This window comes from Trachypithecus francoisi, unplaced genomic scaffold, assembly GCF_009764315.1.
Source record: "Trachypithecus francoisi isolate TF-2019V2 unplaced genomic scaffold, Tfra_2.0 Lachesis_group13, whole genome shotgun sequence".
NCBI lineage: Eukaryota > Metazoa > Chordata > Mammalia > Primates > Cercopithecidae > Trachypithecus > Trachypithecus francoisi.
The window spans coordinates 78,194,753-78,266,841 of record NW_022681458.1 but is presented as its reverse complement, the minus strand read 5'-3'; the positions used below and the strand labels follow the sequence as shown (position 1 = coordinate 78,266,841).

Here is a 72,089-nt window from a genome sequence, read left to right as displayed (position 1 = left end):
TGAACAATGAGATCACTTGGACTCGGGAAGGGGAACATCACACATCGGGGCCTGTCATGGGGAGGGGGGAGGGGGGAGGGATTGCACTGGGAGTTATACCTGATATAAATGACGAATTGATGGGTGCTGATGAGTTGATGGGTGCAGCACACCATTATGGCACAGGTATACATATGTAACAAACCTGCACGTTGTGCACATGTACCCTAGAACTTAAAGTATAATAAAAAAAAATTTTAAAAAAAAGCACTTATTCGCTTCAAATTAACTGTTCTTGGCCATGGGTAGAGAGAGAATAGCCATCCTGTGTCTTTTAGGAGCTCATATTTGAGTAGTAAGAAAAGAGTCTCTGGCATCCAAATATCTTCACAATTTTCCAAGACTACTGGAAAGTAGTTGCTTGCATGGTCACAATCAAGGTATTATTGAGAGAGGGGAGTGAAAGCTGGCTTTCTAATAATGAAATGATGGAAATTACTGCATGGGAGAGAAGCCTAAAATTTTCATAGAAAACAAGTAGACAACATTTCTGATTTCTGTAGTTGTTTTCCAAAGCAAGTTGTAATAGAATGCTCAATATATTGACACAATTGCTACCTTGAAATGGTGTTTTCTACCACACCTGATGGTAAACTAAACTCCAAATACTCTTTTTCATGTGTACTTCAGAAATTTGTATGATTTTTCTGGGATATGATCTTAAGACCTGTGACTAATTATCAGTCTGCCAAATGCTCTAGCTGAATTTCCAACTGCGTATTCAACACTTTCACTGATTGTCCTACTGTAAACTTGAGGTGATTCCATATATCAGATCAATATTTTATATACAAATAAGGATAATGATAATATAAATATTTATAAGCACCATACACTCAGTGTCTCTGAGTCAAAACTTGAATTTCTCATTACGTTATAAAATTTAAAAAACTATTTGACTTCCTTTTCCTTATTCATGGTTCCATAAATCCCTCAGACATAAAATCTACAGTCCTGTTGAATTTCCAAGACTTAGAACCACCAATCTGGTCAATTCTCCCTCCTTTTTCCCATCTACAATGCCAGAGCCTTCAGGTTTTTCTATGTGTTTGTAGCTCTGCTGTCTTTAAATTATTATCCACTGTATAGTCAGAATGATCTACTATGTGACCATCACTCTAAAACACCTAATATCTCTCCATTGTCTATGACCTACTTAGAATAAATAGGATAGGCCTATTTCTTAAATAGTCATGCAAGCACTCGAAGACCTATCTCTTTCTAGAATCTCTAAGCTGATTTCACCCCTTATTGCCCTAGTAGTACTAGATTGCTGGTGCTTCTCTGTCACCTTGTTCTTTTGTATTTTTCATTCTGGCCTTTCTGCTTAAGAGGCTATTTCCAACTTTCTAAACTAGGTAGTTTACACGCAGCTTCTAGAGCTTGTCCTGGGCATCACTTTCTCCGGGGACATTGCCTCCCTCCCTCCCTCCCTCCCTTCCTTCCTTCCTTCTCTCCTTCCGTCCTCTCTCCCTCCCTCCCTTCCTTTCTCTCTCTCTCTCTCTCTCTGTCTCTCTCTTTTATTTTTTGGCATGGGGTCTTGTTCTGTCCCCTAGGCTGGAGTGCTGTGGCACAATAATGGCTCACTGCAGCCTCAACCTTCCTGGTTCAGTGATCCTACCACCTCAGCCTCCTGAGTAGCTGGGACTACAGGCATGTGCCACCACACCCAGCTAATTTTTGTATGTTTTTGCAGATATGGGGGTTTTGCGATGTTGCCCAAGGTATTCTTGAACTTTTGAGCTCAAGCAATCCACCTGCCTTGGTCTCCCAAAGTGTTGGGATTACAGACATGAGTCACTGCACCTGGCCAGGAACTTTTCTTTAAAGTATCTACTCTCTGTATTATCATAACTAGGCTGGGCACACTTCTCTCTTAATTCCTACCATTTTGAATTGAAGTTTTGTTTATTTGCTTGTCTCTACCACCAGGCCATGTCTTATGCACCATTGCTCCAAGAGCATTTTCAATGGGGCACAATAAATGTTTGCTAAATTTTATTAAATAAACATCTGAATTATTTTACAGTCTGATTTCTACTTTTCTTTCCAAAATTGTTTTTTGCTATCGAGCCCTTTCCTACTCTTGAATGTTCTACTCATCAGTTCTTCAAAACTCTTATACTTTCCTTCCTCCAAAGTTTGTTCATTCCTTTGGCTTAGTTCACTCTCCTTCCTCTTATTGATTCTATTTTCAAGAGATCCAGGTGTGTACACTGCATTCTTGGTCTGCCTTTGTAAGGAGACTCCATGGGCTTTCAAATTCGGTGTGTGACTTCCTTGAGTAAGTTATTCAGAGTGAAATATGCTATTCTTCAAGTATCTGTGCTAAATGTTATTCCACTCTCATTTAAAATTTACTTTCTTTGCTATAGACTTTAGAAAAACATCTAATAAGGCCTTTGTTATACTTTTTCACGTCTTCACACATTTTGTGTGTAGTAATATTTTATCACATCTCTCAGCAGATGAAAGCATTCAAACAGAATGACAAGTCAGAAGAGGAGAAGGAGAGGATGGAAATGGGAGGAACCGAAAAGACAATGATGAAAGAAAACATTCCTTAAAAAGTAATAGTTCATTATAGGCTAGATCAAGGGATACCATAATTTCAGGCAATAACAGGGTAATAGTAGGAGAATGTCTCCCATTTGAAATGTCTGTCATGATTTTGGACTTAAGTTTGCTAGTATTTTTTTAAGATCTGCTAAGTTCTGGCATTAGGGCAAACCTTGGTGCCCTAATCCTATTCTTGCACCTGTGTCAACTATATTGTCATTTCTGTTTTCTGCCCCAGCATGTTAAAAACTATTCATCAAAGAATCACCACAACATTCTAAAGTAGAATCCTTTTAACAGGAGGTGTATGATTCAGGAGGTATATGGCCATGACAATAAGGTCCTTGTGCTTGTAGTAACTTAGCTGACCCTAAGATTAGCAAAGTTTCTATTCCTGCTGCAAAACACCCAAAACATCTACTATTCAGCTCTAGTCTGTGGTCTTTTGTTATTGTTTCACATGATTTTTCTTTCCAAAGGAAATTTCCTTACTACACTCGTTTGTCTATAGGACCCCACATGCAGTGATACTCTCCCACATGACTGCTGATTTATGGGGAACTAAGGTATTTTCTGTGAGTGTCCATCCTGCTTCCAGTTCTCAAGAAGCCATAAAAATGGGGTCCTTTGAGCTCTGGAGTAACTGGAGATTCTTCACATTATCTTATTGTTTCAGCAGCTCAAGCAAGGACTTTTATCCTTTGTCTGTTCCTTATTTCTCAAAGAACAGAAATAGAACTGCCAAAATGCCACAAGGGAAGCTATTCTCATTGTCAGGTCAAACGGTAGTCCCATTAATAATGCTAGTGGAAGTAAGAAATATCATACAATTATAACCATGATTGTTCTTGTTAGAATTTCACTCTCTTGATTTGAAATAACCATTTTTCCCTATTACAAGTGAGTTTTAATTTATTGTTGCTTTCTTATTATTAAAGAGACTTGGAAACTGTGTGCTTTCTTCCTATCATTATCCTTAGATAATTGATTTCAATGACAGGTAAATGTGTCCTGTAACTAGAAATGTGTTTTAGCAATTTGTAGGCTCAGTTTAAGGTCTAGTTCATGTTCTCTTATCTGATTTATTCTTTGAGTTCTGATTTAATAAGATTCCTACACCCTCATAGTACAAAAAACACATGCTAAAATAAGACAAACCTCTTGGTCATCTCTCTTATGTCCTAGGGAGGGGGTCAGCAAACATTTTTTACAAAGAGTCAGATACCTAATATGTGAGGCTTTGTGGGCTATACAGTCTCTATTGCAGCTACACAATTTTGCCATTGTAATGTTACAGCAGCTATAGACAATAATACATAAATGAATGAATGGGATTATACTCCAATAAATTTTTTTTTACCAAAAACAGAATGTAGGCTGGATTGCCCTAGAGGAATTACTTTGTCAGTTGACCAGGTAACACAGTGATCATAGACTGAAAAAAACTATCTATGGGTAGTTATTTGCTTGAACAATCAATACCTCACAAGAGTTCTGTAACTAACATCAAATTCATCTTAATTTTGGTTGCAAAGTATATCTGTTTGGGTATAGACTAAGTTCATAAAACAGAGGCCACAAAATAGAATGACTTCAGATATAGAAATAGACATTTTTCCCAAGTGCATGGGGTTGAACAGTGTCCCCCCAATAAATATATATGGAAGTTTAAGCCTGCATACCAGTGAATGTGATCTAACTTGGAAATAACATCATTGCAGATGTAATTAGTTAAGATGTGGTCATACTGGAGTAGGGTGGGCCCTCAATCCTATATGGCTGTCGTCCTTATAAAAAGAGAAGAGACCATGTAAAGACACAGGCACACACAGAAAATGCCACACAAGTATGTGAGAGAAAGGTATGTTTTGGAGTAATATATCTACAAGACGAGAAATGCCTAGGAGTTCCCAGAAGCTGTAAAAAGCAAACAAGGATATTTCCTCAGAAATTATGGAGGAAGCGTGGTCCTCTCAGCACCTTGATTTTGGACTTCTAACCTACAGGACTGTGAGATAATACATTTCTGTCTTTTAAAACCACCTAATTTGTGTGGTACTTTGTTACTGTGGAATTAGAAAACAAATACACCCAGTAATAGTTTAGTGGTGAGACTGGCAGAAGACCAGTCAGGAACCTAGGTCTCTTGTGTTCTGCCTCTCAGTCATGTTGGACCATAGGCCCTTGTGGCTACACTCCAAGATTTATGGATAACTTATTTGATAATATTTTATTTTTAAAAATATGACTACAAAGAGAAACAACTTATATTAAAACATAGTTAACCAAAATATTAGAAGAATGAATTCATATTATAGAATTATATATGCTTAATTATTAATACATTAAATATCAAGATTAAGTGATAGGTCTAATAACTACTAAATATCTCGATAAGGATAAGCATGAACAGTATTTTGATGCATCCTCAAGTATAATGTGATATGAAAATGTCTGTTATTTCTATAGATAAAAAAGGCCCAGGTACAGCTAAGATTACAATGGATTTTACCTACAGTCATAATTGAAAGAAATGCTAATTTTCAATTAGGGGCTAGTAAAAATTAAGATGTAATTGTTCCCAACATGTTTGTGACCCCTTGGATTCTCTGCATAGGTCTTTTAGTTCCTAAACCTCAGGTTAAGAACCACCTCCAGTGTGTTTGCATCTATGGCAGGGAACAATGCTCTTTCCTTTTACCTCTCTTCTTAATTTTGAGGGTAATTGATAAGGATCCTGCATAATTCCACTCTCTGTAAGGGTATTGGCTAACATAAACATATTTACATAATTGTAAAATAGCTTTCTATAAACTATACTTTTCTAAGATGTCATCAACCTCTACTGAGGAATATCATAAGAAGTAGCCATATGAAACTGGTTACTCCACTCCTTGTAGACAGTATTCCCTAAGTTAGACAGTGCCTGCTCAGTGGAGACCCACTTTACCTTTGTTATCAGTATTTCTGTGTTGCCAAGGCAAATAGATCATTTCTATTTGACGGGTATTATGAATTATGTAACTCGTAATTTATATATATATATATAAATAACATTTATATATATATAAACAGACATGATATATGTGCTATATATGCTATATATATAATATATATGTGCTATATATTCTATATATTCTATATATGCTATATAGCATATATATATAGCATATATAGCATATACATAGCATATATAGAATATATAGCACATATATATTATATATATAGCACATATATATTCTATATATGCTATATAGCATATATAGCACATATATATATTCTATATATGCTATATAGCATATATATATAGCATATATAGCATATATATGCTACTTGGAAGCTTAAAGCCAGTGTGTGACGCATCTCTACTAGGGTAGCAAATTTATCTTGCATTTTGTGTACCAAATTTCCCTACAGATTTAATGATTTTTTCTATATCTTATTTTTTTCTTTGCCTCAATTCATTCAACTTTTAAAAGTTCTTCTATATTTTGTTGTATGGCTCTTCACATATGGCTTTAAATTCTTATTTTGAAACAGGGTGAAAGGTGAATAAATATTTTATTTTACTATCTCATTAATACAGCAATAAATTATTGTAATTAATTATATAAATTATTACTATATCAATACATAATTAGGAGTTACTCATGATCAGATATCACCAATGCCTTTATTACTACATATGCTTTCTTTTTTTTTTTAAGTAAGAAAATATAATAAATAACTTTATTACAATAAATTTGACAACTTAGAAGAAAGAGACAAAGATTTTGAAAGACACAAACTACTAAAACATTCCTTACAAAAGAAGGAAAAGTAACATATGAATCCCTGCATATATTACATAAATAGAATTAAGATTTTCAAAATTTTATACATAGAAAATTCCATGTCCATATTTCTTCATTAGTAAATTTTACCAGTAATCAAATAATAATTAACAACTACTCTAAACATACTTTCTCAACACATATTGTCTCATAAAATAGAAGAGAATATTTCCAAATTTATTTTATCAGATTAAAAACCACACAAAGACATTACCAATAAAATGTCAATAACTATTATAAACATAAATCCACAAACAGTATCACTTGGACATTTTTCTGGGTTTGTTTTTGGAAATCAATCAAATGCAGCAATATATTAATAATATAATGTAATATGAGCAAGTAGGATTTATTTTAAGAATGCACGGTTAGTTTAACATTTGAAAATCTATTAGTAAAATATCACATTATCACTCAAAAAATGAAGTTTTATTTGATCATCTTCATATATACATAAAAAGGAATCTAACTAAACAGACACTCATGACTTAAAAAAAATTGTAATCTATCAACAAACTAGAAGTACAAGGAAACTTCCTCAATTTGACAAAAGGCATCGTGAAAAATCCTACAGACAATTCTTACTTAATGAGAAATTATTGTTCGCTTTGCTACAAAGATTGGCAACACAGCAAGATGTCCACTTTCAGTACTTCTTTTCACATTATACTGTTCATCTTTGCAAGGTCAGAACATTTAAAAAGTGGCATTAAGACTGGCACAAAAGAAGTGAAATTGTTTTTATCCATGGATGACTTGATTATTCACATAAATAATCTTAGAAACTCTTTTTTTTTTTTACATTTTTTTTTTATTATACTTTAAGTTCTAGGGTACATGTGCATGATGTTTATATCATGTATAACTCCTCAATGCAATCCCTCCCTCCTCCCCCCTCCCCATGATAGGCCCCAGTGTGTGATGTTCCCCTTCCCGAGTCCAAGTGATCTCATTGTTCAGTTCCCACCTATGAGTGAGAACATGCGGTGTTTGGTTTTCTCTTCTTGTGATAGTTTGCTTAGAATGATGGTTTCCAGCTGCATCCATGTCCCTACAAAGGACGCAAACTCATCCTTTTTGATGGCTGCATAGTATTCCATGGTGTATATGTGCCACATTTTCTTAATCCAGTCTGTCACAGATGGACATTTGGGTTGATTCCAAGTCTTTGCTATTGTGAATAGTGCCACAATAAACATACGTGTGCATGTGTCTTTGTAGTAGAGTAATTTATAATCCTTTGGATATATACCCAGTAGTGGGATGGCTGGGTCATATGGTACATCTAGTTCTAGATCCTTGAGGAATCGCCATACTGTTTTCCATAATGGTTGAACTAGTTTACAATCCCACCAACAGTGTAAAAGTGTTCCTATTTCTCCACATCCTCTCCAACACCTGTTGTTTCCTGACTTCTTAATGATTGCTATTCTAACTGGTGTGAGATGGTATCTCATTGTGGTTTTGATTTGCATTTCTCTGATGGTGAGTGATGATGAGCATTTTTTCATGTGTCTGTTGGCTGTATGGATGTCTTCTTTTGAGAAATGTCTGTTCATATCCTTTCCCCACTTTTTGATCTGGTTGTTTGTTTTTTTCTTGTATATTTGTTTGAGTTCTTTGTAGATTCTGGATATTAGCCCTTTGTCAGATGAGTAGGTTGCAAAAATTTTTTCCCATTCTGTAGGTTGCCTGTTCACTCTGATGGTAGTTTCTTTAGCTGTGCAAAAGCTCTTCAGTTTAATTAGATCCCATGTGTCAATTTTTGCTTTTGCTGCCGTTGCTTTTGGTGTTTTAGACATGAAGTCCTTGCCCATGCCTATGTCCTGAATGGTACTATCTAGATTTTTTTCTAGGGTTTTTATGGTATTAGGTCTAACATTTAAGTCTCTAATCCATCTTGAATTAATTTTCGTATAAGGGGTAAGGAAAGGATCCAGTTTCAGCTTTCTACTTATGGCTAGCCAATTTTCCCAGCACCATTTATTAAATAGGGAATCCTTTCCCCATTTCTTGTTTCTCTCAGGTTTGTCAAAGATCATGGCTGTAGATGTGTGGTATTATTTCTGAGGACTCTGTTCTGTTCCATTGGTCTATATCTCTGTTGTGGTACCAGTACCATGCTGTTTTGGTTACTGTAGCCTTGTAGTATAGTTTGAAGTCAGGTAGCGTGACGCCTCCAGCTTTGTCCTTTTGACTTAGGATTGTCTTGGCAATGCGGGCTCTTTTTGGTTCCATATGAACTTTAAAGCCGTTTTTTCCAATTCTGTGAAGAAAGTCATTGGTAGCTTGATGGGGATGGCATTGAATCTATAAATACCTTGGGCAGTATGGCCATTTTCACGATATTGATTCTTCCTATCCATGAGCATGGTATGTTCTTCCATTTGTTTGTGTCCTCTTTGATTTCACTGAGCAGTGGTTTGTAGTTCTCCTTGAAGAGGTCCTTGACATCCCTTGTAAGCTGGATTCCTAGGTATTTTATTCTCTTTGAAGCAATTGTGAATGGAAGTTGATTCCTGATTTGGCTCTCTGCTTGTCTGTTACTGGTGTATAAGAATGCTTGTGATTTTTGCACATTAATTTTGTATCCTGAGACTTTGCTGAAGTTGCTTATCAGCTGAAGGAGATTTTGGGCTGAGACAATGGGGTTTTCTAAATATACAATCATGTCATCTGCAAACAGGGACAATTTGACTTCTTCTTTTCCTAACTGGATACCCTTGATTTCTTTTCTTGCCTGATTGCCCTAGCCAGAACTTCCAACACTATGTTGAATAGGAGTGGTGAGAGAGGGCATCCCTGTCTTGTGCCAGTTTTCAAGGGGAATTTTTCCAGTTTTTGCCCATTCAGTATGATATTAGCTGTGGGTTTGTCATAAATAGCTCTTATTATTTTGAGGTACGTTCCATCAATACCAATTTATTGAGCGTTTTTAGCATAAAGGGCTGTTGAATTTTGTCAAAAGCCTTTTCTGCATCTATTGAGATAATTATGTGGTTCTTGTCTTTGGTTCTGTTTATATGCTGGATTACGTTTATTGATTTGCATATGTTGAACCAGCCTTGCATCCCAGGGATGAAGCCCACTTGATCATGGTGGATAAGCTTTTTGATGTGCTGCTGAATCCGGTTTGCCAGTATTTTATTGAGGATTTTTGCATCGATGTTCATCAGGGATATTGGTCTAAAATTCTCTTTTTTTGTTGTGTCTCTGCCAGGCTTTGGTATCAGGATGATGTTGGCCTCATAAAAAGAGTTAGGGAGGATTCCCTCTTTTTCTATTGATTGAAATAGTTTCAGAAGGAATGGTACCAGCTCCTCCTTGTACCTCTGGTAGAATTCAGCTGTGAATCCATCTGGTCCTGGACTTTTTTTCGTGGGTAGGCTATTAATTGTTGCCTCAATTTCAGAGCCTGCTATTGGTCTATTCAGGGATTCAACTTCTTCCTGGTTTAGTCTTGGGAGAGTGTAAGTATCCAGGAAATTATCCATTTCTTCTAGATTTTCTAGTTGATTTGCGTAGAGGCATTTATAGTATTCTCTGATGGTTGTTTGTATTTCTGTGGGATCGGTGGTGATATCACCTTTATCATTTTTTATTGCGTCTATTTGATTCCTCTCTCTTTTCTTCTTTATAGTCTAGCTAGCGGTCTGTCAATTTTGTTGATCTTTTCAAAAAACCAACTCCTGGATTCATTGACTTTTTGGAGGGTTTTTGTGTCTCTATCTCCTTCAGTTCTGCTCTGATCTTAGTTATTTCTTGCCTTCTGCTAGCTTTTGAATGTGTTTGCTCTTGCCTCTCTAGTTCTTTTAATTGTGATGTTAGAGTGTCAATTTTAGATCTCTCCTGCTTTCTCTTGTGGGCATTTAGTGCTATAAATTTCCCTCTACACACTGCTTTAAATATGTCCCACAGATTCTGGTATGTTGTATCTTTGTTCTCATTGGTTTCAAAGAACATCTTTATTTCTGCTTTCATTTTGTTATGTACCCAGTAGTCATTCAGGAGCAGGTTGTTCAGTTTCCATGTAGTTGAGTGGTTTTGATTGAGTTTCTTAGTCCTGAGTTCTAGTTTGATTGCACTGTGGTCTGAGAGACAGTTTGTTATAATTTCTGTTCTTGTACATTTGCTGAGGAGTGCTTTACTTACAATTATGTGGTCAATTTTGGAATAAGTGCGATGTGGTGCTGAGAAGAATGTATATTCTGTTGATTTGGGGTGGAGAGTTCTATAGATGTCTATTAGGTCCGCTTGGTGCAGAGATGAGTTCAATTCCTGGATATCCTTGTTAACTTTCTGTCTCATTGATCTGTCTAATGTGGACAGTGGAGTGTTGAAGTCTCCCATTATTATGTATGGGAGTCTAAGTCTCTTTGTAGGTCTCTAAGGACTTGCTTTATGAATCTCGGTGCTCTCTGTATTGGGTGCATATATATTTAGGAGAGTTAGCTCTTCCTGTTGAATTGATCCCTTTACCATTATGTAATGGCCTTCTTTGTCGCTTTTGATCTTTGATGGTTTAAAGTCTGTTTTATCAGAGACTAGGATTGCAACCCCTGCTTTTTTTTGTTCTCCATTTGCTTGGTAGATCTTCCTCCATCCCTTTATTTTGAGCCTATGTATGCCTCTGCATGTGAGATGGGTCTCCTGAATACAGCAGACTGATGGGTCTTGACTCTTTATCCAGTTTGCCATTCTGTGTCTTTTAATTGGAGCATTTAGTCCATTGACATTTAAGGTTAATATTGTTATGTGTGAACTTGATCCTGTCATTATGATATTAACTGGTTATTTTGCTCGTTAGTTGATGCAGTTTCTTCCTAGCCTCGATGGTCTTTACTTTTTGGCATGTTTTTGCAATGGCTGGTACCGGTTGTTCCTTTCCATGTTTAGGGCTTCCTTCAGGGTCTCTTGTAAGGCAGGCCTGGTGGTGACAAAATCTCTAAGCATTTGCTTATCTGTAAAGGATTTTCTTTCTCCTTCACTGATGAAGCTTAGTTTGGCTGGATATGAAATTCTGGGTTGAAAATTCCTTTCTTTAAGAACGTTGAATATTGGCCCCCACTCTCTTCTGGCTTGTAGAGTTTCTGCCGAGAGGTCTGCTGTTATTCTGATGGGCTTCCTTTGTGGGTAACCCGACCTTTCTCTCTGGCTGCCCTTAAGATTTTTTCCTTCATTTCAACTTTGGTGAATCTGGCAATTATGTGTCTTGGAGTTGCTCTTCTGGAGGAGTATCTTTGTGGCGTTCTCTGTATTTCCTGAATTTGAATGTTGGCCTGCCCTACTAGGTTGGGGAAGTTCTCCTGGATGATATCCTGAAGAGTGTTTTCCAACTTGGTTCCATTTTCCCCCTCACTTTCAGGCACCCCAATCAGACGTAGATTTGGTCTTTTTACATAATCCCATACTTCTTGCAGGCTTTGTTCATTTCTTTTTCTTCTTTTTTCTTTTGGTTTCTCTTCTCGCTTCATTTCATTCATTTGATCCTCAATCACTGATACTCTTTCTTCCAGTTGATCGAGTCGGTTACTGAAGCTTGTGCATTTGTCACGTATTTCTCGTGTCATGGTTTTCATCTCTGTCATTTCGTTTATGATCTTCTCTGCATTAATTAGTCTAGCTGTCAATTCTTCACTTTTTTTTCAAGATTTTTAGTTTCTTTGCGCTGGGTACGTAATTCCTCCTTTAGCTCTGAGAGGTTTGATGGACTGAAGCCTTCTTCTCTCATCTCGTCAAAGTCATTCTCTGACCAGCTTTGATCCGTTGCTGGCGATGGGCTGCGCTCCTTTGCAGGGGGAGATGCACTCTTATTTTTTGAATTTCCAGCTTTTCTGCCCTGCTTCTTCCCCATCTTTGTGGTTTTATCTGTCTCTGGACTTTGATGATGGTGACGTACTGATGGGGTTTTGGTATAGGTGTCCTTCCTGTTTGATAGTTTTCCGTCTGACAGTCAGAAGGAATGTCTGTTGGTCTGTTGCAGATTGCTTGAGGTCCACTCCAGACCCTGTTTGCCTGGGTATCAGCAGCAGAGGTTGCCGAAGATAGAATATTGCTGAACAGCGAGTGTACCTGTCTGATTCTTTCTTTGGAAGTTTCCTCTCAGGGGTGACGCCACCCTGTGAGGTGTGGGGTGTCAGACTGCCCCTAGTGGGGGATTTCTCCCAGCTAGGCTACTCAGGGTCAGGGACCCACCTGAGCAGGCAGTCTGTCCGTTCTCAGATCTCAACCTCCGCGTTAGGAGATCCACGGCTCTCCCCAAAGCTGTCAGACAGAGTCGTTCGCCTCTGCACCGCCCCCGCTCTTTCCCCTAATGGACTGCAGCTGTGCGCTGTCTGCAGAGGTAGAGTCTACAGAGGCAGGCAGGCTTCCTTGAGCTGCTGTGAGCTCCACCCAGTTCAAGCTTCCCAGCGGCTTTGTTTACCTACTTAAGCCTCAGCAATGGCGGGCTCCCCCCCCCAGCCTCGCTGCTGCCTTGTGGATAGATCTCCGCAGATGGCTGTGTTAGCAGTGAGGGAGGCTCCGTGGGCGTGGGACCCTCCCGGCCAGGTGTGGGATATATTCTCCTGGTGTGCCTGTTTCCTTAAAGTGCAGTATTGGGGTGGGAGTTACCCATTTTCCAGGTGTTGTGTGTCTCAGTTCCCCTGGCTAGGAAAAGGGATTCCCTTCCCCCTTGCGCTTCCAGGTGAGGCGATGCCTCGCCCTGCTTCAGCTCACGCTGGTCAGGCTGCAGCAGCTGACCAGCACCGATTGTCCGGCATTCCCTAGAGAGATGACCCCAGTACCTCAGTTGAAAATGCAGAAATCACCGGTCTTCTGTGTCACTCGCACTGGGAGTTGGAGACTGGAGCTGTTCCTATTCGGCCATCTTGCTCCGCCCTAGTGCTTTCTTTATTGATTTATAACTTGTACTTTGTCTTATTCCAGGCAAACTGCTAAGGTCTCGTGAGTTGACCATAGCAATAGTAAAAGGAAGTAATAGAATTTTGAATACTAAATTCTTATCAAGGATTCTATGTAGGTTTGAAGGCTTGGTTATATTAGATGGACACAGTACTTTAAATAGTACAATGTATTTTCACTTACCAGAAGATGAAAAATTTGAAGGCAAGGGCATTAGATATGAAAACTATATGTAATTGGAAAAGAGAAGCATAGGTCACTGTCAAACAGGCAAATGATGTGGAATATTATAGTAATTTTTCTGAAATTGGCACCAAAATTATTAAGCCTGCAAATTTTTCACTGATGTTGTTATTTATTCATTTACTTAAGTAAGATATATCTTACTTAGTTATAAGATTAAAAAGGACACTTTTGCATGGTATGTATATACACCCTGTACATATATGTAATTTTACAGTAGGCTTGCTATTTTCCCCTTGTCTAGAATGCTTAATTCTATGCCCTATTCCATCTACATTGACAGCACTACTGTGAGCAACCTAACATTTGCAAGATGCCAATGAGAGTAGCAACTCATGCCCTAACTAGAGTTCAGTTAAGTACAGTCATATGTCACTGGGATATGTTCTGAGAAAGGCATCATTAGGCAATTAACTTGTGCAAACATCATAGAGTGTACCTACAGAAACCTAGATGGTATAGCCCACTACACACCTCGGTTATGTGGTATAGTCTGTTGCTCCTAGGCTACAAACCTGTACAGCATGTTACTGTACTGAATACTGCAGTCAATTGTGACACAATGGCAAGTATTTGTGTATCTAAACGCAGATAAGGTATCATAAAAATATAATATTAAAATCTTATGGGACCACCGTTGTACATGCAGCTCGTGACTGACAGAAATGTCATTATATGGCACATGATATAATATTTATTTGGATAGCATCACCATCAGTTTGTGTATACAACATTAAAACAAACACTTATTAAAAATTAGCTAAAATATATTGGACATAAAAACTTGAATATAATATCATTGACTGAATTACTCACTTTTTCTCTCATTGCTATTATGTAAACGTGTGTCTTCAAGTAATGGTTTCATGGGAAGTACAACCAACTTCGTCTTTTATAGAAGTGTCTTTCCTTGAGTAGAGACAAGATATACAACATAAAGAAGAGAATCCTTGTAATATTTCTCCATCCCAATTCACTGCTCTTAATGCAAAAACTAATTTTGGTAAACACCTTGAAAACAGTAATACTATTTTGCACATAATAGTAGCACATGCCATAACAACTTTTACAGCCTACGTATTAAGATACCTAAGAATTTCTAGGCTTCTCAGATATAAGTATCCTCTATCAGTTCCATCTTTTATTGAATCAATAGCTATTAATTAAGCACTTTCTATGTGTCAGACATAGGGGATACCATTAAGATATGACAGGTGAGGATCCTGCCATCTTAGCATTTAGATTCTTTGTGAAAAAGCAACACGAAAAATAATGTTAAGGTATGGGCTATCAGAAAGAAAAAGGGATCTGCCTTATTTTCTCAGGAAATCTTAGCAATAGTAAGTGACTGGGGAAAATAAAACTAAATAAAATAAAGATTAAACTCAAACTACCAAGGACAATTTACAATGAGAAAAAGAGGCAATATCAAATATTGACAGAACTAGCTTGAAAATATAGAAAGTTGGCTGGGCACGGTGGCTCAAGCCTGTAATCCCAGCACTTTGGGAGGCCGAGACAGGCGGATCACGAGGTCAGGAGATCGAGACCATCCTGGCTAACACGGTGAAATCCCGTCTCTACTGAAAAAATATAAAAAACTAGCCGGGCGAGGTGGTGGGCTCCTGCAGTCCCAGCTACTCCGGAGGAGGCTGAGGCAGGAGAATGGCGTAAACCCGGGAGGTGGAGCTTGCAATGAGCTGAGATCCGGCCACTGCACTCCAGCCTGGGCGACAGAGCAAGACTCCGTCTCAAAAAAAAAAAAAGAAAAAAGAAAAAAAAAAGGAAAATATAGAAAGTATAAGTATACTGTGACTGATCTGTTTCAGATTATTTGATTAAGTTTAGATATTTTGCATTATCAAAAATACTACAAAATTACATATTTCCCAGGAAAAGATTATACACTTTATGAGAAACCAGTCAACAGTAATGGTAAGAACGTTATGAATAGTCAACCAATATTAATGATAAAAGCAATGAAATGATGAACTAATAACCCAGTTTTTCTTTTAGCACCAAACTTCGTACATTAATCAAATTGAAATAAATTCTAGATACTTAGAAAAATGGAATAAATGTATTTTCCCTTTCAAGGAGTATTGTTATTTCCCTACAAATCCATATGCAGATCCAAAAATTTTTAAATATCTTCAATCTTTGACATACTCAAATTACTAGTAACAAGTAAGCTAATAAGCAATAGAAAAATGCCAATCTTGTTCTTACCAAACCATACTCCCAGCTCCAGTAAGCAGTAACAGTTCAATCATTGGGCTATTTCAATGACACTGTAAAGAAGTAATGAAATCATTGTGCTTCTTTATAATTGAACAATATGATGCATCTCAGAAGAATTTACAATATATGTTGCACCTTTCAAGATACTAAAAATGTACTTTTATTTTTATTAAAGGTGTGTTATATATTACCAGAGGGAGAAACTAAACAGTTCTGATAGCATTATAACTGACTGAAAGCCTGAACTGAACAGGAAAAAAAAAAGCAAATTTCAAACCGTATTTTGTATTTTAATAGGATCAGTTAGCAAGTTCAAATTCACTTTTCTCATTGTGCTTTCAAGTTACAAACGATCTAAAATCATAAAGCAAAGGGAGGACAAAAATCATTTTCAGATTCTCTGATGCCAGAGGAAATATATACAGTGGGGTGTATGAAGAAATAACCTTTATCTGCCAAAGTAATATGAATGTATTTCACAGATATTTTTGAATAGTCTATAATAAAGCAAATTATGTGAGATAAAGTTGTTTAAATAAAAGTTAAATGAGACAAAATGTCACTTGATTTAAAATATACTGCTACAGAAATCAATTAATGCAATATAACCTGATATAAATATGCAGAAAAAAATCCTGTTTTACATTTGTCTATTTTTATGACTATTATTAAGAAGCATATTGTATTGCTTGCTGTACCACAAGATACCCCAGTATCATCGTCTATAAGACCTTCAGATTTAACCTGACCTCCTCAGAATGGATACCCACACTACAGTATGTTAGGAGACCTTTTTGATACCACTTTGATAATTCTTTGCAAACCTCCATTAGAAACAGAGAAAAGCCACTTCAAGAGTGTGCACTTACAGCTTACTGTTTACCTATACACTCATAAGATCAAAACCCCTGGTCTTACTGTTTTTGTTAACAAGGAGCAGTAAAAGTCTTCCCACATACTGAGTTTTGGTTTCCATTTTACAATCTGAGATGACAGACGGCACAAAAATGATGAGAAAACTGTGGGGAGGCTTCCAGAAGATTGATTCTCTCATCAGCTGATTCTTTTCTAGTTAGTCTTTTATTGACTACAAAGGTATAGCCAATGCAGAAAAGGAAAACCAGACTGCCCTGTTTAATCCTGAGGGCATTGGCAAAAGGTGATCACTTTTTGAGAAAACAGAGGCCTACAAGGAAATCAGCACACTGTATGAGCCGTTAAGCTGATTTAAACACACAAGGGATGCCTGGGGTTGAGCACAAGATCTCTGAGGTGTGAGATGAGAATGAAACCATTGCAGAGACTAATATTACTGAGCTTTAGTAGCAGGTGGTACAGTTGATCAGTCAGGAACCTGTCATTTGGAGAATAGGCCAATATATCTGAGAGACATGAAAAATCCTTCATTTTTCCCTCCTTCTCACCAAGAGTAAAAATATTGCAATTTCAAACTTTTTGACAATTATTAACTATAAGTTATCACAATTTAGACACCTATAAGAAGTGAACAAATCCAAAGCATAGCTAAATTCTCTGATGTTTGCATAATGTTACAAACTATAACTCACACTGGCTGAACCTGATATTTTGTTCTGATTTAAGTCAATCTAGAAGGAAACTTTTAAATTCTGTCAACACAACAACCTGCAATCCAGACAACTCAGAAAAATCCACATGGGATATTCATATCTAGGGAGAGAAGTAAAGATTCACATTTACCTTTTTGTTTTGCTGATTTTGTGATTTAGACAGCCAGTTTTCTTGCTACTTAAACAATTTCAGAGAAAAATCTTCAACTTGACTATATCCACTTGCTGTTTGAAGTCTTAGAGTGACAGTAAACGTTAAAGTGTGTTATTACTTTAAATTTGTAATGACCATAATCCTATCATCTCCATTTGCTAATTCCTACAGACAATTCAACATCACTCTGAGACTGAAGTGACAAGTAAAATATAAAATATTACATTTTACAGGGTATTTTCACTACAACCAACTGAGCATCCTAAAAATTTAGAATTATAGTGTAAGTAAATAAGGATGTTATTAAAATGAAAGTACCATCAATTTCAAGATGCACCTAATTTCAAACATTATGTCCCGAACTGAGAAAATACTCAATCTGATTTGACTTTTGTTTACAATGAGCAAACCAAAGAAATCCTAAACATAATTATCTCGTCTTCAGGTACTTAACATGTTTTTATTTTTTAAAATGATTTTCATTGAGCCTTTTATGATAATTTATATCACTAATGATTATGCCAACAAGTTTTATTAATATTCTGTCTACTGTATCAATATTTAATCTTATTTAATAACAAGTTTCATATATTTGTGATATTATTTATTTTGCCTCAGCTTTGCCAGCAAAATTAAAACCAATACCACTAAAGAACTTAATTCAAGATAGTTTTCTACTAATAGTGCCATTGTATCTAATGTCTATGCCCCAAACATAAGTTATGAAGTCTTGATGAACTTCCCTGAACATTTCTAGGTAATTCAATAAAGAAATTAAACTCAACAATGTAATAACCAATATTTTTTGAATGTCCAGTGGATGAGCTGTAATTTCCTCAATTCTAGAAGACTATGTGGTAGGTTTGCTTCATCAACTCATCTATTTTCCCATTTACTAGAATACTATCAAAAACAGAATCCGGAAATAATAAACAAAAAATACCAAGAAGAAATACCTGCCAGAAATATATACCATAAATAACTTTGTGGACAATAAATTCTTCTTAGAATTTTAACATAGTAAGGTTTACACAATTTTTAAAACAGATTTGCAATACGCTGCCTTCTCATTACTTCTCCCAGCTCTTCAGTTTAAACCTGGATATAATACACTAATGTTTACATGTGTGAGTTCAAATCATGAAATTATTCTCTCTCTGACTACAGGCTCCTGTCCTTATGCTTCTCCCACCACTTTATACCTACTGATTTCCTGTTTTCCCTAGTACATTGACACCTGTTTATTATAAAAACTAATCAATTCCCCCACGGCCCTGATTTATCTCCCTATCTCTGGTTAGCCAATCACCAAGATCCATTCATCATGCTAGAGATAATGTCTTTAGACTTTTTAGATTATTGGAGAATGGCCAAGCAACACACACACATATACCAAAATGATAGAACAGCATTCACTGGGCAAACTCAAGGATGTAGGATCCATGGCAGGTGTTCAGGCCTCTTTGCCCCATTCATACGCTGTGGTAAAATACAGAAATCTTTCAGGACCAGACCTCAGGCTTCTGGAGAGGATCACAGAAGCCCTGGGCTTTTGTGGAACCTTTAGACTGCAAGATCAGGGAAGAACCACCCTCCACTGGCATGATGAAGAGACAGGTTACAATAATAATATGTCAGGCCAGATATTGACTCCAACCTTATCCTTGCAGAACCAGCCTCTTTCTTGACACAGTCATCGGATGGAAGAACAGCCATGCACTTGAAGTTGTATGACATCGTAACCATAGTTTATCAGCCCTCACAGATAAGGATACAGCAATCCCTTCAATGGTGGGGTGATGAAGTTGGAATCCAAGCTTTGTAATGGAAACTTCATTATATAGAAAGCACACTATCAACCTTCACAGCTGATAAAGCACCAACTCCTTCCCTGGCACAATGTGGGGCTGGGGTCCCAGCCTTGTCACTGACCAGAATTGGTTGCCTAAAGCATTGGATGATAGCTGGTTTCCACAGAACTTTGTAGGACGCCAATGCCTTCTCTGGGTGGCCAGGTTGCAGAGGTTAAGTCTTGTAAACTTTTATTCTTGCCTGTCAGAGATTAAAAATCTAAATGAAATAGAAATTCTAATAGTTTGTTTTAACATAACAGTTTTTACATTCTCTGGGTTTCACATTTTCTTCAACCCTAAGTAAGTGATACCACACACCATCTAAGCTCCTGCTCCCTCTTTGCCAGGCATTGCTGTGAAATTCGCTAAATAGTGTCCACTTACTTCAGTATCAGTTGAGTACTTAACTGCACTTTTCAGCAACCCTTATTTAATTTCTATGCTGTTTCCGACAACATCAATTACAAACTGCTCTAGCAGGTTCTAAATGTTTTTCAATCTTCTCCTTCTCTGGAGAAACACTGCCACTACAATTACAGAATCTCACGAAATTGACGTCCTCGGTGTTTTTATTCCAAACTAAAAATGTGTCTCCATATTCTTTATTCTTTTTCCCATTTTACCTTCTCTCTATTAGAGAACATGATCCTTTTCTCCTCTAGCTCGGATATGCTTCGATTCCTCATTTATGCATTTCTCCTCTAACCATAAATATATTCTAGTGAATCAAAATATAATGTAACAAAGTGCATTTTTTGGTCTTTCAGTCATCTTTCTTTATATTGTTCCTTTAATAGCAAATGTCTCAGAAAAAGAGTCTTTTCCCTGCCTTGATTTTTTACCCATTCACTCATCTCTTAATTCCTATTAACCAGGGTTACACCACTGAAAACACTCTCTCTGAGATCTACAATATCAGTGGTTACTGATGAGGGTGAAATCTGTTAAGAGCTTTACAAATATGAGAGGTCATTCTTATTAAATGTACTCAAATCTTCAATCCTCTCCCTGCCTCTGATTTATCCTGGTTTATTAGCCGAACCTCAGATCAGAGCAATTCTTCCATTTAAAAAAAATCTTTTTATCCCCTATCTTACCATATTTAGACTGATCCACACTGAGTAAAGGTATTGAACAAATTAGCAAGGGTGTAAGAAAATTAAAGTGACGAAGCCGATACATTCAACTGCAGTAGCATAAAAATTACATGTATGCATGTATGTATTTAGTCTCCTTTTTCTCTCATGCAGTGTGTGCTTATTATGAGACATATGGATCTACTGAGAAAAAATAATATATACACACACATATCTAAATACATATATATATATATAAACCCTGCCTTCCAAAAATAAGCTGTGCCAGCTGCATATTTGTGTTGCCTTGCAATAGGATTAGTTAACTCTTTATAGTGTTTTAGATGTTTTATGGAATAAAGTCTTTAAATGATTCCTCTCTGACACTGTGGCAGTTTTTGCTTTCAGCTATGCATATATTATATATGGCATGCATATTTAATGTAAATACCTCATACATAGATGAAAAAGTATGATTGTACAATTTACCACTTACCTTCAGGGGTGGGGGTTAAGAGGCATTTTATTTTTAGGAGAAATTACTTGGATTAAAAATAAACACATCTCACTGCCAAACTAAATGTAATCGTAAAGAAGGAGGCAGCTAGAAAATGTAGACATACAATGGAAATTGATGAATAAAATAATACAATAATAGCCTTGTTTATCTACAGTATTAAAAGATATATTTCAATATTCCCTGTGCCAAACAGGAAAAAAATGAGTAGCAGGGGAGAGATTTTATTTATCAGTCTTCAAAGATAGAAAGGAAAATTCTGTGTAAGAATACATAAATTGTAAATGACATTTAACAGATATCACATGTGAAAGTGCCTTCAATGCACTATTTCCAATTTGCTTAGACAACTTGAAAGTAAAACATCAAAATAAGTGCCTGTAACTTGCCCCAGAATGGCCAAGCTATAAAGAGAAACAGTGTTTTCTGATTTAACTTATTACTATTGATTCACAAGGGAGAAGCTGCATTCAAATATATATTTTCAAAATAACACATCATACTCTAAAAACATCAAAATACATCTAAACAGTGTTTAAACAAAGGAAAATAGAAATATAACTATCATAATTCACAGAAAACATATCTATACTAGCTTACACTGGCAGCCTGAAATAGGAATAATTTGCTTCGTTTAATATACACTTGTTAAAAATCCAATTAAAACCAATCATGAGAAGAAAAAAGAATCTACCAAATATTTGCTTTTACACTCTATTCTGGGTTCTTTTCTTTCTTCTTCCAAGTTGTAACCTTTACATTTAAAGAGCTCAGTCACCTAGCATAGCACATGAACATAATTACTGGTTTCTAGGATTTAATCTTGCTTTTCATGCCCTGCCTCAATGCAGCTGGCACTGAACCATAGTTATATGCCAGGAAAACTACCAGCTGGTAGTACTTCGTGGTATGGCTCATTGGGGAATTTTTAATAGTGCCCTTATTTTCAACAGTTGCACTAGCATGACTAAGCAGGTGGCTCAAGGAGCTCCAAGTTCTCACTCACATCTGCATATCTTTTCACAAACCTGGGAAATACATCAGATTCAAGTTCAGCCTCCACATTGTGAAATCAAGTGAAATTTGAGACATTCTTTAAATAATTTGCTGTATAAAACTGCAAACCTAGACAATTACCTAGCTCTGCAATATTATGGTCTTTTCATTTCTAAATGGACTATTTTTACTTATATCTGAGCTGAGTGGATGTATTTTTTATCAGAATAACGTTTATATAACCTTTATAAGAGATACAAACTTGTTTAAAAGGTTTCAGCAATATAAAAAGCCTGAATAAAGTTTTTAAACACTCTAAATCCATACCCATACTTAACCAAAAAGTTGAAACATAATAAAGATGGAAAAAATGTACTGGACAAATAACAACCAAAAAAATATATCTGATAAAACAAAAGTTAGAGCAAAACAATATAAGAAAAGGAAAATGATGCTATATCTGAAAAAAAGAACAACAAAAATAACACATAGCATTACAAACATTATAACATATATAAAGTTAATGGTAGGCCGGGCGTGGTGACTCAGGGCTGTAATTCCAGCACTTTGGGAAGCCGAGGCAGATGGATCATGAGGTCAGGAGATGGAGACCATCCTGGCCAAGACGGTGAAACCCCGTCTCTACTAAAAATACAAAAAATAACTGGGTATAGTGGCACGCACCTGTAGTCCCAGCTACTCGAGAAGCTGAGGCAGGAGAATTGCTTGAACCTGAGAGGCGGAGGTTGCAGTGAGCCAAGATCGCGGCACTGCCCTCCAGCCTAGCGATAGAGAGACTCTGTCTCAAAAAAAAAAAAAAAAAAAGAAAAAGAAAAAAAAAAGATAACTGTATAGCATTATATCAAGCAACTAAAAGAACTACAAAATAAACTACTGTACTTTGAGATTTTAACATACTCCACACAGAAACAATAAAAGCAACTAGACAAAACTATATGCAAAAAAATCAAAGATCAGAAAATAATAATATGCTTGAGTTAATAGATTACATATGTAACTCTACACGCACAAAGAATACATATTGATTTTGAGCATTACAGAACATTAGCAAAAAATAGATCATATATCTAGTCATGAAGGCAGCAGCAGCAAATCTCAAAGGTCAATATGATGCATTTGTTCACTGTCTACGGTGCAATAAACTTTTAAATTAATACAGAAAGATAGTTCTAATTTCTTACATATTTTGAAATTAATTATATACTGTTAATCCTTGGGTTCAAAAGAACTGATTGCAGTAATAAAGAAATATTTTACAACATAGTGACAATAGAAGCAGTGAATATCAAAATATGTGGGACAGAACCAAAGTAGTACTTAGGGAATTTATAGTTTAAATCTATATATCAGGAAATAAGGATAATTAAATATAAACAAACTAAATGTTTGATGAAAGAGATTAAGCAATGCCTAAAGAAACAAATAAAAGAAATAATAAAGATAAGGGGCCAGGCACTGTAGCTCATGCCTGTAATCCCAGCACTTTAGGACACCAAGGCTGGCGGAGGTCAGTAGTTTGAGACCAGCCTGGCCAACATGGTGAAACCCTATCTCTAGGGAAAATACAAAAATTAGCCAGTTGTGGTGGTGGGTGTCTGTAATTCCAGCTACTCAGGAGGCTGGCCCAGAAGTATCGCTTGAACCTGGGATGTGGAGGTTGTAGTGAGCCAAGATCGCACCACTGCACACCAGCCTGGGCAACAGAACAAGACTCCATCTCAAAAAAAAAAAAAAAAAGAGAGAGATAAGGAAAATATTTATAACTGACAATAAAAATAGAAAAATGAACAAAACAGAACCATTTTTTGAAAATATTAGTAAGAAAGAAATTGGAGTCTTGATCAAAAAAAAGAGGAAAGATAAAAAAACAGCACAGAACAGAAGGGGTAAATAAGACACACAAAAGGTTTTAATAAAGTATTAGAACAACTGTCTTACAAAATTGGAAAGCCCATGTGAAATGCATCTATTCCTAGGAAAACATAAAATGCCTTAGTTGACAAAAGATAAAATAAATCACTACTAAATATAAACATTTTAATTTTAGTCAAAATCTCCCTTTCTTCAAAAATCTAGGTCTACATGGCTTTACATGTCAATTCAACCAAACTTTTGATGAATACTTCATTTGTCTCATAAACTTTTTTCTTTTTTAAGAAAATGAAAAGGGACCGAAAATTAACCAACATATTTATGGGATACTGTAATGTTAAAACAATGCAAGTGAGCAAAATCATGAGTGCTTTCACATATAAACAGGCAAGTAAAACTTCTAAAGAAAATATTAGCTTACTAGAATATGTCATGATCATGCAGAGAAATGCAAGGATGTCTTAACATCCAAATATCTCAGTAAATTTTACCACATTAATTTTTAAAATACAATTTTTCTGAAATGGCGAATTTAGAAACCTTTAGCAAGCTGGGAAGAGCAGGGTTTTTTTTAAAAGAGTAGGTAAATGTATGTGTTAGTTATTATTATTGCATAACATATTATCCCAAAACTTGGCAGTTTAAAACAACTAACATTAACTATCTCATAGATTCCCTGAATCAGAAATATGAATGTAGATTAACTGGGTGGTTCTGCATCAGTCTTTCACAAGGCTGCAATTAAGATGTTGGCCAGGCTTGTAGGCATCTCAAACTTCCATCATAGGAAGTTCCATTTCCAGATGCACTCACACTGATGTTGAAACACCTAAGAGAAACTGCTTCCAAGTTTATTCACCTAACTCTTGACTGACCAGAGATCTACTTCAAAGCTCACTCATGAGTACCTGTCCACAGGGCTGCCTAGTGACATGGTAGCTGACTTCCCCCAGAGCAAATGAAAGAGTGTACTCATTTGCTAAAAAAGACTGAAGCAACAGTTGCTGCTGCTGTTGCTGTTGACTGAAGACTGTTGCTTCAGTCTTTTTTAGCAAATGAGTACACTCCTAAACTATCGCAAAAACAGAAAACCAAACACCACATGTTCTCACTCATAGGTGGGAACTGAACAATGAGATCACTTGGACTCGGGAAGGGGAACATCACACACCGGGGCCTATTGTGGGGAGTGGGGAGGGGGGAGGGATTGCATTGGGAGTTATACCTGATGTAAATGACGAGTCGATGGGTGCTGACGAGTTGATGGGTGCAGCACACCAACATGGCACAAGTATGGATATGTAACAAACCTGCACATTATGCACATGTACCCTAGAACTTAAAGTATGATAATAATAAAAAATAATAAAAATAAAATAAAACCTAAACTCAGAAGTGGATGTCCCATCATTTTTGCCATACTCTATTTATAAGTGAATAAATTGGCTCACTCCCCACTAAAGAGGAATATACAATGGCCTAAATACCAGAAGGCAGGGATTACTAGGGGTCAACTTAGAGACTGTCTAGCAAAATGGGATATACCAAAACCTACGCCAGTGAAGAAACTAGAAAATGGATAAATTCAACGGTTCAGGAGTAAGACAGAGATGCTATTGTATTTATGCACACTACTTCTCACAATTCCAGAGTCTTGGGAAGTCCAAAGTCAAAGTGCCAGCAGATTCAGTTCCTGGTGAGGGCAATCCATCCAGGCCTCCAATTTTCTTTGTGAGAGTGCATTTAGCCACAAATTTGATATCTCCAATAGATATGGTGCTATTTATGGTATTTATTTCTTCTTGGGTAGGCTTCTATTCCAGGGATAGAAGATATTTTGTCATGATGAATTATCAATTTTTCTATACCATTGGATTTAATTTGCTAACTGTTCTGAAACTTTTAGTTCCAACTTTTTTGGCTTATGAGGGTTATTTTATAATTTTCCTTTTCTTTTCTTTTCTTTTGTCCCTTCCCTTCCTTTCTCTTTCTCTTTCTTTTCCTTCCTTCCTTCTTTCCTTTTCTTTCTTCCTTTCTTTCTTTTTTCTTCCTTCCTTCCTTCCTCCCTCCCTCCCTCCCTCCCTTCCTTCCTTTCTCTCTCTCTCTCTCTCTCTTTCTCTTTCTCTTTCTCTAGATTTCCAAGGATGTATGGGAATGTCTGGATACCCAGGAAGAAGTTTGCTTCAGTGGCAGGACTCTCATGGAGAACTTCTGCTAGGGTGGTGCAGAAGGGAAAAGCAGTGTTAGAGGTCCCACACAGAATCCCTACTGGGGCACCACCTAGTGGATCTGTGAGAAGAGGGCCACTGTTCTCCAGATCCCAGAATGATAGATCCACACAGAATGATAGATTGCACCATGCAGTTGGAAAATCTGCAGACACTCTGCCAACTCATGAAAGCAGCTGAGAGGGAGGCTATAACCTGCAAAGTCACAGGGATGAGGCTGTCCAAGATCATGGGAACCCACCTCTTACATCAGCATGGCCTGGATGTGAGACATAGAATCAAAGGATATCATTTTGGAGTTTTAAGATTTGACTGCCTTGATGGATTTTGGACTTGCATGGGGCCTGTAGACACTTTGTTTTGGCCTATTTCTCCCATTTGGAATGACAGTATTTACCCAATGCCTGCACCCTCACTGTATCTAGTAAGTAGCTAGCTTGATTTTGATTTTACAGGCTCATAAGCCAAAGGGACTTGCGTTCCCTCAGATGAGACTTTGGACTGTGGACTTTTGAGTTAATGCTGAAATGAGTTAAGACTTTGGGAGACTGTTGGGAAGGCATGATTGATTTTGAAATGTGAGGACATGAGATTTATAAGGGACCAGGGGTGGAATAATATGGTTCGGCTGTGTTCCCACCCAAATCTCATCTTGATGTAATGCCCACAATTCCCACGTGTCATGGCAGGAACCTGGTAATTGAATCATGGGGGCAGGCCTTTCCCATGCTCTTCTCATGATAGTGAGTAAGTCTCATGAGATCCGCTGGTTTTAAAAACGGGAGTCTCCCTGCACAAGCTCTCTCTTTTGCCTGTTGACATCCATGTAAGACATAACTTGCTTCTCCTTGCCTTCCACCATCATGGTGAGGTCTCCTCAACCATGTGGAACTATAAATCTATTAAACCTCTTTTTCTGTAGAAATCACCCAGTCTCAGGTATGTGACTTCATCAGCAGCATGAGAACAGACTAATACAATAATTAAATATGATAAGAAAGCAAAGGAGAAAATACTTGTGACGTTGGCAAAGTTACAGTTCTCTTAAATAGAACATAGGCATATATGTATCACATTTGGGTTAAAAAGAGAAAATTAGTAACTGCCCCATTAATACAACAAGTTTTGCCCTTTGAAAGATATCATTCTTTTCTTCATCAACTTTTATTTTAAATTCATGGGGTACATGTGCAGGTTCATCACCTGCATATATTTGTGATATTGAGGTTTGGAGTATGAATGATCTTATCACCCAGGTACTGAGTATAGTACCCAATGGTTAGTTTTTCAACTCTTGTCCCCCTACCTTCTTTCCCCCCTCATAGTCTTCAGTGTCTGTTTTTGCCATCTTTATGGTCATGAGTACCTGATGTTTAGCTCCCACTTACAAGTGAGAACATGTGGTATTTTGTTTTCTGTTCTTGACTTAATCTGCTTAGGACAATGGCTTCCAGCTGCATCCATGTTGCTACACAGGATGTGATTTCATTCTTTTTTTATGATTGGGTAGTAATTCATGGTGTATATGAACCACATTTTGTTTATTCAGCCTGCCATTGATGGGCATCTAGGTTGATTCCATGTCTTTGCTATTGTGGATAGTGCTACGATGAGCATGGGGTTGCATGTGTCTTTTTGGTAGAGCTATTTGTGTTATTTTGGATATGTACCCAAAATGGGATTGCTGGGTTGAATAATAGTTCTGTTTTAAGTTATTTGAGAAATCTCCAAATTGTTTTCCATAGTGGCTTAACTTATTTAAATTTCCCCCAACAGTGTATAAGCATTCCCTTTCTCTGCATCTTCGCCAACATCTATTGTTTTTTGACTTTTTAATAGTAGCCATCCTGACTGGTGTGAGATGGTATATCACTGTGGTTTTGATTTGCATTTCTCTGATGATTGGAGATGATGGGCATTTTTTTTCATGTGTTTGTTGGCTGTTTGCATGTCTTCTTTTGAGAAGTGTCTGCTCATGTTTCTTCCTCATTTTTTAATGGGATTATTTGTTTTTTCTTGTTCAGTTGTTTAAGTTCCTTATAGATTCTAGACATTAGACCTTTTGTCAGATGCATATTTTGAAAATATTTTTCCAATTCTGTAAGTTGTATGTTTACTATGTTGATAGTTTCTCTTGCTGTGCAGAAACTTTTTTATTTAATTAGGTTCCACTTGTCAATTTTCGTTTTTGTTGCAATTACTTACGACGGCTTAGTCACAAATTCTTTCCCAAGTCCAATGTCCAACATGGTGTTTCCTAGGTTTTCTGCTAGGATTCTTATAGCCTGAGGTCTGACATTTAAATCTTTAACTCGTCTTGTGTTAATTACCGTATATGGTGAAAGATAGGGGTCCAGTTTCATTCTTCTGCATATAGCTAGCCAGCTACTCCAGCACCATTTATTTAACAGGGAGTCCTTTCTCTATTGCTTATCTTGGCCAACTTTGTTGAGGATTAGATAGCTATAGGTGTGTGGCTTTATTTCTGGGTTTTCTATTCTGTTCTCTTGGTCTATGTGTCTGTTTTTATACCAGTATCATGCTGTTTGGGTTCCTGTAGCCTTACAGTGTAGTTTCTTTTGGCTAATGGAATGCCTTTGACTTTTCTTATTTGTTGTTTTGCTTAGGATTTATTTGACTATTTTGGTTCCTTTTGGTTGTATATGATATTTAGAATAATTTTTTCCAATTCTATGAAAAATTATATTGGTAGTTTGATAGGAATAGTGTTGAATCTATAGATTGCTTTGGCCATTTTAGAGATACTGATTCTTGCAGTCCATGAACATGGAATGTTTATCCATTTCTTTGTGTAATCATCTATGATTTCTTTTGGCAGTGTTCTGTAGTTCTTTTTGTAGAGATCTTTCACCTCCCCAATCAGATGTATTTCTAGATATCATTATAAAAATGAAAGGGCAAACCACAAATTGTGAGAAAACATTCAAAACACATATACTAGACAAAAGCCTTGTATCTAGAATATATGAAGAATTCTTACAATCCAATAATAAGAAAACAAAAATCCAATAAAAATTAATGCAAAAGAATATATATGAATGCCTGATAAGTACATGAAAACACATTCAATGTTGTTATTCACCAAATAAATGAAAATTAAATTTTATTACATAACTGTAAGAATGGATCAAAATAAAAATCTGACCATACCAAGTGTTGGTGAAGATTTGGAGCTACTAGAACTCGCCATGCTGTGCTGATGGGAATGTAAAATGGTGTAATCACTTTGGGAAACAGCATGGCAGTTTCTTAACAAAGTTAATGTTTTACCTACCATATCACTGTCATATAGCTTCTCACTCAGCACTGACCATACATCATTGAAAACATATGTCTATACAAAGACTTTTACAAAAATGCTTATTAGAACTTTATTTGAAATAGTCCCATATTTGAAACAACTTATATGCTTATCAATAGATGAATGAACAAACAAATTGGAGCATATTTGTTAAATAAAACACTTTCTAGGTGATAACATAAAGTAACTAACATTATATGCAGCAATGTAGATGATTCTCAAAATTATTAATGTAAAGGAAAATGTTGGGCCAAAAATACTATGTTCATTAATATAATAAAGTTCTAGAAAATGTGAACTCAATTGCAACAGATGACAGGTTAACTGTTGCTTTGGTTGGGGGTGGTGGGAGGGATGAATCAGAAAAGGGCAGAAGGAGACTTTGGGAATAATAGAAATGTTTATTGTCTTGATATTGATAATAATCTCACGGTTGCATGAATATATCAAAGCTAATCAAATTTAGCATTTCATATATATATATATATATATATATATATATATATATTTTTTTTTTTTTTTTTTTTTTTTTTTTGAGACGGAGTCTTGCTCTGTCGCCCAGGCTGGAGTGCAGTGGCCGGATCTCAGCTCACTGCAAGCTCCGCCTCCCGGCTTTAGGCCATTCTCCCGCCTCAGCCTCCAGAGTAGCTGGGACTACAGGCGCCCGCCACCTCGCCCGGCTAGCTTCTTTGTATTTTTTAGTAGAGACGGGGTTTCACCGTGTTAGCCAGGATGGTCTCCATCTCCTGACCTCGTGATCTGCCCGTCTCGGCCTCCCAAAGTGCTGGGATTACAGGCTTGAGCCACCGCGCCCGGCCGCATTTCGTATATTTTTGTTTGTTTTGTTTCAATTATAATCCAAAGTTAAATATATAGCTGCTGATTTAACTGCTCTTAAGTTGTCAAATACAATTGAAACTTTGTACATCCCAGACAGAAAATGAACAGATACAATCAGTAAGGGTTTTTAAATTTAGAGACAAATACCTTTCCCATAAATATTGCAGCATATAGAAGAAAACTTAACATTTTGGTAAGCAAAGCAAATTATAAGCCAAAGATGTCATAAAAGCAATAATTATAGCACTGCTGCCACCAAATAATGTCATTTGGATATTTCTACCATTCTGATGTTACAAAAAAAAATCCTAAAACCTATAATGCCCAGGAAAGAAAGCAACAGAGATTATGAGGCAAGGGAATAAGAGAAAAATCTTTCAAGTCAAGGGAAAAATTTTTGTGTAACACATGTTTATATGTGAGTACAAGTCTCCCAAAGGCATTTCTACCTCTGAAATATATAGGATCCATCCGCTCTTCCTCTCCTCTGTCAGGGTCTGTTCCAACATCCAACATCCAACATGTTTCAACTGGCTATAGTCTCTCTTTCTGTCTATCCCTCCTTTTTTTTTTTTTTTTTTTTTTCCCCATCAAGTCTGTAACATACTCCTTGTTTCATTGTCCTATCTTCAAAATTGACATAATGCACTAACCTTGTATTTCTAAATATCAGGGAGATAACTATCTACCTATATTTAAAGTTATATCAATAGATTAAGAGATCAATATATAGATATAGATATTCATGAAATGATAGCAACTACTCAACTAAAGCATACAAGCAGTGTTTTCATCAAACAGAATTTTACCCACTGCTTTTCTCACAGGCCATCAGCACACCCTTATACACATAACATCAGACTTGGATTTTTTTTCCCTTCTACTTAACTTTCTATGGTTGTTATCCAAATCTCTCTCTTCTATTTGAATTCTCATTTGAATTCTTTCATAGGAAAGAGTGAGATTTGGAACTGAGAGTTATATCATAAAAAAAGTCTAAAGAAAAGAGCATAAGATCCTTTCTACTAAAATTACAGCCACTATCCTGTTGACACTAAACCTTGACACCCCGTAAGCCAGTTTTGCAAATACTTTGGGATGCAAGTCTGCCTTAGAACTGACTTACGGCAATTAATATGGGCAATGGAAAAAAAATAAAGAACGGCTTAAAAACAAGCTTAGTTCTGGGACAATTTTGTTTCACTTGTGCAAGGGTTGATACTCATGTGCCCAATCTTTTATTTTTTGCTTTCAATTGTGTTCCACAAGCAGGTCATGCCTGGGTTCTACTAACTCTATGGGTGATTCCTATTTAAAGCCACTAACACACTGTCTTCCTTCCACCTGGATTTATTTGTGAAGAACATAATTGGTTTTTGCCACCCACCACCAATCCCCACAAGACATTGATAGTACCTACAATGCTCTTTTTGCTATTTCCCACAGGCGATGTTGTCAAACTTTCCTGCTGGCATTTTCTTAGATAGGTATAGGTATAGAAAGAAATTAGCTTTGTTCTCTCTCTCTCTCTCTCTCTCTCTCTCTCTCTCTGTCTCTCTCTGTCAAACACACACACACAACACACACACACACACACACACACACCCCACACATATCACAGTGCTAAATGCCAGCAAACAATAAGAATAAAATGCAAATATAATCAAACTAAGACAATTCCAGTTCAATAAAGAGATTAAATTATTGACATGGAACTTTAAAAAGTCTTTTTAAAAAATTCTATTATTAAAGTTCCCTTAAATGTGAACAGAAATATAAAGCTATAGTTGCTATTAATTACAACTGTTCCTATTGTTCTTTCCTTTATGGCCAAAGTGCTGTTGTTCTCAACAGTTATGTCTGTTTCATGATAAATCCGATGCTTCAAATTTTCACTTGCTAGAGGAAACCATCTGTGCTTCAGTGTTGGCATTCCTCCTTGTAGAATAATATATTTGTCATATTAGTAACTATTGCAGCCAATAAATCCATGGATAGAAAATCTGGTGATGTGATATGTCATTAACAAACTGTTATTTGAGATTGAAACAAAAGCACCTGCTAACCAATTCTTAAGATCTGTAAGTTTCCCTAAAATTATTCATGCTTCTATTTTGTACTGGAGTCTACATACACACAGTATTTATTTGCCAAAGTCTCTGTCTGGCTAAAGATTCTTTGGCTATCTGAAGATGTCATTTTCTTATGCTAATGATGTATCACCACAGTAAGCAATAATTAATTATTCAAAAACATATGACTGCTTGGTAAGACACCCAGTATAATAGGGTCAATACAACTTAGCAGCTAATATAAGGCATAGAAATTCTGTGGAACAGTTTATTTTAGAATTACACTCCACTAAGGATTTTTGTTGCTGTCTTTTTGTTTTTCTTCTGTTTTTGCATGTGCCATGTGCTATTTGGATGAAAAAACATTTTGCCACAATTTTCCCTGTATAAAGTTTAGAATTTCAGTAATTAAATATTTATTCATATAGATTTTTTAAAAATTAACTCTTGATTTGAGCGAAGAGATTATTTTACATAGATTAAGGAAATAAGTAATTCTATAAGGTTTCATGAAATTATGGGCCCTTTCGCAGTTTCTGTTTCCCAGTGGCAACAACTTTTAACCCTTTGACCTCAATAAGTTCAATTTGTCTAATTCCTAATTTATAAGAAATTTTCTAAGAATTATTAATCAATTTCCCAGTGGGGAAAATAAGAATTTAGCTATCTGTCAAACACCACTCATCTCTACCTCCAACGATAAAAATTTGTATTTCTCCAAAATCATTTTCACCTCTGAAATGTATCTCGATCCACCTGGCCTCTCAATATTTGTTTATCAAACTTTTAGTTAGACAAAAATTCTGTCCTTAGATTATTATGATCATGTAAACAGTATTCCTAGATAAGCTATATATTAGATCATGGTTACTTTACAGGTGATACAACTTTTTTTATCTTATTGAAGGTAATATTTATCTTGTTTTTTACATTTTGGTGTTCTGTTTCCTACTAATTCAGCCCCAAGCTCACCCAGCATTATCTACATATTCTGTCAATACATACAAATATTAATACCTCAGGGTCCTAGTGTTGCCTTGTCTCAGAGATGGAGTTTTGTGACCTGCCCTCTACACCTGGGGCACAGCTCTTTCACTGTCTTCTTGGGCTTCATTTTTTTTTTTTAAGTTGGAGCCATTGGTTTCTAGATCCCATTATATTTTTCTTTCTTGATTTACTTACTCTTGGTTTCTAAGGAAGGATACATGGATGGTAAATTTTTTGAAAACTCACATATCTGAAAATGTCTTTGGTCTACCTGATACATAATTAATAGTAGGTATATAAAATTCAATTTTTAAAAATTTTAAAATAAAAGAATGTCTTTTTTAAAAAAAAAAAGTTAATATCTTGCTCCACTATCTTTTAGCTTTTGTTGTCACAAAAGAGATATCCATAAATCTCTGAACTACTACTGATTTTTTTTTGCATGTAGCCTTTTAGTTTCGGTTTGAGTTTTTCCCCAATAAGCTATGGAGATTGTTTCATTTACTATAGTGTCTCGATATTTCTTGGTGTTATGATTCAGTGTGAGTCATTTTTTTCCATTGAATATATTTTTGTTGAATACAGAAATGCACATTCTTCAATTGAAAATTTGAAGTATTATTTTTATTTTGTTCCCTCCATTTTCTCTGATACCTCTGATATACTTACCATTTGGTTTTCTGACTCTATGGTCTTTCACTAAATATGTATTTTCCTGTATATCTGTTTTAATCTCTGTCTTGGGTCTCATTATTCCTGACTATTCGTATTTAAAGGCATAATATCTAAAATCTGATTAGTAGCTCTGCACCAATGAATGGTCATTGTCAACTAAGAACCTCATTGCAGGTCAGCTGGCAAGGCTATTTTATTAGGGAAAACTTGGATATTGGTAACTTTAGCTTTTTTGTTCTTTGGCTTCTCAAACTCCCTAGGCTGCAATCTACCTACCTCCTGAACAGAGGGTGTAAACCTAATTGCCAGCATTCTGGCATGCAAGTTTGGAAGATAACTGGGCATTTCTACGATAAGGGAAATAATTGGAAAAAAACCTTGAAATGATTGCGTGTCATAAAGAAGCCTGCTTCAAAATAAAATAAGTACCATACATCAATAGTTTTTATGTAACAGCAATAAACACATTGATCTTTTAAAATTTGTTCATAGTTTTAGTAAAGTTACTTTTAAAAATATAATTGAAGGAAATAGTCAAAAGCTTGGCAAAGATTTGTGTATAATTAAATTTACTTATTATTTATGATACAAAAAAATAGAAAACATTTTAATACTGAGAAATAAGATTAAGTATATTACACATTATTTGTGATGTATATTGTTAGAATATATTATGTAATCTGTCTTATATTTTATATTTTGTATGCACATAGATGGCATCTGTTGCTATTTTAAACAACAGGCACTAACTTCATTTCTCACGGCTCTTATGCGATTCTTTGCACCTTAAAATGAAAACAGAAAGAAAGAAGGAAAGAAACAAACAGAAAAAGGGAATAAGAGAAAAAAAGAGAAAGAAAAATAAAGGATGAAGGGAGTAATGAAGGGAGGAAGGAAGAAAGAAAGAAAAGGAAAAAAGAAGGGAGGGAAGGAGAAAGGGAGGCAGATGAAGAAGGGGAGAGTCAAGAAGGGAATCATCTTTCAGGTTCTCCTTATAATCTTGGCCACTAAAACAGAAGGTATGGTGTTTAACTCCATCCTTTTTTCTCTAAGCATTCCACATTTTTATTGGCTTAGTGGAAATCTCTTCAGGTGTAAGTGACCAAAAATACGAAAGGCAGCGTTGATTAACTAATCTATTTGCACAGGATAGAAAATATTCTACAACTCCTTTCCCACACAGCTAATGCTGTTCTTTGTCAAAAATATTTTAAATGATGAATTTTTGAAAACCAGATTCCCAAAACCATAAAAATAAAGGAAATTTAGCTATGAGGCCATCTCAATACCCTTTTCAAGGTTCTAGTCTTTGAATAAGCAGTCAGAGTCACAGTGCTGAACATTTTTCTTTTTTGAAAAAGGCAATAGTAACCTGGCACAAACCAGAACAGCGCAGTCAGAAAGCCTAAGAAGTTTCCTTTGTTATATTGAACAAAGAAATGAGCTGCACAGTTTAAAACCATCAGGGTTTCTAAAATCAGTGAAACTTTCTGTTTGTTTGTTTCAGAAATGTTTTTAAAAATCATATACATTAAAGATTTTACAATCAAAATAGGTTAAATCTCAATCAAAAGAAATAACTTATTTGAAGAAAAGTACCTTACAAATAAAAATACAATAATCTTACTTATGACCCTTACTGAGTCCATATGGTAAAGTATACGTTATTTATACAGTTATAATCAAGATATGCACATTGAGCCTTTCTAATTTTAAAGACCAATTTTAACGAATGGTCACATGACAAGGAGAAATAGACATTTAAAACAGCGCTCAGACTTCTCCAAGGTCTGCTAAATAATTCCAAGGGGAAAAACTATGAAAGAGTAAAGAGTACATTATGAAATCACTATGCAACTTCAGTTGTAATGATTATTTTTATTGATACACTGTAATGGTACACATTTATGGGGTAAAATTTGATTTTTCAATACATATGTATGTTGTATGATGATCAGATCAGGAATTTAGCTTGATGATCACCTCATGCACTTGTCATTTCTTTGTGGTGAGGATATTCAATAGCCTCTCTTCTTCCACCTGTTTTGTAATATACAGTGCCTTACTGGTTACCATCTTCACCTGACTGTGCAATAAAACACCAGGTTTTATTCCTCCAATCTAATTGTTACTTTGTACCCTTTGATCAATCTCATTCCATCTTCCCCTCTCTCCATCCATCCTCTATCTCTGGTAAACACTGTCCTACTCTCTACTTCTATATCAACTGTTTTTTCCCCCTTTAGATTCCATGTTTGCATTAGCTCATGCAGTATTTGTTTTTTGTGCCTGGCTTAATTCATTTAACATAATGTCCTCCAGATTCATCTATGTTATTACAAATGACAGGACTTAATGTTTTATGGCTGAATAGTACTTTATTGTATGTATATATAGTGTATATACATAAATATTATATGTATATATCTATATATACATATATTGTTATATGTATATGTGTGTGTGTGTGTATATATATATGCCATATTTTCTGTATCCATTCATCCATTGTTGAACATGGGTTGATCCCATACTTTGGGTATTATAAATAGTGCTACAATAAACATGGGAGTGCTGATATTTATTTGACATACAGATTATATTTCCTTTAGATATATGCCCAGCAATAAGACTGCTGGATCCTATGGTAGCGATGTTTTTCATTTTTTGAAGAATCTCCACACTTCTTTCCATAATGGCTGTGCCAATTTACAATCCCACCAACAGTGTGTAAGTGTTGCCGTTTCACCACATCCTCACTGACACCTGTTTCCTTTTTTACTGTTATTATAGCCATTTTAACTGAAGTGAGGTGGTATTTAATTGTGGTTTTGATTTGCATTTCCCTGATAATTAATGTGTCAAGCACTTTTTTCATATTGGCCATTTGAATGTCTTATTTTGAGAAATGTCTGTAGATGTCTTTGGCTCATTTTAAATTGAATCATTTGCGTGTTGTTGTTGTTGTTGTTGTTTTTATTGTTGCTATTATGTTCCCTGTACATTCTGGATATTAACCTTTTGTTGAATGTATAGTTTGCAAATATTTCCTCCCACTCTGCAGGTTGTCCCTTCACTTTGTTGCTGTCTTTTTTGCAGTGCAAAGGTTTTTTATTTTGATGCAGTCCTGTTTGTCTATTTTTTCTTTGGTGCCTGAGCTTTTAAGATTTAATTTAAAAGTTATTACCTAGGCCAATGTCATAAAGTGTTTATGCTATGTTTTCTTGTAGTAATTTCATAGTTTTGGGTTTTACATTTAAGTCCTTAATCATTTTGAGTTGATTTTTATATATATGAGAGGTGAAGGTTTTGTCTCATTTTTGTGCATGTGAATATTCCATTTTCCAAGGAACATTCATTGAAGAGACTGTCTCTTCCCCAGTGTATGTTTTTGGCACCTTTGTTGAAACTTAGTTGGCTATAGGTGCACAAATTTATTTTTGAGCTCTCTGTTCTGTTCTTTTTGTCTGTTTGTTTTCATGCCAAAACCATGCTATTTTGGTTACTACAGTTTTGTAATATATTTTAAAGTTAGGTAGTATGATGCCACCAGCTGTTTTTTGTTCAGTATTGCTTTGGCTACTCAGGGTCCTTTGTGGTTCCAAACGAATTTTAGAATTATGTTTTCTATTTCTGTGAAGAATGTTATTGGTATTTTGATAGGGATTGCATTACATCTGTAGATCACTTTGGGTAGTATAGCCATTTTAACAATGCTAATTCTTCCCGTCCACAAACACAGAATATCTTACCATTTATTTGTGTCTTCAGCTTCTTTCCTCAATGTTTTATAATTTTCAGTCTAGGGATATTTCATCTCGTTAAGTTTATTCCTAGGTATTTTTTTTTCTTTTTTCTTTTTTTTTGAGAGAGAGTCTCGCTCTAGGCTGGAGTACAGTGACGAGATCTCAGCTCACTGCAAGCTCCGCCTCCCAGATTCACTCCATTCTCCTGCTTCGGCCTCCAGAGTAGCTGGGACTACAGGGGGTCGCCACTACACCTAGCTAATTTTTTGTATTTTTAGTAAAGACAGGGTTTCACCGTGTTAACCAGGATGGTCTTAATCTCCTGACCTTGTGATCTGCCCGCCTCAGCCTCCCAAAGTGCTGGGATTACAGGCGTGAGCCACTGCGCCCGACCTATTCCTAGATACCTTATATTTTGTGTGTGGCTATTGTAAATTGAATTATTTTCTTAATTTTTTAAGAAAGAGTTTACTATTAATGTATAGAAACCCTAGTGAAATCTTCATGTCTATTCTGTATATTGCAGACTTACTTAGTTTATGTATTATCACAAACAATTTTTTGTTGGGGTTTTTAGGATTTTCTATATATGAGATCATGTTTTCTGCAAACAGAGACAGATTTCCTCCTTTCCAATTTGGATGCCTTTCATTTCTCTCTGTTGCCTAATTCTTCTGTCTAAAATTTCTTGTCTATTGAATAGGAGTGGTGAAAGTGGGCATTCTTGTCTTATTCCTTATCTTAGCAGAAAAGTTTTCAGCAAAGAGGAGGAAAGCTGTGGGTTTATCATATATGGCCTTCCTTGTGTTGAGATATATATCTTCTGTGCCTAACTTCTTGAGTATTTTCATCAGGAAGGGATATTGAATTTTGTCAAATGGATTTTCTGCATCTATTGAAATGCTTTTTATTTTTGTCAATGTGAGTTTTCACATTTGTTGATTTTCATATGTTGCTTGCATCCCTTGGAAAAGTCCCGCATGATTATAGTGAATGATCTTTTTGATGTGTTGTTGATTTGGTTTGCTTGTATTTTGTTGAGAATTTTACATCTCTATGTTCATCAGGGATATTAGTCGGTAGTTTTCATTTTTGTGTGTGTCTTTTTCTGGCTTTGGAATCAGGGTAATAATGTTGGCCTTATAAAATAAGTTTGGAAACACTCATTCCTGCTCAATTTTCTGTAATAATTTGAAGAACTTTGGTATTAGCTGTTTAAATGTTTGCTAGAATTCAGCAATGGAAGCCATCAGGTTCTGGGCTTTTATTATTGATTGATGGATGGATGGATGGATACATAGATACATGGATAGATGGATAGATGGATGGATGGAATACTTATTACTGATTCAGTTTCCTTACTTGTTATTGATCTGATTCAATTTTCTATTTCTTCATAATTTAATGGGAGGTCTTGTTTGTCTAGGAATTTATCTGTTTATGTTCTCAAATTTGTTGGCATATACTTATTTGTAATAATCTCTTATGATTCTTTATTTTTCTGTGACATCAGTTATAATGTCTCATTTTCCATATCTTATTTTATTTATTTGAGTCTTTTTTTCTTGGTTAGTCTAGCTAATGGTTTGTTAATTTTGTTAATCTTTTGGAAAATCAATTCTGTTTTATTTGTCTCTTAATTTTTTTTTTTTTTAGTATCTATTTCTTTTATTTCTGCTCTGATATTTATTCTTTCCTTCTGCTAATTTTGGGTTATTTTGTTCTTGTTTTCTAGTTCCTTAAGGAGCATGGTTAGTTTTTTATTTAAAATCGCTCTTATTTTTTGATGTAAGCATTTAGTGCTATGAACTTCCTTCTTAGAATTGCTTTTGCTATGATTCGTACATTTTGGTGTGATGTTTTCTATTCTCACTTGTCTGAAGGGATTTTTAAATTTTCCTTTGAATTTATTCATTGACCCATTGGTTATTTAGGAGCAAGTTGTTTAATTTTCATGTATTTGTCAGGTTTCCAAAATTTTTACTGTTCTTAATTTCTAGCTTTATACCACTGTGGTTTGAAAAGGTACTTGATACTATGAACTGTATCTTCTTAAGTTTGTTAAGAGTTGTTTTGTGGCCTACCGTATGATCTATCCTGGAGAATGTTCCATGTGCAGTTGAGAAGAATAAGAATGTGTATTCTGCATCTGTTGGATAGAACGTTCTCCAAATGTCTAAGACTAATTTGGTTTATGATGTAGCTTAAGTCTCATGTTTCTTTGTTGATTTTCTGTGTACATGACCTGTCCATTGTTGAGAGAGGAGTGTTGAAGTCCTCTGGTGTTACTTACTGTTTTGCAATCTATCATTTCCTTTAGATCTAAAAATACTTGCTTTATATATTTGCATATTCCAGTGTTGGTGTATATATAATTGCTATATCCTTTAGTTTAACTGATCCCTTTATCTTTAGATAATGTTTTTCTTTGTCTCTTTTTGCAGTTTTTTACTTAAAGTCTATTTTGACTCTTATAATTATGGCTACTTCTCGCTTTTGGTCTCCATTTGCAAACAGTATCTTTTCCCATTCCTTCCATTTCATTTTTTGATTTGTTTGTTTTGTTTTCAATGGTGAAGTGGGTTTCTTACATTCAGTGTATAGTTAGGCCTCATTTTTTAATCCATCCAGCCACTCTTTACTTCTGCTCACTTTCGGTTTCTCTTTGCAGGGAATATCTTTTAATATTTCTTTCCTTCTGCTAATTTTGGGTTTAGTTTGTTGTTGTTTTTCTAGTTCCTTAAATAGCATGGTTAGTTTTTTGTTTAAAATCATTCCTACTTTTTTTATGTAAGCATTTAGTGCTGTGAGCTTCCTTTTTAGAATTGCTTTTGCTATGATTCATAGGGTTTAATGTGATGTTTTCTATTCTCATTTGTCTGACGGGATTTTTAAATTTTCCTTTGAATTTATTCATTGACCCATTGGTTATTTAGAAACATGTTGTTTAATATTCATGTATTTGTCAGGTTTACATATAGTTATGGCTACTTCTGCTCACTTTTGGTTTCTGCTTGCAGGGAATATCTTTTCCCATTCCTTCAATTTCATTTTTTATCTTGTTTGTTTTTGTTTTTAATCATGAGGTAGGTTTCTTATAGTCAGCATATAATTAGGCTCACTTTTCATCCATCCAGCTACTCTCTACTCTATCCTTTTTTTTTTTTTTTTTTTTCCGAGATGGAGTTCTGCTCTTGTCACCCAGGCTGGAATGCAATGGCCCGATCTCAGCTCACTGCAACCTCCGCCTCCCAGGTTCAAGCGATTCTCCAGCCCCAGCCTCCCAAGTAGCTGGGATTATGGGCACCCACCACCACGCCATGCTAATTATTTATTTATTTATTATTTTTAGTAGAGACAGGGTTTCATCACATTGGCCAGGCTGGTCTCAAACTCCTGACCTCAGGTGATCCACCCACCTCGACATCCCAAAGTGCTGGGATTACAGGCAGGAGCCATAGCGTCCAGCCTCACTCTATACCTTTTAATTAGAAAGTGTAATCTATACTTATTCAAAGTTATTATTGATAAATACAGACTTCTCTCATTTTGTTAATTGTTTTCTGTTTGTTTTGTAGATGGTTTGTTCCTTTCTTTCTCTGCTTTTGTTTGCCTCTGTGTTTTGTTGGTTTTCTGTGATGCTAAGCTTTGTTTTCTCTTTCTTATTTGTTTATCTGCTATAATTTCTTTCTTTGTGATTACCATGAGGCTAACATACAGTCCTGTACATAAAATAGACTACTTCATGTTTATAGCAACTTAAACTTGGTAGTTTAAAAATATTATATAACTTTCCCCCCTACCCCCCACAGTTTGATTGAAAAAGGATACCTACCCTTATCACTTCTGTTCAATATTGTTTAGGAGATCTTATCCATAGCAATGTTGAAAAAAATTGAATAAGCATGAATATCACTATTTTCAGAGAGCATGTTGATTGTATAGAAAATCCTAAGGAATCTATAAAACAATGGTGGTAACTATTAGGTGAAATTCAGAAGGAAGCAGGGTAATATATTTTAATAGTTCAAATTATTTTAAATTTCAACTACTTCAATGTATAATATTTTACATATAGATCTTGTAATATAGATATGTATATATAGATCTTGTAATATAGATATGTAAAAAATATTTTACATATTTTACATATAGATCTTGATCAATTTTGATTCAATTTTTGCACAAGATGTGAGGTTTTTATGAGACTTACATTTTTATATATGGATTACCAATTGTGCTAACATTATTTGTTGAAAATACTTCTTTTCATAGAATTTATTTTGCAACTGTGTCAAAAATTAAATGTATGGTCATATTTCTGCAGATCTATTTCTGAACTCTCTATTCTGTTTTATTGATTTTTTAAATCAATTTCTTTATCAATACAACACTGTCAATAGAGTAATCTTTCACATGTTTTGTTAAATATATTTCTTGATATTTTATATTGACACTAGTATATATGAGTTTTTAAAATTTAATTTTCAAGTTCATTTTTTTATTTAAAAAATAATTCTTATTCAAGTATCAGTTTATTTGACATTCCAAATGTAATTTACCATATGAATGTGGTAAAAATGATTGGATTTGGGTATAGATTTTAGTTAGAGTTGACAGGCTTGATGACATATCTGAATTAAGGGAGTAGAGAAATGGAGGAGTAGTGGATGAAATCAACATTTTTGGTCTCAGCAATGGGAAAATATGGCCTTCAACATTTGTGCTATATGCTAAGAGAAACATAATATTTTTCAAAAATTAATGAACAAAATTTTTCCAAAGAGAACTATTTATAATAGCAATAAAAAGAAAATAAGTAAATATCCAACAATATCAGAATGGTTAAAAACTGTATGGCAAAAAAAATGGGAATAATATCTCAAAACAATATTATATAATCTTATAAAACTATAATTTGACATTTTTAATAATATGGAATGTGTTTATAAACTAAATTATTCACATAATGTTAACATTAAATAACTACAAAGACAGTGAAAGGATCACTGGCTTCCAGAGGGTAGAGGGGAAGGGAGGGATGAATAGGCACAGCACAGACATTTAGGGCAGTGAAACTAATCTTTAGAACACTGAAATCGTGCATACATGTAGTTATACATTTGTCAAAACCCAGAGAATATGCCAGGGTGACCCCTCATGTAAACTATGAACTTTGGGTGATAATGATATGTCCATGTAAGTTCATGGACTGTAACAAATGTACCACTTCTGTGCAGGATGTTGATAGTGGGAGAGGCTGTACATAACAGGTGCAGAGAGTATAGAGGAAATTTCTATACCTTCTGCTCAAATTTTCTGTAAACATAAAACATCCCTAAAAAATAAAGTATATTAAAAAATAACCACAATTACTTATGTTATAAATATATGTATGTATACATGTATATATATATATACACACATACACTCATGTGAGATAGAATCAAAATGTATCAAAATGCTAACAGTACTTATCTATAGTTTTCTGTATTTTACAAAATGATGAGATTTTTAAATTATACACATATAAACTTATTCTTATGACAGAACAGAATTAAAAATCCAGTTAGTATATAATGATTTAAATTAAATAAAATGTGTAATTTTTGCAATGCTATTGTTTACAAATTTCATAAAGGAGTGTGTATAGTTAACATATTGCCTTCTATTTTAAAATGGTCATATAATTCATATATTCGGATAATTAACAAATTATATACACATATTTGGGGGACTGGAAGCTATACTTAGTATATGTGAGTCATTGTTTGCGTTGTTAAAACTAAACAGATTTTTCTTGGTATTTAAAGGTCCTGTTAAGAAATTTGAGACACCCATATCTGTGTGATTTTCAGAGGTGTATCACAATTATTAATATTTTCATTAACGTTTTTTCTTTTGCAGGATATTTGTGATCAAACATGGAAATATAAAAATCCTCTGTATTACATAATATTATTTTGCCTCCATAGTTTTATAAACAAATGTGCATTTTACTTGCTTACGTGAAAATATATTATCAAGCTAAAAAATAAAAACATCAATGATCTGGTTGGTTTGGCAGAATGTTTTCACTCCATTCGCAGATGGCACATGCACAGAGCATTCCAGATTAGCCAATGGAATATGGCCAAGTGTGTTAATTTTGGAAGGCTTAGTTCACCAGGTTGCTTTGAAAATTAAATGAGAACATTCATATGCAACTCCTGAGAAACCTTCACAGCACAGCGGCACATGAATGTTACTTAAATAATGATGTTGACAATGGAAATCACAGCACTGCTTAAGATCAATGTTAAGTTGAATAGCAAAATCAAAATAAAATAATTGAGCACCAATTGAATTAAAGATTCCTGGTGCAGATTGTGGCAAAGAGCCAAAATTATGCCATCTCCTAACATCAGAATCTTTTCATTCAAAAGCAGAGATAAGATATGCACATACATAGAAAAATTAAATATAAGTTGTATACCTCTAAAAATGTACATTGGCACAAATGGGAGATAAACAGAAAGGTAATTATGAGATTGTCTTTAATCAGCAAAGTCTATAATGTGGTCATATTCCATGCCAAATGGTACTCATCATGAGGAGGAAGACTCTAAGTTGTCCACTGCGGGGAATTTGTTCTTTCCCTTCTATCATTTTATTTAAATGTCTGAATTTTAATCTTAGATGAGAATTTGTTTGTGATAGTTCAAGTAGATAAGTTTCTTTCAGAGCAACTTTTGTGGATACTGGGAAAAATGCATTAGAGAAACTGACACCTTATTTCTTTAAAGCTTCTTAACATAGTATTAATGCTGTCCCATAAACAGACTTATCCAGGCAGTTTTAAATCTGTGTGTGCTTACTCACACAATAGGGTCACAAAGTTTGCATATGCCATATATTTATATATATTTGGGTATGTTTAAAAAATAGGCTGGAAAACTTCATAAGACCTATTTCCCTAAACATTTCCATTCTTTCTTAACCAAGGTAATAATAAACTTTGATAGATAAACTCTTGGAACTTTTTAAAAAATACTAGAAACTCAAATGTTTGACATCTTTTTATTGAAATGAAACAACCAAAACACATTTAGCCAGTATGTGGTGGATCTTGGCCAACTGAGACCTAGAAGTTACTAGAATAGCAAATCAGTATCCACATATGTTGTCTAACGTGGAAGTACCTCATCATCTTAGCAAGAGTTATTTCCTTTATGAGTAATGACAGTAAACCTCTCTTTATGTGGCACATATACACCATGGAATACTACGCAGCCATAAAAAAGGATGAGTTTGTGTCCTTTGTAGGGACATGGATGCAGCTGGAAACCATCATTCTCAGCAAACTATCACAAGAACAGAAAACCAAACACCACATGTTCTCACTCATAGGTGGGAATTGAACAATTAGATCACTTGGACTCTGGAAGGGTAACATCACACACCAGAGCCTATTATGGGGGTGGCGGGGAGGGATGGCATTGGGAGTTATACCTGATGTAAATGACGAGTTGATGGGTACTGACAAGTTGATGGGTGCAGCACACCAACACGGCACAAGTATACATATGTAACAAACCTGCACGTTGTGCACATGTACCCTAGAACTTAAAGTATAATTTTAAAAAATTAAAAAAATAAAAAATAAATAAAGTCTACTAGAGCTTCTCCAGATAACTCACAAATTTAAGTTTAAGAAATTTAAAGAAAGAAGAAAAGAGGGAAGAAAGAAGGAAGGAAGGAAGGAAGGAAGGAAGGAAGAATGAAAGAAAGAAAGGATGGAGGGAGGGAGGGAGGGGGTAGGGAGGGAGGAGGAAGGAAGGAAGGAAGGAAGGAAGAGGGAAGGAAGGAAGGAAGGAAGGAAGGAAGGAAGGAAGGAAGGGGGAAGGGAGGGAGGGAGGAAGGAAGGAGGCAGGGAGGGAGGGAGGGAGAGAAAATGGAAGGGAGGGAGGGAAGGAGAGAGAGGTGAAAGCAAGCAGGCAAAGAGAAACATGCTTATGCAGATCTGGATGTGTGCCCTTAATCATCCGCTTACTGACTGTGCCATATGTTAGCCACTTTACTTAAGATGTTTGGGGCACAGAATTCATTAGAGATAAAGTCCACAGGATAATTACAGGAAATTGAAATCAATTGAATACTGAGTTTTAAGTCCCATGAATCCTTTAAAATGTCCAGCTGCTATGGGGTAAATTCAGAGAATGGTTACCACCTTATAAAAGAAACAGGTAATTTTTTTCCATAAGGTGACTTATTTATAAGATGAAAATATTTTCCATTGATGTAAGTATATGAACGATACATTAATCCCAAATATTGTTCAAATATGTAAAAGATGGTAGCTGAATTTGAAATCTAATCAAAAATTAAGTGTGTATATATATATGTATATATATAACACTTACATTATATGTGATTATTTCCCTTGATGCCTGTGGTTGCTTAGCTAGTTTTTGCCCTACCTATGTGGCAGTAATTATAGTTTCGGAACAGAAATTGAACATTTCACAACGTTAATACTCATGTCTACTACAGATAATGTTGCCACGGGAGTCATTTCCTTCTTTGTGTCTGTAAGAAAGGGACAATAATACTTATCTTTCTCACAAGGGTGCTGTAATATTAAATACTAATGCTGGTGATTTCCACAGGCTGAGTTTTATTAGGAACATAACCAAATGATCTTAGACATGAAGAGAAAAATCATAAATTTTTTATCTTGCAAAATTTGTAACCAAATTATCTTCTATGTGTTCATGATTGTCAATATTATCTTACAACTGTATAGCTTTTCTGAGAGCTTTTTAAAAAATTTGTATATATTAAAAGCCAATAACATCTCTTAAAATGAAAAAAGGGTGAAAATAGTATTGTCTGGTTGAGAGGAGCCTTATGCATACTTGTGTTGGATTCTTCAATCTTCAAAGGAGGTCGTTCATATAAATTCAGTAAAGACAGTAATGTGTGAATCTGATACTACCCTGACCCCTATCCACCTTAGAAAGCAACTCTAACATCTCAAACAGTAAAATTCAGACCAAAAGGTACCTCTCTTGCTGCCAAACAGATAGATAGCCTATATCTGAACTCAATTTACAAAACAGGGCCATCACTATATGTTAGCCACTTTAATAGATTCAAGTTTATTTTCAGAATATACATCTACCTTCAGCAGAGAGTAAAGCAATTCAAGACTAAGACAAAAGTGCTGACAGGCCAATAAGACAAAGAAAAGAAGGCGACAATTAACCTACAGCGACAGGCTTAAAAAAAAGTATAGTGAATCCATTTATTCATCTTCAAATACTGTTTCTGTAGGACTATTTCTCCTCCTCCAAAAACTTCTAGATATAGTAGATATAGTCATGCACTGCATGTTGTAGAAAGCTGTCAGTAGTTCTGACATAGTCACCTCAAGGTCTAATCCTATTATATTAGATGAAAAAAATTCAAGGATGCTCACAAAATCGGCTCTTCTTAAGAAACATCAAGAAATACATAAAGTACTTTAGGTGCCTTGCCCCTAAGTGTTGCTAGAACAGTAGCAGGCTACAAACAATCTATGAAACTAGAGATGGCAGTAAACAGGATTGCTTTTCAGTTTATGAGCTGTTAAGCCTGTTTCATAAAGTAGTTCATGGTGACTGACAGTTAAAACATTGGAGCATTCACTAGTTCCTGTGTTATGTGCCAAGTGACACAAGGCCATGAAAAATGATGGTACTAGGAGAAAAATCTTACAACAAATGCTCTCCTTGCACAGCCATCTATAGGAAAGATGAACAAAAGGTAGAGAAATAGTTCAAAGCTATAAACTTCTCCAAAAGCAAAGTCTCAGACTACTGAAACTACAGTAAATAATTACGCAGAAAAAACAATTTCCACTGACAACCCAGCGTTGCTAATATTATAGCATTATCTAGAGCAGTGTGGGTGGAAGAGCTGACAGAGAGATTGAAGTTAACTTTATTCTAAATGACTTATACTCAAAATTGTAATGCTGATTAACTCAGTTAGTTTTTATGAAGATTCATTCTGTATATTGGTAAATTTGCACGTAATATTATGTTTTATGGTACAAATATCTATGTAATCTACGTTATAAGCACATACGTTCTGAACTTGAGTCCAGATTGTTGATTAAGCATAGAATACACATTCTAATTTCTCCGGTACTCAAAACGGGAGAAAATGTATGATAACATATAAATAAATTAACAAAGGGAAATAAATTTCTAAGTGCCAGAATCAGAAAAGGAATTCTCAAAAGGAAAAAATCAATCCGAATGGCTTTGGAATGTCAGAATTAGGCAGAGGCCAAGGTGCTTGGGTTTCTAATGCAGTTACAAAGAAGCAGCAAAAACTACAGTCTTTACATAGCAGGGATGCAGAAGTGAGATTGTATACCTGACATCAGATTGGGGCTAAAAGTCACTGCTGGATCAAGTTACAAACCTGGACTGTAGGAAGAAAAATTCCATAAACTAGAAACCCAAATTTGCATTTTGAGGGTGCTGAGCCTGAATTCATGATGGTCACATTAAAACAAACCTGCTTAAAAGCAAAATAAGCCTAATGAGGCCAAGAAGAAGCAAGAGCAAAACACTACCCAGAGAGGCCTCCACACCTCAGGACGAAAACATTCTCATTTATAGTAATTCCCACAGAAGATGAACTCACAGAAACCATTACAAAACATATGAGGAATGCTATTTCCAAAGAAGAGAAGATGTACTTGAAGAATAACTTAATAGATCCACTGAACTTTAACATAATAATCCTCAAATATAGAAAGGAAGGAATAGCACCCATGTACCAGAAATAAGAAGCTATGCAGTAAAGTAAGGATATAGAAAAAAGTAAGAGTCTTAGTTAATAAAAGACAGTCATTTTTACTTTAAAAGTCTGTAGATGTGACCAAATAGTAGATGGGCCATCTATTATTCCATTTTCACACTGCTATAAAGAACTACCTGAGGCTGGGTAATTTATGAAGAAAAGAAGTTTAACTGACTCACCGTTCTGCATGACTGAGGGTCCTGGGGAAACTTACAATCATGGCAGAAGGTAAAACGGAATCAAGGCACGTCTTACATGGCAGCAGGGGAGAGAGAGAGCAAGTAGGCATATGCCACACTTTTAAACCATCAGATCTCATGGGAACAGCATAGGGGAAACCACCCCCATGATTCAATCACTTCCCACCAGATCCCTCCCTCAACAAGTGGGGGTTACAATTTGAGATGAGATTTAGGTGGGGACATAGAGCCAAACATATCTGGGCACAACTGAATAAAACCTACAAAGAGACTTAGATTCCCACCCAATAATAGTGGGAGACTTTAACATCCCACTGTCAATATTAGACAGATCAATGAGACAGAAAATAACAATGATATTCAGGACTGGAACTCAGCAATGGACCAAGAGGACCTAATAAACAACATCTACAGAACTCATCACCCCAAATCAACAGAATATACATTATTCTTAGCACCACAATGCACTTATTCTAAAATTGACCACATAATTGGAAGTAAAACACTCCTCAGTAAATGCAAAAGAACGGAAATAATAACAAACAATCTCTCAGACCACAGTGCAATCAAATTAGAACCCAGGATTAAAAAACTCACTCAAAACTGCACAACTACATGGAAACTGAACAACCTGCTCCTGAATGACTGCTGGGTAAATAACGAAATAAAGGCAGAAATAAATAAGTTCTTTGAAACCAATGAGAACAATGACACAATTATCCAGAATCTCTGGGACACAGCTAAAGCAGTGTTTAGAGGGAAATTTGTAGCACTAAATGCCCACAGCAGAAAGCAGGAAAGATTAAAATTAACATCACAATTAAAAGAACTAGAGAAACAAGAGCAAACAATTTCAAAAGCCAGCAGAAGACAAGAAATAACTAAGATTAGTGCAGAACTGAAGGAGATAGAAACACATACACACACACACACACACACAAAAAAAAAAAAACCCTCAAAAAATCAATGAATCCAGGAGCTGGTTTTTTGAAAAGATTAACAAAATATATAGACCACTAGCCAGACTATTAAAGAAGAAAAGAGAGAAGAATCAAATAGACACAATAATAAATGACAAAGGGGATATCACCACTGATCCCACAGAAATACAAACAACCATCAGAGAATACTATAAACACCTCTACACAAATAAACTAGAAAATCTAGAAGAAATGGATAAATTTCTGGACACATACACCCTCCCAAGACTAAACCAGGAAGAAGTCAAATCCCTGAATAGACCAATAACAAGTTCTAAAATTAAGGCAGTAATTAATAGCCTACCAACCAAAAAAAGTGCAGAACTAGATGGATTCACAGCTGAATTCTACCAGAGGTATAAAGAGGACCTGGTACCATTCCTTCTGAAACTATCCCAAACAATAGAAAAAGAGCCACTCCTCCCTAACTCGTTTTATGAGGTCAGCATCATCCTGATACCAAAACCTGGCAGAGACACAACAAAAAAAGAAAATTTCAGGTCAATATCCCTAATGAACATCCTAATAAAATACTGGCAGACCAAATCCAGCAGCACATCAAAAAGCTTATCCACTACGACCAACTGGCTTCATCCCTAGGATGAAAGTCTGGTTCAACATATGCAAATCAATAAATGTAATCCATCACATAAACAGAACCAAAGACAAAAATCACATGATTATCTCAATAGATGCAGAAAAGGCCTTTGATATAATTTAACACTCCTTCATGCTAAAAACTCTCAATAAACTAGGTATTGATGGAATGTATCTCAAAATAATAAGAACTATTTATAACAAACCCAGAGCCAATATCGTACTGAATGGGCAAAAACTGGAAGCATTCTCTTTGAAAAGTGGCACAAGACAAAGATGCCATCTCTCACCACTCCTATTCAACATGGTATTGTAAGTTCTGGCCAGGGCCATCAGTCAAGAGAAAGAAATAAAGAGTATTCAAATAGGAAGAGAGGAAGTCAAATTGTCTCTGTTTGCAGATGACATGATTATATATTTAGAAAACACCATCCTATCAGCCCCAAATCTCCTTAAGCTGATAAGCAACTTCAAATTTCAGTAAAGTCTCAGGATACAAAATCAATGTGCAAAAATCACAAGCATTCCTATACACCAATAATAGACAAACAGAGAGCCAAATCATGAGTGAACTCCCATTCACAATTGCTATGAAGAGAATAAAATACCTAGGAACACAATTTACAAGAGATGTGAAGGACTTCTTCAAGGAGAACTACAAAGCACTACTCAAGGAAATAAGAGAGGACACAAACAAATGGAAAAACATTCTAAGCTCATGGATAGGAAGACGCAATATTGTGAAAATGGCCATATCGTCCAAAGTAATTTATAGACTCAGTGCTATCCCCATCAAGCTACCACTGACTTTCTTCACAGAATTAGAAAAATCTACTTTAAATTTCATATGGAACCAAAAAAGAGTCTGTATAGCCAAGACAATCCTAAGCAAAAAGAACAAAGCTGGAGGTATCACACTACCTTACTTCAAAGTATACTACAAGACTATAATAACCAAAACAGCATGTTGCTTGTACCAAAACAGATATATAGACCAATGGAACAGAAGGGAGGCTTCAGAAGTAACACCACACATCTCTAACAATCTGATCTTTGACAAACCTGAAAAAACAAGCAATGAGGAAAAATGATTCCCTATTTAATACATGGTTTTGGGAAAACTGGGTAGCCATATGCAGAAAACTGAAACTGGACCCCTTCCTTACACCTTACACAAAAATTAACTCAAGATGGATTAAAGACTTAAACGTGAGACCTAAAAACATAAAAACTCTAGAAGAAAATCTAGGCAATACCATTCAGGACATAGGCATGAGCAAAGACTTCATGACTAAAACAACAAAAGCAATGGCAACAAAAGCCAAAATTGACAAATGGGATCTAATTAAACTAAAGCACTTCTGCAGAGCAAAAGAAACTATCATCAGTATGAACAAGCAAGCTACAGAATGGGAGAAAATTTTTGAAATCTATCAATCTGACAAAGGACTAATATCTGGAATCTACAAGGAACGTCAACAAATTTACAAGAAAAAAACAAACAACCCTAGTAAAAGTGGGCAAAGGATATGAACAGAAATTTCTCAAAAGAAGACATTTATGCAGTCAACAAACATGAAAAAAAGCTCATCATCACTGGTCATTAGAGAAATGCAAATCAAAACCACAATGAGATACCATCTCATGCCAGTTAGAATGGCAATCATTAAAAAGTCAGTAAACAACAGGTGCTGGAGAGGATGTGGAGAAACAGGAACGCTTTTACACTGTTGGTGGGAGTGTTAAATAGTTCAACTATTATGGAAGACAGTGTGGCGATTCCTCAAGGATCTAAAACCAGAAATACCATTTGACCCAGCAATCCCATTACTGGGTATATATCCAAAGGATTATAAATCATTTTACTATAAAGACACAGGTACATGTATTACAGCACTATTCACAATAGCAAAGACTTGAAACCAACCCAAATGTCCATCAACGATAGACTGGATAAAGAAAATGTGGCACGTATACACCATGGAATACGAGGCAACTATAAAAAAGGATGAGTTCATGTCCTTTGCAGGGACATGGATGAAGCTGGAAACCATCATTCTCAGCAAACTAACACAGGAATAGAAAACCAAACACCGCATGTTCTCACTCATAAGTGGGAGTTGAACAATGAGAACACATGGACACAGAGAGGGTAACATCACACACAGGGGCCTGTTGCGGGGTGGGCGGCTAGGTGAGGATAGCATTAGGAGAAATTCCTAATGTAGATGACAGGTTGATGGGTGCAGCAATCTACCATGGCACGTAAATATATGTAACAAACTTGCACATTCCGCACATGTACACCAAAACTTGAAGTATTTAAAAAAATGAATTAGCAAATTAAGAAAGAATGATGGAAATCTTTCAGAATACAGCACACAGAGATAAAGAGGTAGTAAAACAGATAGAAATTATATAACACATAAATGGCACAGAAGCTCTGGAATCCATCTATTAAAATAGCAGAGAAGGAATATTGAAAAAGAGACTGGCAAAGACATAGCCAACAGTCAAAAGACTCATATGTTCTCCAATTGAAATGTGACATCAAGTGATAAGGTCAATTAAGAAAAAAAGTCATGTGTAGGCACAGCATAACAAAATTGTAGAACCAAGTATAAGGTAAAAATTCTAAAAGCCACTAAGGAAAATTATATGTAGCATGTATATATAAATGGTAATTAAATGATAAAAGCCTCCTATAACCTGGGCCTCCCAATCCCCTCTATCCTGAGTTTCATAATTCAACTCACAGGACTTAGCATATAGTCATACTCGTGGCTATGATTTGTTACATCACAGGATAAAAAGCAAAATGAGCAATAGAAAAGACTCATGAGATAAATCCAGAAGCAGTCACCAGTAAATCCGGTAATCAGGAGCAAGCTTCCATGAATCCTTTCCCAGGGGAGTCACACAGGATTCACTCGATTACATTAGCAACAAGATATGACAACATGTGTGAACTGTTGTCTATCAGAGGATCTAATTAAAGACTCCATGTCCAGAGTTTTTGTTGAGGGTTGGTCATATAGGCACCCTCTGCGTAGCATGTGCCAAAATTCCAGATTCCCAGATGGAAATCAGGTATTCAACTTAAAGCACATTGTTTGTACAAACAGTTTAGGTACAATGAGTTATTCTTACCAGGAAATGGTGGAAACACTCCCAAATCCAAGTTCTGGAATGCCAGCTGGGCCAACCTTGTAAGGAGGCCTTCCTCAGGATAGCAATCTCTGGCCTGCTATGTTCTTTTCTGCATATTTTCTTATTACCAGGAGCTGATACTGAAAGACAGTAGAGAGTAACTCTGTTCTGCTATCCCTTTTCCAACATTAAGCAGTTGTATAAATAAAAGAAAAAAAATGACAGAAAACTATACACATTCTCTTCAACAGTATTTATTTCTGACTTTTTCTAATACCCTTCACACACTGTAGATGATCTCACTCATGTCCATGACTTTCATTAGCATCTCTATGTTGATTGGTCCATAAACTATCATCCCAATCTCTTGTCCTTAATGAGTTCTAGACCAAGATATTCAATGTGCATTGAAAATGTCTACATGCATATCCCAAAGGGTACCTCACATCCAATTACCCCTCAGTTTTTATTACTCTGATTTAAAAACAAAAACAATTTTTAAAATTTACATTCTATATAGGAATATCACCAATCACACAATCTAGAAATCATATTTAAAAATCTAAGAAAATCTACATTCCCAAAAGTTCTTAGAACAAATGAATAAGTTCAGCAAGGTCTCAGCATATAAGCACATAAAAGTTAATCATGTTCCTATATATGAGCAATGAACATTTGGAATTTGAAGGAAATATGTAGTAGCAACCAAAAAATTAATCACATATATAAACTTAACCAAATTCATGCATAATCTGTATGCTAAAAACTACAAAACACCGATGGAAAAAAAAATTAATATCTAAACACGTGGAGAAATATATTATTTTCTTCTATTAAAAGATTCAATGTTGTTAAAATGTCATGTATCCCCAATTTGATCTACATAGTCAAAGCAACACCAATCAAAATCACAGCAAGTATTTCATAGGTATCAACAAACTGATTGTAAAATGTATTTGGAAAAACAAAGGTATTAGAGTAGACAAAATTAATGTGATATAGAAAAATCCATTAAAAGGATTTGCATTATCCACTTTCAAGACTTACTACAAACTTACTAGGAATTTTAAATGGTATGACATTGGGAAAGGATAGAAACATACATCAGTGGTATATAATACAGACCTCAGAAACAAATACACTAATAAAGTTAACTGACATGAAAAAGTACAAAGGTGTCTGGGTGTAGCTCATGCCTGTAATCCCAGCACTTTGGGAAGCCAAGGTGGGTGGATCACTTGAGGTCAGGAGTTTGAAATTAGCCTGGCCAACAAGGTGAAACCCCGTCTCTATTAAAAATGCAAAAAATTTAGCTGGTCGTGGTGGCAAGCACCTGTAATCCCAGCTACTCCAGAGGCTGAGGCAGGAGAATCGCTTCTACCCAGGAGGCAGAAGTTTCAGTGAGCTGAGACTGTGCCATTGCACTCCAGTCTGGGCAACAAGAGCGAAACTCTGTCTCAAAAAAAAAAAAAGAGTACAAAGATCATTCAAAGTTTTATCATTTCAATGAATGGTGCTGAAGCAATTGGACCTTCACTTGTAAATTGACACATATTCTCACATCTCATTAAAAAATTTACACAATGTAAAACTATGAAACATCTAGAAGAAAACCTGATAACCTGCATGATCTTGATTGATGAGGCTTCTGATACAAAAATCACCAAAAACCATGATCAATAAAATAATTGATAAACTGATTATCAAAATTAGAAATCATATTCTGTTAAAAGAATGAAAAGACAAGCCATAGATTGGTAGAAATATTCTCAGATCAGATATATGACAAAGGATTTTTATCCAGAATATACAAAGAACTTCTAAATTTCAACAATAATTTACAAACACCCAATTAAAACACTGGGTAATAGATTTGACTGGAAACACAAATACGTTTCCAGAATGGCAAGACAAGAAGCTCTAAAGACTCCTTCCCAGTAAAATAAGCAAAATTGGTAAAAAAAAAAAAAAAAAAGTATTCAGAAACAATCATTTAAAGTCTCTGGAGGTTGTCATGGGGCACATAGCAAATGAAGAAACATTTGTTCAAGGAAATTTGCTAAAACTTAATAAGAACAGCAAAAGTCTGTTGTACTTGAACTATGACCCACTTCTTCCCTCCAACTCCCAACTCAGCATGACCAAAATTTAACTCTGGGAATGCCCAGCAAGGAACACAGAGATCTCCTCCCCGCAGGTTTAACTCAAGGATTACAATATCTCCCCAGGAGGTGTGGGCCAAGAGTTGCTCAGAGATTTTTTACTAAGAGGAGAGGCAGTCCACAAAAACAAAGAGCTCCAAAGCTCTTGCCAAAGAACAAACCTTATTTGAAATAGAGTGTGGGAAAATTCAAATTTCTCAAAAACAATCAATACGGAGTAATGAGCAATTAAGAAGATAGTAGCTTTATGAGAGCAACAAACTAAACCATAGGCCAGTTAATTTACCAGAGAGAACCAAGGAAAGAGAAAGCTAAGAGCTCTCCTGAGGTTTAGACCAGGAGATTTAGATCAGACTATGGAGCAATTTAAGCTCTAGGACACTGTTGAAAACAACAGAGAAATCAATGGGTAATTAGTGGAGTTTAACTGGTAGGTATAAAATCAACAAAGGCAAAAATCTCAATTTAGTGATTAGGGATGCTCCCAGGATAAATATACATATGGCTAACAAGTAACATCAGAAGTTTCACAATGTAAGAGAAATAGACATTACTAAAATAGACTGGCCAAGTAACTAAACAAATAAATAAGCAAGTAACAACATTGGCCCGAGTGGCTGGATAAGAATAAGTATCCAATCTTGCTACAATATATCATTTTAAATGTTCAGCCTTCACAACAAATTTAAGAGATATGCACACATAAAGTATAGAAAATTATAATTTAAACATCAGAAATACATAGCAGGGAAAAGAAATTATCTATAAGATGGCCTGGATGTCAGATTTAACAAAGACCTCAATGTGATCATTGTAAACACATTAAAAAAAAAAAAAAAAAAAAGGAAAACTTACCTAAAGAAGTAAAGTATGATGACAATGTCTCAGCAAATAGATAATATCTATAAAGACATAGAAACTATTTTTAAGAAAAGAAAATGGAAATTCTACAGTTAAAGGCACAGTAACTGAAATGAAAATTGAATAGAGGGTCCCTACAGAATATTTGAGCTGTCAAGAGAAAGATTAACAAGGTTAAAGGTAGGTCAGTAAAGATGATGCAATCTGAGGAAGAGAGAGAAGAACAGTAAGTAAAAATAAACAGACCCTCAGAGGAATAGAAGACATTAGGATGCCAATAACTGTACAAACACATGACAAGAGAGGAAAATCATAGATCAATATTTCTTGTGAACGTGAGCACAAAATCCCTCAAAAAAATACTAGCAAACTGATTTCAGCAATATGTACAAAGGATTACACACCAGACCAAGTGGGGCACAAGATCCCTCAAAAAAAACTAGCAAACTGATTTCAGCAATATGTACAAAGGATTACACACCAGACCAAGTGGGATTTATTTCAATAATGCAAGGTTAGTTTAACATCAGAAGATCAACTCATGTAATATACCACGTAACAGAAGAAAAGACAAACCCTCGTGATCATCTCAAATGCATGCTGTGGCTAGAATGTGTACCTCACATTTCATGTTTTGAAACGTGATCCCCCAATTCATATGTTGATTAGAGGATGGGACCTTAGAGAGGTAATTAGGATTAGATAAGGTAATCGGGATTGGATCCTTATAGTGGGACTGAAGGCTTTTTAACAAGAGGAAGAAAGCTGACACTCATCCTTTTTCTCTCTTACCAAATGAAACCTTCCAGATGTGGCCCCTCAACCTTGGAGTTCTCAACCTTCAGAATTGTAAGAAATACAGTTTTTGTCTTTATAAACTACCAAGTCGATGTTATTATGTTATAGCAACAGAAAATGGACTAAGACAATGTAAAAAAAGCATTTTATAAAATCCAACATTCGTTCACAATAAAGGCACTTGACAAACCAGTAATAGAATTTCCTAAACATGATGATGAACATCTACAAAAACCCTACAGCCAAAATTATAAATGGTGCTATAAATTGTAATACTGTTTTCCTCAGTATTGTGAAGAGACAAGAATGTCTACTTCAACATTTTTATTCAATATTTTTCTGGCAGTTCTAGACATGGTAATTAGACAAGAAAATGTAATTAAAACATTCAAATTGAAAAAGAAGTAAAACTATATTTGTATGTTATATGATTTTACAGATAAAAAATCCTAAGCAATCTTCTAGAAAGCTATTAGAAATCAGAAATGAGTTCAACAAATTTCAGGGTACAAAATCAATGTAAAAATTAAATATATTTATTTACGGTAGCAAGCCATAATCAAAACATTAGATTTACATTTATAAGAGCATCAAACATAATAAAAGTTACCATAAATTTGTATAATACTCCAAAACTTATGCTCTAAAAACTACAAAACAAGGTTTTATTAAAGACCTAAATAAATGGAAAGACATGGTATCTTCAACCATTCAAAAGATTTAAAATCATTAAGATGTAAATATTCCCCAAGTTTGTCTTCAGATTCAACAAAATTCCTATCAAAATCTCAGTTTGCTTTGTTGCAAGCTGACGAGAAAATTGACAAGCTCATGCTAAAATTCATATGTAAATGCAAGGGACTCAGAGTAGCCGGAACTGTCTTCAAAAAGAAGAATGAAGTTGGAAGAATCACCCTTCCTGATTTCATAATGTACTACAAGATACAATAATCAAGACTGTATAGTAAGCCATTAAGAAAAGGATTAGTACATTGTAGTACAGTATAAGAAGGCTTCAATAAAATGGAATTGAGAATCCAAAAGTCAACCCTAACATTTATAGTCAATTGATTTCAGCAAGGAAGCCAAGACATTTCAATGCAGAAAAAAATCTTTTCAATCAATAGTGCTGGGACAACTGGATATCCAAAAGAATGATGAATATGCAGAATAATACAAAATTCCGTATAAAATAACTCAAAATAAATCATAGACATAAATGGAAGAGCTGAAACTATAACATATTTGGTAGAAAACATAGGCCTAAATCATCATGACCTTGGAGTAGACAATGGTTTCTTAAACATGACATTAAAAGGATAAGCAACAAAAATTAATAAATACATTGGAATTCATCAAACTTTGAGGCATTTTTTTCTTCAACAAACACTGTCAAGAAAGTGAAATGACAAAACACAAAATGAGAGAAGTTATTTGTAAATGATATATCTGTGAAAGACTTGTATATAAAATAAATAAAGAGCTCTTGTAATTCAATAATAAAAAAGACAATCCAATTTTTTAAATGAGCAAAAGGTCTGAATAGACATTTATTGAAAGAAGATATACAAATCGCCAATACATAGGAAAACATAGTCAACATAGTTAGCTGTCTGTTAAATGCAAATCAATATAATGGAATATTATTTGACTGCAAAAAAAATGTATTGCTGATATGTGTTACAATATATATAAACTTTAAAAATGTTATGCTAAGTGAAAGAAGCGAATCACAGAAATCACACATTACATGATTTCATTTAAATGAAATGTCATAATATACAAATCAATAGAGGCAAAAAGCAGATAAATGACTACATAGGGCTGGGATGTTCAGGAGAATTGGTAGGTGACTGTCAAAAGATATTATATTTCCTTTTAGTATGACAGTAAATTGTGTAGGTAATTTCACAACTAAATATACAAAAACATTAAGTTGTACATTTTAAATAGGTGAGTTTTATGGTATATGATTATACTCAATAAAACTTTTAACCTACCAAAATTTTGAACAGATGTTCTGCCAAAGGTATTTGGATAGGAAATAAGCATAAGAAAAAACATACTCTGTATATTTGTCATTTACAAAATGCAAACTCAAACCACAGTAAAATATCACTACATATCTATTAGAATGATAAACAAACAGAAAGAAGTAATACCAAATCTTGGCAAGATTGCAGAGCTACAGGAACTTCCATTTATTGTTAATGAGAATGTGACATGGTACAGCTACTTTAGAAAATAGTTTGGTGAATTTTTTAAATAAATTTAAACATATACTTACCATATAGCCCAAAATCACACTCCCAGATACTTACCCAACTGAATGGAAAACTTGGTTTCACACAAAATTATGTATGTGAATATTTATAGCATCATTATTCATAATGTGAAAAACTAGACATTAACAAAATGTCCTACGGTAGGTGAATGGATAAACAAACTGTGTCATATTTATATAACATAATACTACTCATCAATAACAAATAAAGAAGCTATGGATTGATGCAACAATGTAGATGAATTTTAAATGTATTTTTTCAAATGAAAAAAGCTAGATGCAATAGACCACATATGGCGTAATACCATTTATAGGACATTATAAAACAAGATAAAATTATGAAGATAGAAATGTATCAGTATTGGTCAGAGTTTGAGGATAGACGAGGTATTGAATACAAGGGGCTTTCCATTGGAATTTTTAGGGCCATTGACTGGTTCTGTATGGTACTGAGTAAAACACCAGACTGTGAAGTTGTCAAAACCCACAGAACTGTGATCTTTACTATATGCAAATTTAAATAACATCAATCAGAATTTAAGGGTTCCCAAGATGGAATACAATCTGTGACAAATAAATCTAGCTGTATTGTAATTTATAAAATAACCATACTAAGAAGGAAGAGAAAAATAACATGATGTAAGTAACTTTTGGAAAATGTAAACATTGCCGGAAAAAAATTAACGATGTGGTTAAATAGGAAGACGTCCTGTGATCATGAACTGAAAGACTTAATATTGTTAAGACAGTAATGTTCCCTAAATTAATTTGTTGATTTAACAGGATTCCTATAAAACTCTCAGGTAAATTTTTTACAGAAATTGAAAAGATAATCTTGACATTCATATGGAAATGCAAAAAATACAGAATGGCCAAAACAATTTTTAAAAGAATTATAAAATTGAGAACTTCTTGATTTCCATACTGACTTCAAAGCAACAGTAATCAAGATAATGTGGTACTAGCATAAGGAGAGACATATAAATCAATGGACTAGAATAGAGAACCCAAAAATAAATATTTCAGTTTATAGTCAATCAACTTTCAACAAAGGTGGTATGACAATTCAAAGCGGAAAAGTTATCTTTTCAATAAATAGTGCTAGAACAACTACATACATGTGAAAGAATGAAGTGAGACACCTACCTCATTCTATATGTTAACTCAAAATGGATCACAGACATAAATGTAAGAGATATTGCTTTAAAACTTTCAGGAAAAAAATATAGGATTCAATATTGATGACCTTGAAATGGGCAATAATTTCTACGATATGATCCAAAACTACAAATGACAAAAGAAAAATAAATAAATTGGACTACATCAAAATTATTTTTTACTTCAAAAGACATCATCGAAAAAGTGAATAGACAACCTAGAGAATGGAAGATGATATTTGCAAATCATGTATCTGACAAAGAATTGTGTGTAAAACAAAGAACTCTTATAACAATAATAAAAACATAACACAATTGAGGGATAGATAACATATACTATATCCATGCAAAGTAATAAAATACTAATACAACATGGACAAACTTTCAAAATACTATATGCTAAGTGAAAGAAGACAGTCACAAAACACTACACAAGTTAAGATTTCATTTATATAGAATGTTCACAATAGGCAGAAAAATGAATAGTGTTTACCAAGTTTTGGGAGGAGGGAGGAATAGAGAGTTACTGTTAATGTGTGCAGGGTTTCTTTTAAGGAGACAAAATAAAAAGATATAAAATTGGATTGTGGCAAAAATTGCACAACCCTTTGAAAATACTGAATATTGAATTGTACAATATAAATTGGTAAACTGTATGGTAAGTGCATTATATCTTAGTAAAGCTATTACATAATGGTGTACAACTGTATCCTAATTTTTCATCTCCTTACACATTACCTCTAAAACTAGCATGGCTACAGGCCCATCCCTAACAGTTGTAAGCCTGAGACAGAAATCAAAATGGAGTTCCACATACCATATATTCAAGCACATAAAAGTTATAAATCAAGTAAACAAACTACTAGCCAAAATATATTCTTTCTTGACAATGCACCTTCTAAAAGACATTTAAAAAATATGTGAAACAATAATTTTTGTATGACTGGAAAGTTAGGAAAATACAAAAGATGATCAAATTAAAGCATAGTTAAGTTTCTCTGAAACAATACTTGCATGCATATGAAATACATATGGATGGTTCTGAAGCATAGACCATAAGTTAGGCCACAAAACAAATCTTAAATTATTTTCTTAAAAATAAATAGTACAAAATACTTTCTCTGAACACAATGGAATAAAACTAGAAATCAGTAATAACAGGAACTTTGGAAACTAAACAAACATACGGAAATTAAACAATATGCTCCTGAATGATGAGTGGATCAATGAAAAGATTAAGAAAGAAATTGAAAATTTTCTTGAAACAAATGATAATGAAAACACAACATACCAAAACCTACCACATACAGTGAAAGCAGTACTAAGAGGGAAATTTATAACTTAAGTGGCTACATCAAAAAAAAAAACACACAGAAAAGGAAAAAATGAAAACTTCAAATAAACAACCTAATGATGCATCTTAAAGAACTAGAAATGCAAGAGCAAACTAAAATCAAAGTTAGTAGAAGAAAAAAAGAGAGATCAGAGCAGAAGCTTAAGTGAAATTCAAATGCAGAAAACAATACATCAACCAAAAAAAAGTTGTTTTGTTAAAAAAAAAAAAATTGATACGCCTTTAGCTAGTCTCACTAAGAAAAAAAGAGGACACAAATAAATACAATCAGACAAGAAAGGAGATATTCATACTGCAGAAACTCAGAGGATCATTAGAGGCTATTATCAGAAACTACATGCCAATAGGAAAATCTAGAAGAACTGGATGAATGCCTAGACACATACAACCTATTATGATTGAATCACAAAGAAATCTAAAACTTGAACTGACCAGTAACAAGTAACAAGATGGATGCCATAATAAAATGTCTCCCAGCAAAGAAAACTCCAGGGCCTGATGGCTTCATTGCTGAATTTTACCAAACGTTTAAGAAAGAGCTAATACCAATCCTACTCAAACTGTCCTCAAAAACAGAGTAGGAAGCAATACTTCCAAACTAATTCTATGTGGCTAGTGTTACTCTAATACAAAAAAACCAGGCAGACACATCGAAAAAAGAAAACTACAGGCCAATATCTCTGAGAAATGATGCAAAAATTCTCAACAAAATATCAGCAATCTAAATTCAGTAACATATTATAAAGATCATTCAACATGACTAAGTGGAATTTATTCCAGGGATGCAAGTATGGTACAAAACATGAAAATCAATCATTGTGATACATTATATCAACAGGATAAAATAAACCATATGATCATTTTAGGTATTTCATAAAACTCAACATCCCCTCATGATAAAGGGAAAAAAACCCTCAAAAAAACTGGGTATAGAAGAAAGACACTTTAATATGATAAAAGCCATAAATGACAGACCCACAGTTAGAATCATACTGAATGGGACAAAACTGAAAGTCTTTAGGCCTTTTCTGTAATATCTGGAACACAATAAGGATGCCCACTTTCATCCCTGTTATTCAAATAGTACTGGAAGCTTTAGCTAGAGCAATTAGACAATAGAAATAAAGGGCATCCAAATGGGAATGGAAGAAGTCAAATTATTCTTGCTTGCAAATTACATGATCTTGTATTTGGAAAAACCTAAAGGCTTTACCAAAAAGCTGTTAGAACTGTTAATCGGGGTGAGTGCAGAACAAGATGGCCGAATAGGAACAGCTCCAGTCTCCAACTCCAGGTGCGAGTGACACAGAAGACCGGTGATTTCTGCATTTTCAACTGAGGTACTGGGGTCATCTCACTGGGGAGTGCCGGACAATCAGTGCTGGTCAGCTGCTGCAGCCCGACCAGTGAGAGCTGAAGCAGGGCGAGGCATCGCCTCACCTGGGAAGCGCAAGGGGGAAGGGAATCCCTTTTCCTAGCCAGGGGAACTGAGACACACAACACCTGGAAAATTGGGTAATTCCCACCCCAATACTACACTTTAAGCAAACGGGCACACCAGGAGATTATACCCACACCTGGCCGGGAGGGTCCCACGGCCACAGAGCCTCCCTCATTGCTAGCACAGCAGTCTGCAATCTAACCGCAAGGCAGCAGCAAGGCTGGGGGAGGGGCGCCCGCCATTGCTGAGGCTTAAATAGGTAAACAAAGCTGCTGGGAAGCTCAAACTGGGTGGAGCTCACAGCAGCTCAAGGAAACCTGCCTGTCTCTGTAGACTCCACCTCTGGGGACAGGGCACAGCTAAACAACAACAACAAAAGCAGCAGCAGAAACCTCTGCAGACGCAAACGACTCTGTCTGACAGCTTTGAAGAGAGCAGTGGATCTCCCAACACGAGGTTGAGATCTGAGAACGGACAGACTGCCTGCTCAAGGGTCCCTGACCCCTGAGTAGCCTAACTGGGAGACATCCCCCACTAGGGGCAGTCTGACACCCCACACCTCACAGGGTGGAGTACACCCCTGAGAGGAAGCTTCCAAAGTAAGAATCAGACAGGTACACTCGCTGTTCAGCAATATTCTATCTTCTGCAACCTCTGCTGCTGATACCCAGGCAAACAGGGTCTGGAGTGGACCTCAAGCAATCTCCAACAGACCTACAGCTGAGGGTCCTGACTATTAGAAGGAAAACTACCAAACAGGAAGAACACCTATACCAAAACCCCATCAGTATGTCACCATCATCAAAGACCAGAGGCAGATAAAACCACAAAGATGGGGAAGAAGCAGGGCAGAAAAGTTGGAAATTCAAAAAATAAGAGTGCATCTCCCCCTGCAAAGGAGCGCAGCTCATCGCCAGCAACGGATCAAAGCTGGTCAGAGAATGACTTTGACGAGATGGGAGAAGAAGGCTTCAGTCCATCAAACTTCTCAGAGCTAAAGGAGGAATTACGTACCCAGTGCAAAGAAACTAAAAATCTTGAAAAAAGAGTGGAAGAATTGATAGCTAGAATAATTAATGCAGAGAAGGTCATAAATGAAATGACAGAGATGAAAACCATGACACGAGAAATACGTGACAAATCCACAAGCTTCAGTAACTGACTTGATCAACTGGAAGAAAGAGTATCAGCGATTGAGGATCAAATGAATGAAATGAAGCGAGAAGAGAAACCAAAAGAAAAAAGAAGAAAAAGAAATGAACAAAGCCTGCAAGAAGTATGGGATTATGTAAAAAGACCAAATCTACATCTGATTGGGGTGCCTGAAAGTGAGGGGGAAAATGGAACCAAGTTGGAAAACACTCTTCAGGATATCATCCAGGAGAACTTCCCCAACCTAGTAGGGCAGGCCAACATTCAAATTCAGGAAATACAGAGAATGCCACAAAGATACTCCTGAGAAGAGCAACTCCAAGACACATAATTGCCAGATTCACCAAAGTTGAAATGAAGGAAAAAATCTTAAGGGCAGCCAGAGAGAAAGGTCGGGTTACCCACAAAGGAAGCCCATCAGACTAACAGCAGACCTCTCGGCAGAAACTCTACAAGCCAGAAGAGAGTGGGGGGCCAATATTCAACATTCTTAAAGAAAAGAATTTTAAACCCAGAATTTCATATCCAGCCAAACTAAGTTTCATCAGTGAAGGAGAAATAAAATCCTTTACAGATAAGCAAATGCTTAGAGATTTTGTCACCACCAGGCCTGCCTTACAAGAGACCCTGAAGGAAGCCTAAACATGGAAAGGAACAACCGGTACCAGCCATTGCAAAAACATGCCAAAATGTAAAGACCATCGAGGCTAGGAAGAAACTGCATCAACTAACGAGCAAAATAACCAGTTAATATCATAATGGCAGGATCAAGTTCACACATAACAATATTAACCTTAAATGTTAATGGACTAAATGCTCCAATTAAAAGACACAGACTGGCAAACTGGATAAAGAGTCAAGACCCATCAGTCTGCTGTATTCAGGAGACCCATCTCACATGCAGAGACATACATAGGCTCAAAATAAAGGGATGGAGGAAGATCTACCAAGCAAATGGAGAACAAAAAAAAGCAGGGGTTGCAATCCTAGTCTCTGATAAAATAGACTTTAAACCATCAAAGATCAAAAGAGACAAAGAAGGCCATTACATAATGGTAAAGGGATCAATTCAACAGGAAGAGCTAACTATCCTAAATATATATGCACCCAATACAGGAGCACCCAGATTCATAAAGCAAGTCCTTAGAGACTTACAAAGAGACTTAGACTCCCATACAATAATAATGGGAGACTTCAACACTCCACTGTCAACATTAGACAGATCAACGAGACAGAAAGTTAACAAGGATATCCAGGAATTGAACTCATCTCTGCACCAAGCGGACCTAATAGACATCTATAGAACTCTCCACCCCAAATCAACAGAATATACATTCTTCTCAGCACCACATCGCACTTATTCCAAAATTGACCACATAATTGGAAGTAAAGCACTCCTCAGCAAATGTAAAAGAACAGAAATTATAACAAACTGTCTCTCAGACCACAGTGCAATCAAACTAGAACTCAGGACTAAGAAACTCAATCAAAACCGCTCAACTACATGGAAACTGAACAACCTGCTCCTGAATGACTACTGGGTACATAACGAAATGAAGGCAGAAATAAAGATGTTCTTTGAAACAATGAGAACAAAGATACAACATACCAGAATCTCTGGGACACATTTAAAGCAGTGTGTAGAGGGAAATTTATAGCACTAAATGCCCACAGAGAAAGCTGGAAAGATCTAAAATTGACACTCTAACATCACAATTAAAAGAACTAGAGAAGCAAGAGCAAACACATTCAAAAGCTAGCAGAAGGCAAGAAATAACTAAGATCAGAGCAGAACTGAAGGAGATAGAGACACAAAAAACCCTCCAAAAATCAATGAATCCAGGAGTTGGTTTTTTGAAAAAATCAACAAAATTGACAGACCGCTAGCAAGACTAATAAAGAAGAAAAGAGAGAAGAATCAAATAGACGCAATAAAAAATGATAAAGGGGATATCACCACGGACCCCACAGAAATACAAACTACCATCAGAGAATACTATAAACACCTCTATGCAAATAAATTAGAAAATCTAGAAAAAAATGGATAATTTCCTGGACACTTACACTCTTCCAAGAATAAACCAGGAAGAAGTTGAATCCCTGAATAGACCAATAGCAGGCTCTGAAATTGAGGCAATAATTAATAGCCTACCAACCAAAAAAAGTCCAGGACCAGATGGATTCACAGCTGAATTCTACCAGAGGTACAAAGAGGAGCTGGTACCATTCCTTCTGAAACTATTCCAATCAATAGAAAAAGAGGGAATCCTCCCTAACTCATTTTATGAGGCCAACATCATCCTGATACCAAAGCCTGGCAGAGACACAACAAAAAAGAAAATTTTAGACCAATATCCCTGATGAACATCGATGCAAAAATCCTCAATAAAATACTGGCAAACCGATCCAGCAGCACATCAAAAAGCTTATCCACCATGATCAAGTGGGCTTCATCCCTGGGATGCAAGGCTGGTTCAACATTCGCAAATCAATAAACATAATCCAGCATATAAACAGAACCAAAGACAAGAACCACATGATTATCTCAATAGATGCAGAAAAGGCTTTTGACAAAATTCAACAGCCCTTCATGCTAAAAACGCTCAATAAATTGGTATTGATGGAACGTACCTCAAAATAATAAGAGCTATTTATGACAAACCCACAGCCAATATCATACTGAATGGGCAAAAACTGGAAAAATTCCCTTTGAAAACTGGCACAAGACAGGGATGCCCTCTCTCACCACTCCTATTCAACATAGTGTTGGAAGTTCTGGCTAGGGCAATCAGGCAAGAGAAAGAAATCAAGGGTATCAGTTAGGAAAAGAAGAAGTCAAATTGTCCCTGTTTGCAGATGACATGATTGTATATTTAGAAAACCCCATTGTCTCAGCCCAAAATCTCCTTAAGCTGATAAGCAACTTCAGCAAAGTCTCAGGATACAAAATCAATGTGCAAAAATCACAAGCATTCTTATACACCAGTAACAGACAAACAGAGAGCCAAATCATGAATGAACTTCCATTCACAATTGCTTCAAAGAGAATAAAATACCTAGGAATCCAACTTACAAGGGATGTAAAGGACCTCTTCAAGGAGAACTACAAACCACTGCTCAGTGAAATCAAAGAGGACACTAACAAATGGAAGAACATACCATGCTCATGGATAGGAAGAATCAATATCGTGAAAATGGCCATACTGCCCAAGGGTATTTATAGATTCAATGCCATCCCCATCAAGCTACCAATGACTTTCTTCACAGAATTGGAAAAAACTGCTTTAAAGTTCATATGGAACCAAAAAAGAGCCCGCATTGCCAAGACAATCCTAAGTCAAAAGAACAAAGCTGGAGGCATCACGCTACCTGACTTCAAACTATACTACAAGGCTACAGTAACCAAAACAGCATGGTACTGGTACCAAAACAGAGATATAGACCAATGGAACAGAACAGAGTCCTCAGAAATAATAGCACACATCTACAGCCATCTGATCTTTGACAAACCTGAGAGAAACAAGAAATGGGGAAAGGATTCCCTATTTAATAAATGGTGCTGGAAAAATTGGCTAGCCATAAGTAGAAAACGGAAACTGGATCCTTTCCTTACTCCTTCTATGAAAATTAATTCAAGATGGATTAGAGACTTAAATGTTAGACCTAATACCATAAAAATCCTAGAAGAAAACCTAGGTAGTACCATTCAGGACATAGGCATGGGCAAGGACTTCATGTCTAAAACACCAAAAGCAAAGGCAGCAAAAGCCAAAATTGACAAATGGGATATGATTAAACTAAAGAGCTTCTGCACAGCAAAAGAAACTACCATCAGATTGAACAGGCAACCTACAGAATGGGAGAAAATTTTTGCAATCTACTCATCTGACAAAGGGCTAATATCCAGAATCTACAAAGAAATCAAACAAATTTACAAGAAAAAAACAAACAACCCCATCAAAAAGTGGGCAAAGGATATGAACAGACATTTCTCAAAAGAAGACCTTCATACAGCCAACAGACACATGAAAAAATGCTCATCATCACTGGCCATCAGAGAAATGCAAATCAAAACCACAATGAGATACCATCTCACACCAGTTAGAATGGCAATCAATAAAAAGTCTGGAAACAACAGGTGCTGGAGAGGATGTGGAGAAATAGGAACACTTTTACACTGTTGGTGGGATTGTAAACTAGTTCAACCATTATGGAAAACAGTATGGCGATTCCTCAAGGATCTAGGTCTAGATGTACCATATGACCCAGCCATCCCATTACTGGGTATATACCCAAAGGATTATAAATCATGCTGCTATAAAGAAACATGCACACATATGTTTATTGCGGCACTATTCACAATAGCAAAGACTTGGAATCAACCCAAATGTCCATCTGTGACAGACTGGATTAAGAAAATGTGGCACATATACACCATGGAATATTATGCAGCCATAAAAAAGGATGAGTTTGCATCCTTTGTAGGGCCATGGATGCAGCTGGAAACCATCATTCTTAGCAAACTATCACAAGAACAGAAAACCAAACACCGCATGTTCTCACTCATAGGTGGGAACTGAACAATGAGATCACTTGGACTCGGGAAGGGGAACATCACACATCGGGGCCTATCATGGGAGGGGGGAGGAGGGAGGGATTGCATTGGGAGTTATACCTGATATAAATGACGAATTGATGGGTGCTGACGAGTTGATGGGTGCAGCACACCAACATGGCACAAGTATACATATGTAACAAACCTGCACGTTATTCACATGTACCCTAGAACTTAAAGTATAATAAAAAAAATTAAAAAAAAAAAAAGAACTGTTAATCAAATTCAGTAAAGTGGCAGAATACAAAATCAACATACAAAAATCAGTAGCACTTCTGGGCTGGGTGTGCTGGCTCAAGCCTGTAATCCCAGCACTTTGGGAGGATCACCTGAGGTCAGGAATTCGAGACCAGCCTGGCCAATATGGCAAAATCCCATCTCTACTAATAATACAAAAATTAGCCAGATTTGGTGGCATGCTTCTGTAATCCCAACTCTTCCGGACGCTGAGGCATGACAATTTCTTGAAGCCAGGAGGTAGAGGTTGCAGTGAGCTGAGATCACACCATTGCACTCCAGCTTGGGTGACAGAGTGAAACTGTGTCTCAAAAAAAAAAAGTGTGTGTTTTTATATATCTATATATATATATCACATCTATATGCCAACAGCAAACAATCTGAAAAAGAAAGTTTTTGAAAACATTCATTTACAATAGCCACAAATAGAATCAAATTACCTAGAAATGAATTTAACCAAATAGGTGAAAGATCTCTATAATGAAAGTTATAAAATATTGATAAAAGAAATTGAGGAGGACACAAAAATATTCAAAGATACTCCATGTTCACAGATTGGAAAAATCAATATCATTAAAATGTCAATATTACCCACAGCAATCAACAAATTCAATGCAATCCCTATAAAAATAACAATGAGATTTTTCACAGAAATAGAAAATACAATCCTGAAATTTATATGGGACCAAAAAGGACCCAGAATAGCCAACACTATCTTGAGCAAAAACAACTAAACTGAAGAAATCACATTACTTGACTTCGAATTACACTACAGAGCTATAGTAAGCAAAACAACATGCTAGTGGCCTAAAAACAGACCTAGACCAATGGATCAGAATAGAGAACTCAGAAATAAATTCATACATCTACAGTGAACTCATTTTTTACCAGTGTGCCAAGAACACACATTCAGGAATGGACAGTCTCTTCACTAAATGATGCTGGGAAAACTGGATATCCATATGCAGAAGAATAAACTAGACCCCTAATGTCTTGCCATATACAAAAATAAAATAAAAGTGGATTAAATACTTAAATCTAAGATCTCAAACTCTGAAAGTACTAAAATAAAACATTGGGGAAACTCTTCAGGAAATTGCACCGGGCAAAGATTGCTTAAGTAATATCCCCACAAGATCCCAAAAATGGACAAATGAGATCACATCAAGCTAATAAACTTCAGCACAGTAAACAACCAATAAAGTGAAGAGACACCCCACAGAATGGGAGAAAACATTTGCAGATTATCTATCTGACAAGAGATTAATAACCAGAATATATAGGGAGCTCAAACAACTGTATAGGAAAAATCTAATAATCCAATTTAAAAATGGGCAAAAGATCTGAATAGACATTTCTCAAAAGAAAAAAAAAGACACACAAATGGCAAACAGGTTATAAAAAGGTGGCCAACATCATTGATCATCATAGAAATGCAAATCAAGACTGCAATGAGCTATCATCTCACCCTGGTTAAAATGGCAGTTATCCAAAAGACAGGCAATAACAAATGCTTACGAGGATATGGGAAAAGGGAACCCTTGTACACAATGTAAATTAGTTCAACTACTACGGAGAATAGTTTGGAGGCTCCCCCAAAAATAATAATAGAGCTACCATGTGATACACTAATCCCACTGCTAGGTGGGATTAACCATATGATACCCAAAGGAAAGGAAATCAGAATATCAAAGAGATATGTGCACTCTCACGTTTGTTGCAGCACTATTCAAGATTTGGAAGCAACCTAAGTGTCCGTCAACAGATGAGTGGATAAAGAAAATGTAGTATATATACACAATGGTGTACTATTTAGCCATTAAAAAAAATGAGATCCTGTCATTCACAACAACATGGTCCGAACTGGAGGTCGTTATGTTCAGTAAAATAAGACAGACACAGAAAGACAAACTCCATGTGTTCCCATTTATTTGTGGGAGACATAAATTAAAATAATAGAACTCATGTAGATAGAGAGTAGAAGGAGGGTTACCAGAGGCTGGGAAGGGTAGTGAGGAGTTGGCAGTTGGAAGTGGGGATGCTTAATCAGTACAAAAAATAGAAAGAATGAGTAACATCTAGTATTTGATAGTATATCAGGGCAATTATAGTAGAAACATTAATTTTATATTTAAAAATAACTAAAAGAATATAACTGGACTGGGGGTGGTGGCTCCTGCCTATTATCCTGGAACTTTGGGAGGCCGAGGCAGGTGGATCACCTGAGGTCAGGAGTTCAAGACCAGCCTGGCCAACATGGTGAAACCCCGTCTCTACTAGAAATACAAAAATTAGGTGGGCATGGTGGCACATGCCTGTAATCCCAGCTACTCGGGAGGCTGAGGTGGGAGAATAGCTTGAATCCAAGAGGCAGAGGTTGCAGTTAGCCGAGATCACGCCACTGCACTCCAGCCTGGGCGACAGAGCAAGACTCTCCATCTCTAAATAAATAAATAAACAAATAAGAATATAAGTGGATTGTTTGTAACACAAAGAATG

At 35.6% G+C, this 72,089-nt stretch overlaps 1 long non-coding RNA gene across 1 annotated transcript; it reads right to left on the bottom strand.

Annotated features, from left to right (window-relative positions):
• Positions 1-35,912: 35,912 nt before the first annotated feature.
• LOC117095389 lies at positions 35,913-53,663 on the bottom strand. Its single transcript, XR_004441951.1, has 3 exons — positions 53,530-53,663; positions 41,602-41,726; positions 35,913-36,106 (listed from the first exon to the last, which is right to left on the bottom strand). It is a non-coding gene; the product is annotated as an uncharacterized LOC117095389 (long non-coding RNA).
• Positions 53,664-72,089: the final 18,426 nt, after the last annotated feature.